Genomic DNA, 72089 nt, shown 5'->3' with positions numbered 1-72089 from the left:
CTTCAGACATGTGCCTGCCAATAACAACAGGTCTTCCAGACTACATGGAGATCAAGGAAAATACCTAAGTGGTATGCCAACCACAAGCAAAGCAAAGCAACTCAAACAATGAGTTAAAGCTACTAAAGTACCTGTGCAAACAACCAAATAATTAGTATAGTGTTCAGACAAACAGACAACAGTTAACAACAAACAGACAATCCCAATATACAACATGTAAGCCAAACAACTCAAGTGAGCTATCATCAAAGCCTACAAAACAACCAAATGTTACCAATCAATAGCAAATATCAACACTCAAATGATGAGGCAACCTCAATCATGGAAATTGGATGCTTGAACCTGAAATTCAAAGCTCAAATGTGAGTTCCAACCCCTAGGTCAAAGCCTAGGGTCAAAGGTGGAGAAAAAAGTCAAAACAACAACCAATATTCAACATAAAGCATGTTTATTCAATCATGAACATGTCCTAAAAGGACCAAATCAAAATCATCAAGCAAGGGCATGTAATAAGCAAGCTATGGCAAAGATAATTTCAAGGCATGTATTTGGACATTGAGAATGAAAATTCTATATCAAAACAGAAATGATTCAAACAATTCTGGAAATTTTTGTGTGCATACAACATGTCCATTACAATAATCATACCAAAAATCATAATCAATAGAGGTCATTTGATATGGAAATAAAATTGCACAAGCAAGGCCATCCAATTGTGTGACACACATTGTCACACCATGCAAACATGTGCATAAAACAGAAATGGCAAATGAGAAAAATGCACAATCAAGCCTTAAATATCCATCAACATGTTAAGAATCATCATGCAAAATTTCATGGCATTTGGATCAATATCAAGCATTTCACAATAGGAAGAATGGAGCAAGGTCACATATGCACACATGTTCAATCATCCTAACACAATTCAATATCCTGCCATGCACAACTTCAGAAATCAACACCATAAAATAGAAGACATTCTAAGGATCAAGTAGCAAAAAACCAGGAATTAATTGGATCATTTTTCAATTTATTATGAATTTTCAAAGTTGGCAAAAAAAAAAATGAAATGAAATGAAGCATATACATGAAATCATGGAGGGAAATGGAAAATGAGGATTAATTTGAAAATGTGCTTCAGGCCAGGATCGAACCATGTGTGAGCACCAATCAAAATGGCGTCGTTTAAATCCCTGGAAATTAAAATGAAAAAAAAACACACAAACACGCTCCACATGGATCGAAGCGAGGAACACGGATCAAACACGTTCTTCAAGCAAGAACCAGAGCCAAACCCTAGCACTATTCCTCACGGTGGCGCGCGGTTGAAAACACCGTCTTCCTCGCGAAGACGGTGATGAACAGTAGCAACACACGAATTTTTTTTCCAGAATTATGAAATGGATACATCATTCGAATCCTTATTCCATGTAGGTTACAAATCAAGCATTAATCCAGTCCAAATCATCACCAATTACGCAAATCGATCAAAATAAGTTTAGTATTCAAAACTTCAATCAAGCATATCTCTCTCAATAATTCATCATTTTCAATTCTAAAAGCATCACTAAACTCAGCATTCCAAGATCTACACTAACATATCCATGGATTAAAGAATTATGAGATTCGAAAAATTAAACTCTTGAAGAGCAGCTTCTGGAAATGCACAATTCAAGACTCCAAACGATCCAAATCAACTCCTAAGGTGTTATCTTGAAGCTTTGTGCAGTAATTGAGGCTTGTAGTGGCTTAAATCCAGCTCAACAATCAACTTCCATCTACACCTTCATGAACTTGCCATGCTTGATTTCCACACGAATTCAACAATCCAAAGCTTGATTTGCACTAAATTCACACCAGAGAACAAGAATATGGAAGAATATTGCAAGGTTCTTTGAAGATTTTTGAATTTTTGATTAGGAGAAAATTTTGGAGGGAGAGAGAATTTGGATCTAGAAATGGTGAAAATCCCTAAATTCTGTTAGGATTATGGTATTTATATGCTGTACTAATCATACTGAAAATGTTAATTAAACATGGTTAATGGTGATTAGCAAAAATAAGGTGTTTTGACGAAATTTGAAAATTGGTGGTGTATGAAGCATGCATACGTGAATAGTAACCAATGAGAGCTCAAATGCACTAAAAATCATTTTTCCATCACAATGGCAATGGTGATTTGTTCCCATAATGCACCAATTTCAAATTTTGCAATTTCCCTCCAAAATAGGCATGGAATAGCAAATAATCATATGATGGAAATTCATGTAATGTGATGAATGTTTTGAAAAGTTCATGTCATGAGAAGCACTTTAGAAAAAGAGGCACCAAATTTGGAGTTATGAATCAAAAGTTATGGCCATTTGAAGTTCCATGCACACTTGGCAATGATTTGACCATATCTCCTCAACCATTCATCAGATGCTCATGATCTTGGACTTTTTGGAAATGGGAGAGATAGATATTCAACTTTCATGTTGGATAAAAATTCATTTAAAGCTTCTTTGATGTTGGAAAGTTGAGTTGAAGTTGGTCTAAAACCCTTCCATTTTTGGAAACTTGTAATTATGGGTCACTTTCTATTTTTGGAAATTTTTGACTAGACCTCAAATTCTTCAATGTGAGTGTTTGAAATGTCAAATGAGACTTGTTTGAACATGAAAGAAGTGTATCCATCAACTCCCCAACCTCAAAGTCCACAGTTGACTGCACAGTTGACTTTCTGGGTCTTTAGTTGACCTGGAAATGTTCTGATGAATTTGAGCTTCAACCACTTGGGGACTTTGCTCCAAAATGAACCTATAGCTCATATAAACTCCATATAATGATCACATGACCTATATCTCAATGGAAACTTCATCTCTTGCACAAAGGATTCACTTGAATTGCCTTGACCTGTTGACTGCTTAAGCTGCAAGACAAATGTTAGATGACATATTTTTGTACATTTTTGGTTAGTGATTAAAAGAAAAGCAATGATATACAAATGCAAGCAATGCTTGGTGATCAAGAACCCCTCTCAAAAAAGATCCCACCCACAGGGAAGGGAGCAAGGTGTCCAATGATCCTTGAGGCAATGCAATGTTATGATATGATGCCATGAGGGATCTTAGGGACAAAATTGGGGTCTTACAGATGCCCCTATTTAAGGTCATTCTAACCGGAGAAGTGAAGGTTAAAATCTTCATCTCGACGCGGTAGAATGGGCTTAAATAACAATAATGAGACAAATTTTGGTCCCTAAGAGACCTCATGATGCAAATGTATGAATGTAAAACAAGCTCTATGGGGAATATGGGTCCACAAAGAAGAAAAGGACGATCCATCGGAGTAGTACACTCACCAGGAACAGAGACTCTAACGGGACTCTTATGGGGATAAGAAAGTAGAATGCGTGAGCAGGACACGACTCTGAATTAGGGGAAAGAAAACTGACATTGCGTGAGCAGGACACGACCGGAGACTTTACTGGGGAGTAAAGAACTCAAACTGGGGAAAAGGGTTCCATAGGAAGACAAATCCGATGAAACGACTCAAGCTGACTCAAAAATGCCTGTATTGGGGAAAACGCCAACACAGCAAAACCATCCACAAAGGATACTTCGGATAAAAATCCGGACTCGGACTGGAGAAAAGATTCACACAGAACCTCCCTGCCGGGGAAACATGCATATATTGGGGAAAACGCCAATACAACAAAAGGGTAAATCACAACAGAAACTCCGCTGGGGAAATGTCTATCAAAGACTCTCCAGGGGAAAACAACAGGGGTGAGGTGTTACCGGTTACTGGGTAACAAGCTCAAAGAGACAGGTGATATAAACACCGGTTACTGGGTGAAAGAACAACAAGCTCAGGAAGAATGAATATCTAAGACCGGTATAAGGGTGAGAGATATCACTCAACCAAACATCTGAGGAAGACCTGAAAAAAGGTATATCAACTCAGAAAGATCTGACTCCGCAGGGGACCAAGGTCATAATAGGGAGCAGAAAGGAAGGAACAGCAGGGATATTGGTTACTGGGTATATAATAGGTGACCGACCAAAACGTGAATTGGTTTTTACTGCCAAAACACTCATCATCCGAAAGGAGGGCTTGAAAAAGCAAATCGACTTACAGGATGGACATTCAACTCCGCAACGGGAAAACGAATCTTACTCAAATGGGGAAGGACAAAAGGCTTCAACCAAAGAGTGCATGAAATATATTATCCATTACCGTCAGAACGTGGATAGTATACTCGCATGGAAGGAACACCAGGGATACCGGTTACTGGGTATATAATAGGTGACCGACCGAAAAAGTGAATTGGTTTTTACTGCCAAAACACTCATCATCCTGAAGAGAGCAAAACGCAAACTTATTAAAGGATGGATATTCGATTCTACAAAGAATACGAATCTTACTCCACTGGAGAATCAATCAAAAGATTTTTACCAAGGAGTGCATGAGATATATTATCTATTACCGTCATAACGTAGATAATATACTCGCATGGAAGGAGCACCAGGGATACCGGTTACTGGGTATATAATAGGCGACCTACCGAAAAGAGAGACAATCGTTACCAACAACAACAGGGTAGACGAAAGATAACTCGCTGGGGATAAATTGCAAGCATACAGCAATTATCCAGGAGACATATCACCGGTTACTGGGAGATACGCTCAAAAAGGAGGAGATGAATATTCGATTCCCCAAAAGAACACAAATCTTACTCAACTAGGGAAACACAACAGGCTTCGACTGAAGAGTGCATGAGATATATTATCCATTACCGTCAGAACGTGGATAATACACTCGCATGGAAGATTATCCACAACCGGTTACTGGGTTAATAAAGGATAAATCATCCGAAAAGAAAGGACATCGGGATACCAAAACTAGGTATACAAAGATGACCGATCAAAAGGAGCAACAGTCGTTACCGACAAAAGGGTAAACGAAAGAGAACTCACCGGGGATGCATTGATAAAAAATCAATGATCCGGGGAACAAATCACTGGCATACGGTGAAAGGACCCGCTGAGGATAAAATTGCTAGCATACGACAATTATCCACAAAAAGACTTGCTAGGAATACAATTGCTTACTCAGAGCAATTTCCCAGAAAAAGAGAGGGAATATCAACATCGAATACTAGACGAAGATAACCATAAAGAGGGGATTACATCTACCGAATACTGGGCAGAAAACCACGGACGAGTAACTGTCATCGATTAGGATGAACAACAAGGTTACCTCTGCACAGGGGAGAGAATAGGATTTACAACTACCGAATACTGGGTAGAAGACCAAAGACTCAGCTGAGGATAAAATTGCTAGCATACGACAATTATCCACAAGAAAGCACAGACTTCGATAGGGAGACAACAACAACATAGGATTTACCACTACCGAATACGGGGTAGAAAACCACAAAATCCGCCATCAACCAGACTGAACCACAAAGGTTACCTCTGCTAGGGGAATAGAGATAGGACTTACAACTACCGGTTACTGGGTAGAGGGCCACAACTCTGATGAGGATACAAAAGTAGGGTTTAAAACTACCGAATACGGGGTAGAAAACCAAAGTCTCTGCGTGGGGAGTGAAAGGATCACAACTCCGTACGGGGAAGAACAAAATAGGGTTTATAACTACCAGTTACTGGGTAGAAAACCACAAACTCTGCTGGAGAGCAAGAAAATAGGATTTACAACTACCGAATACTGGGTAGAAAACCACCGACTCTTGCTGAGGAACAACAGGTTCACAAATACCAATCTTTGGGTAAACAACCACAGATTCCGCAAAGAGGGAAAAAGTATATAGGATTTACAACTACCGGTTACTGGGTAGAAAACCAACAAAGATAGGACTTACAACTACCGGTTACTGGGTAGAGGCCACAAAGTCCGCTGGGGATAAGATGAACTATTGCCGGTTACTGGGGAATTTATCCATTTATTCCATAGGGAAGCACGAGAGACAGTTGAAAAAAGGCCAATTCAGGATCAAACCAAAAAGGCAAACTGAATCAAGACTCGTCCTAATGAGGAAAGAACTCAAAAGGGAAAACCCATCCCAATATATATGTTGGGAGGAAACGGAAACAACCGTCATCCACGAGGAAACATCTCAGTGGGGAACTGCAGAAGGAAAGACAGACACTTTCTGCTTATGGGGCTGACTCTATATTGAGAGATTAGACACCCGACATCTTCCTGGGGAGATCTACTGGAGAGATCTATATCACCACTTAGCAGGAGACAACAAACAAAAAGATATATGGCAAAAAATGCAACATGAATATCTGAATGTTGAAAGTATGCATGAATATGCGTGATTTATGTTTGATGAATGCTGACAAAACAGACATTTCTAACACAAACAGGTCTAGGAATCAAACGCCTGGTACTACACCACAGGAGAGAAAGCCAGGATCACCGGAGAATAAACAATCTACCGGGATCAGGAAATACCAAGATCTCTGCAAGGATGGATCATCAGTCTCAGCTGGGAAACAGGAGCTCACTGCACAGACAAGAACTTCTACGGAAACAGACCACACAAGTAGAATCTGGCCGCACAAGCAACTCTACTGGGGATACTGTCAGCAACTCCATTGGAGATAAATCCTATGAGGGAAAACAGATCACACAAGTAGATTCTGCCACACAAGCCACTTTACTGGGGATCAAAAATATCAGGAAGTCCACCAAATCTCTGTATGGGAGGAATCATCACAGATACAACCCACCACCACAAATCTATTGGGGATTTATCTGAGGCAGAGAAGGAGAGTCGGGGATCAACCACCAAAAACTGAACCTTCCACAAGGAAAACATAACTGCTGAGGAGGAAAGAATCACTGCTCTGCTGAAGGGAGGAGAGGTGAAAACCTCAACAAGCACTCTGATGGGAAGAGATAACATAGATGAAGTACATCATGCCAACAACTCCGCTGGCGATTTATCCGTAGAAACGACGAAGTACTGGGGTATCACCCACCAACTACCGAATCTTCCAAAAGGAAAGCACCCATGCTGGGGAGAGAATATTGCTGGAGAGGAAAATTGAAGTCTTCAACAAGTACTCTGAGCGAGGAGGAGTCATAATAAAGGCTCTGTTCAACAAAATCTGTTTGGGAAAAAATCCCAACAAACACCCTGCTTAGGGAACAAAATCTCAACAGAAGCTCTGCTTGGGGAGAAACCCCAACAACAATCTGGAGAAAGAGGATACAGCCATGCCAGGAATATGAACAAATGTCTTACCCTGTTGGAAAACATGCCACCCTTGGGAGAGCACTGAGAAATTCTTAAGTATCCTTTCATCATTGTGCACATTCACTTTGTTTAAAAACAAGTTTGAAAAATTTTTATTTGTTTAAAACAATGACATTTTATTAATTAAAACATGCAAAACATTTGTTGAATTGAAACAAATAAGAGTGCAAATAATTGGATAAAAGCTCAAATTTATTTGATGGAATGGTAGCCTGCAAATGGCAAGACTCCATAGATCTGTACAAAAATTTGAAATCGGTGATATATATTGGAAGAGGGCTACATTGAACATAATGACCATTTCTCTACCAATTTGAATCCGATGTATTCGAAGCTTCAGTTGGCGACGAATCGAGAATCTCTGACGAAAAGACAGTTGTGAAACAGAAAGTCTTGTCAGGATGCAGTTACTTGCCAAATCCCTAATTTTTGCCTAGATTTCCCCAGGGTGAGGTACTCAATCTAGCGGGATGCAAATATACTTTTTTTCATGTCTCTAATTTTTGCCTGGATAGCCCTTTCGGGTTATTCACCGAGACGCTCATTTTTGCCTAAGCCGCCCTTTCGGGTTTTCAACTTAGCGAGCTATTCTGCTTTTTCTTTTTAGGCGAAGTATTTCTTGACTGCATCTGAATTCACAGGACGAGTGAAATCCTCCCCATCCATTGTTGTAAGCATCAAAGCACCGCCTAAAAAGGCTCTCTTGACAACATATGGACCTTCATAGTTTGGAGTCCACTTGCCCCTGGAATCGGGCGCGAAAGACAAAACTTTCTTGAGCACGAGGTCACCTTCTCGGAACACACGAGGCTTGACCTTCTTATCAAAAGCTTTCTTCATTCTCTGTTGATATAACTGACCATGGAACATGGCAGTCAATCGCTTCTCTTCAATCAAATTCAGCTGGTCATAAGGACTCCGAATCCATTCAGCATCAGTCAACTTGGCTTCCATCAAGACTCTCATTGATGGGATCTCCACCTCTACTGGGAGAACAACCTCCATGCCGTAAACAAGAGAGAAAGGGGTTGCCCCTGTTGAAGTGCGGACAGATGTACGATATCTATGCAAAGCAAATGGCAGCATCTCGTGCCAATCTTTGTACGTGACTGTCATCTTCTGGATAATCTTCTTGATATTCTTGTTAGCAGCTTCAACAACCCCATTCATCTTGGGTCTGTAAGGAGAGGAATTATGGTGTGCAATCTTGAACTCAGCGCACAGCTCTTCCATCATCTTGTTGTTCAAGTTAGATCCATTATCAGTAATGATCTTATCAGGCACACCATAACGGCATATCAGCTGATTCTTGACAAACTTCACGACCACCTGCCTGGTCACATTAGCATACGGTGCAGCTTCAACCCATTTGGTGAAGTAATCAATTGCTACGAGAATAAACCTGTCCCGTTGGACGCCTTAGGTTCAATCATGCCAATCTTGTCGATTCCCCACATAGAGAAAGGCCATGGTGATGAAATCACATTCAAAAGTGTCAGAGGAATATGAATCTTATCCGCGTAAATCTGACACTTGTGGCATTTCTTCACATATTTGCAGCAGTCAGACTCCATTGTCAGCCAATAGTAGCCTGCTCTTAGCATCTTTCTAGCCATGGCATGTCCATTGGAATGAGTACCAAATGAACCCTCATGGACCTCAGTCTTCAACAGGTTTGCTTCGTGTCTATCCACGCATCTGAGCAAAACCATGTCAAAATTTCTCTTATACAACACTTCACCACTGAGGTAGAAATTGCCTGACAACCTTCTCAGAGTTTTCCTATCTTTCACGGATGCCCCAGGCGGGTAGACCTGGTTCTGGAGGAAATTCTTGATATCAAAATACCAAGGCTTGTCAACATTCACTTCTTCAACTGCAAACACGTGAGCTGGTCTATCCAAGCGCATCACAGTGATATTGGGAACTTCATTCCAATACTTGACCACAATCATCGAAGCAAGCGTAGCAAGAGCGTCTGCCATCCGATTATCTTCTCGAGGAATATGATGAAAGTCAACTTCTATAAAGAACGTTGAAATCCTCCTCACATAATCTCTGTACAGAATGAGACCAGGCTGATTCGTCTCCCATTCGCCCTTGATCTGATTGATAACCAGGGCCGAATCACCATAAAGATCCAGATGTTTGATCCTTAGATCCATGCATTCTTCCAATCCCATAATACAGGCCTCGTACTCAGCCATATTATTCGTGCATTTGAAAGTTAGCCTTGCTGTAAATGGAATATGTGTGCCTTGAGGAGTAATGATTACTGCCCCAATTCCATTTCCGTACTGATTTACAGCGCCATCAAACACCATCGTCCATCTGGAACCAGGTTTTGGACCTTCTTCAAGTGTAGGCTCATCACAATCTTTCATTTTCAAATACAGAATCTCCTCGTCTGGGAAGTCGTACTGAACAGACTGATGATCTTCAATCGGCTGATGTGCCAAATGGTCAGCCAAGATACTACCTTTGATAGCTTTCTGAGCTCGATACTCGATATCATACTCAGATAATAACATCTGCCAACGGGCAATCCTCCCGGTTAAAGCAGGCTTCTCGAAGATATACTTGATTGGATCCATTCTGGATATCAACCAAGTTGTATGATTTATCATGTATTGGCGCAAACGCTTAGCAACCCAAGCCAAAGCACAACACGTCTTCTCAAGCATAGAGTATCGAGACTCATAATTAGTGAACTTCTTACTCAGGTAGTAGATAGCAGATTCTTTCTTCCCCGATTCGTCTTGCTGACCGAGTACACAACCCATCGAGTCTTCAAGAACAGTCAGATACATGATCAGAGGTCTTCCTTCCACAGGCGGAGACAAGATTGGAGGTTCAGACAGATACTCTTTGATGCTGTCGAAAGCTTCCTGGCAATCCTCGGTCCAATCATGAGATTGATCTTTCCGGAGGAGCTTGAATATCGGCGCACATGTGGCAGTCATGTGGGATATAAATCTGGAAATATAGTTCAAGCGGCCAAGAAAACCTCGGACTTGCTTTTCAGTTTTGGACGCAGGCATCTCTTGTATTGCTTTGACCTTTGCAGGATCAACCTCAATACCTCTTTCGCTGACAACAAAACCCAATAACTTGCCAGAACGGACTCGAAATGTACATTTGTTCGGATTCAGACGAAGCCTGAACTTTCTCAGACGCTGAAAAAGCTTCAACAAATGCTCAACATGCTCAACTTCCGTTCGTGACTTAGCAATCATATCATCGACGTAGACCTCTATCTCCTTGTGCATCATATCATGAAACAAGGTAGTCATAGCTCGTTGATACGTGGCTCCGGCGTTCTTCAAACCGAAGGGCATCACTCGATAACAGAATGTTCCCCAAGGTGTGATGAATGTTGTCTTCTCCATATCCTCGGGTGCCATCTTGATTTGATTATATCCCGAAAATCCATCCATAAACGAAAAGACTTTGAATTTAGCTGTATTGTCTACAAACATATCAATGTGTGATAGAGGAAAATCATCTTTCGGACTAGCCTTATTCAAATCTCTGTAATCAACACAGATACGAACCTTTCCGTCTTTCTTAGGCACAGGCACAATATTGGCCACCCATTGAGGATACGTAGAAGTCACCAGAAACCCCGCATCAATTTGCTTCTGAACCTCCTCTTTGATCTTCACTGCCATATCTGGATGAGTTCTTCTGAGCTTATGCTTCACTAGCACGTACTCAGGCTTTAGAGGCAGGAAATGTTGCACAATATCTGTATCTAGATCGGGCATGTCTTCATACGACCAAGCGAAGATATCAGAATATTCTCGCAGCAAACTGATCAACCCCTTCTTGACAGACTCTTCAAGGAGTGCCCCAATCTTCACTAACCGAACACAATCTTCAGACCCCAAGTTGACTGTTTCCAGATTCTCAAGGTGCGGCTAAATGATCTTCTTTTCGTGCTCAAGAAGACGGGTAATCTCATCAGAAATCCCTTCAACATCATCTTCCTCTGCTTCAAATACAGGGAATTCAAAATTGGGAGATGGCGTTGGATCATTATGTTCAATGGGTTTTAGAATCAACCTGCATAATGATTTTGGATAATGAAAACTTTAGAATTTAAACAAGCAAATCATTATGCAGATGAAAAGATTGCTTTTATTCTTGTTTTTAGGGTTTTTTGTGATCACCAATTTCATGCAAAAAAGCAAAAAGTGAAAACAAATGGAAGAACAAATGTTTAACATGAATTCATTGAATTAAATATCATTGTATATATGATGCCAACAATGTCATCACTTCTCCTTTTGGCATGAAAGAAGGGTTTTTAAACAAAGTGAACCATTACTCTGATCTATGAATGACCGTAGGAACATCTACAGCGACCCAATTGTGGCAGATCCCGCCAGGGATGACAAAATTGCCAGTATCCTCTGCATCTTCTTCCAAGATAGCAACAGCTTCCTCAGCTTGATCGGCGTGGATGAAACCTCCACTCTTGAACAGCCCTTTGTCGTTGAAGACCCCTGACGAATAGCCAATGCCAACCCGGGATTTATTGTCTTCAAGCTCGATCATTTTTCCTAGACGAGCAACTGCACCACATTCAATGGCCAGTTTCGCATCACGATAGGAAGCAAATGAAGGAGTTTTCTTCTCAATTGGCTCAGCAATAGACAAAGCTTGGAAAGGCGTTCCAACTTCATCCTCAGCATCAATGTATGAGAAAGAAGACAAGTGGATAACCAGGAGAGCCTTTTCTCCCCCTACCACAACCAGTTTCTTGTTCTTAACGAATTTCAGCTTCTGGTGTAGGGTGGATGTTACGGCACCAGCCTCGTGAATCCATGGTCTACCAAGGAGACAACTATAAGATGGGTGGATATCCAAAACCTGAAAGGTAACTTGGAAATCGCTTGGTCCAATCTTGATTGGGAGATCCACTTCCCCAATCACGGTCTTACGCGACCCATCGAAAGCTTTCACAACAACACCACTCTGCCTCATAGGAGGCCCTTGATATGACAATCTAGAAAGAGTGGTCTTCGGCAATACATTTAAAGATGACCCAGTGTCCACCAGCACGTTGGACATGGCGTCGTTCTTGCAATTCATGGATATGTGTAAAGCCATGTTGTGGTCTCTTCCCTCCTCAGGGAGATCAGCGCCGCAGAAACTCAAAGTGTTGCAAGCAGTAATATTTGCAACAATACTGTCAAACTGTTCAATAGTGACGTCATGATCAACATAAGCCAAGTCCAATACTTTCTGCAGAACCTCCCTATGGGGTTCTGAATTCAGAAGTAAAGATAACACGGAGATTTTGGACGGCGTTTGTAGAAGCTGATCTACAACGTTGTACTCACTCTTTTTGATGAGCTTCAGCATCTCATCACAGTCTTCATTCACAGTGCCACTAGGGCCAACAGAAGAAGTAGGAGTCTTTTGTACAGAGGAGGATTTAACAACAGGTGTCGGATTCGGAGAATTAACCGCATTCCCAACCGGGCGCTCAACATAATCAGCCTTAGCCTGAAGGTTCGGAGGTGCAGAAAACACACGACCGGTACGGGTCATCCCGCTCACATCAGCTATATTCACAACAGAGGATGAAGGCAACGACACTTCTTTCCCATCTTCAACAACAACTGGATTATAGCGGCATGTGACTTCTTTGTCAGATGAATAAGGCACAGGGCCTGCAGGCTTGATAATCAGAGAAGGAGAAACCTTCTGCTTGCTACCATCATATCGGATGACAACAGGCTCAGGTATCTTGAACACAGGAGAAATCACATTCACCTCTAGCTCGTCTTCATCAACATTTCTGTTCTGAAGAATCTCAATAGTCCCATCATCTAGCAATTCTTGCAGATCCTTTCGCACTTGGCGACAACCCAGACGATTGACAGAGCAGATACGGCACTTGTCATGGTCGTGCTCCAGATGACAGTAATCACACAGTAGACGATGCAACTCAACAAGCGACTGTCGAATATGGCTTACATATATGACCTTGTATTTGCCAGGGCAACCCTGGACCATGTTAACCGACTTCCCATGCTCGGGCAATGGGTTCTTTGTAACATTAGGGCCTGAGTCCTCAAAGCTCAGAATGCCGCATCTCATAAGGTCTTGAACCTTAGTCTTCAATGGAAAGCAGTTTTCCACATTGTGACCCGGAGCACCGGAGTGGTAAACACAATGCTGATCAGGCTTATACCACCATTGTGGGTTAGCAGGTACAGCCGGAGGGTCCCTGGGAGTAATCAATTTCCACTCTATCAAAGAGGGATACAGCTCTGCATATGATACAGGAATCGGATCGAAGGTGATCTTCTTCCTTTCATAACTCGGACCAGCTGGATTACTATTGCGAGGCTGGTAGGCCTGCTGCTGAGGGCGATGCTGTTGCTGATGATACTGCTGAGATTGCTGTTGTTGAGGATGCTGCTGATGCTGATATTGCTGATTGTTGTCTTTGAAAACAGGTGCTATGTGAGCCACCTGATGCTGGTTGCTGGCATGACACATAGGCTTCCTCTTGGCAGAGGGTCTTTTGGATTTGACATGGGATTGCACAACATGTGCCTCCCCATCTTTCTTCTTAGCAAATGCCCCATATCGCTTGCTAGAAGAGCCTTCATCCTTGGATAACTGTCCTTCACGGACTCCTTCCTCCAATCGCATCCCCATATTCACCATTTCAGTGAAATCAGAGGGAGCACTAGCGATCATCCGCTCATAATAAAATGAACTCAAAGTCTTCAGAAAGATTTTGGTCATTTCCTTCTCTTCCAGCGGAGGAGTAATTTGAACTGCCAACTCTCACCACCTCTGGGCGTACTCTTTAAATGTCTCTTTGTCCTTCTGGGACATGGCTCTAGGTTGATTATGACCGGGAGCCATATCCATGTTATATTTGTATTGCTTGACGAAAGCTTCGCCAAGATCATTGAAGGAACGGATGTTTGCACTGTCCAAACTCATATACCATCGCAGTGCAGCACCGGACAGACTGTCCTGGAAATAATGAATCAGCAGTTGATCATTATCCGTTTAAGTAGACATTTTCCTGGCATACATAACCAGGTGGCTGAGAGGGCAGGTGTTCCCCTTGTACTTCTCAAAGTCAGGGACCTTGAATTTGACAGGTATCTTGACACCGGGAACCAAACAGAGCTCGGCTGCAGACTTGCCGAACAAATCCTTTCCTCGAAGGGTCTTCAATTCCTTGCGGAGTTCAAGAAATTGGTCATTCATTGTGTCCATCTTCTCATTAACATCTGGGCCCTCAGACGGCTCAGAATGATAGATGGTGTCGTCTACCCTAGGAATGGTATGCACGACAGGAGGAGGCATCGCAAGGACCGGGCTAGATGCCGGCATGGAAGCAAATGTCGGAGCTGGAATATCAGGCATATAACTAGGAGGCATCCCCCACGAAAACCCGGGCGGCATGGCTGTTGGCACAAAATGGGCACTAGCGGCTGGCACTGTAGCAGAAACAACCTCAGATATAACAGTCCTCTGGGGAGGAGTTGCAGGCGTTGGAGATGGCTGATTCTGAGCAGCTAAAAATTGCTCCATCAAAGCAGTGAGTCTGGCGACTTCATCTTTCAGCTCACGATTCTCTTGTTCGAGATGATCCATTAATCTTGCAGAGTTGGCTTTGGTGTAGTACTGATGAGTCAGCTTGTCTTCAAAATAAATGAAGAGCACAAAGTTAGGCCACAGACAAGAAGACCGGAACAACACTTGCTTATGCAAATGATGCATGCAATGCTCGTGCACATGATTCATTTTTTATTTTCGAAGGAACTTTAGGGTATTATTTGCAAATTTTGAAATATTAAGCATTTAATCGCATATGGAAAATATCTCATCAAATATATTTGAACAAAGAAGTACAACATTGTCAATTATTACAAGAGAAAAGGAAAATAAACATCCTATGGATCCCTAGAAGCTCGGGATGCTGGAAGAGAAGCTGCACCAAGCCTCTTAATCTCTCTCTCATATGCTGCTTCCATATCCGCCTTCTCTTTGGCGAGTCTGTCATACCTCCTTTTCCAGAACTTGGAAGACTGAGGAAGTAGAGAAATACAAGTATCATCAGGATCATCAATTACCTGATGCTCGAGGAACTCGATCAGAGCGTCCTTCTCCTTAAGCTGTTGAAGCAACTCTTCTCTTTCACGGATCCAGGCACGTGAATGGTCTCCATCTCTCAACTCCTCTACGCTTTGGTTAGAGAGGGTTGAAGGCCCAACCATAACCAAAGGTGTAGGTCTCGGATAATCATAAGGCATGAGATACTTGGATGCTCTCTTCCTCACCCAAGTCGTATATGGCTCCAAAGCTATGCAGTTCTTCGGACCCAACTCACTTCTACCCTTCATGTGAATCTTGCGCCAAGCGCGGACCATCCTTGCTTTCAGGCCTTGGGGATCTTTACCCTCCTGAAAGAACACACCTTCTAACAGAATGTTATTAGGTTTATCCTTTAGGGGGAACCCAAGCTAACGACGTGCTAAGATAGGGTTGTAGCTAATCCCACCACATGTACCAAGAAGAGGCACATTGGAGAATTCACCATAAGAATCAATGATCTGGACACCATCATATGCACGATCATACCAAGAGATATCATCATTAGTGAGAGACATGAGTCTCGTAGACCACCGTAGACATCCCTTGTTCTCCTTGAAAGCGACCGTCTGAGGTAAGTCAGAAATAAACCACTTATACAACAGAGGCAAAGAGCACACAATAGCGCCACCACCCTTTTCATTCCTCAAGTGCAAAGAGACATAGGTATCACCCAACAGAGTTGGAACGGGATTAAGAACAGAGAAGATCCTAATAGCGTTCACATCCACAAATTTGTCGATGTTGGGGAACAATACCAGTCCATAAATGAGAAGTACAAATATGGCTTCAAAGGCATCCTCACTCATGGCCTTCCCGTAAACAGTAGCTTGAGCGATGAGGAACTCAGAAGGAAGACCTTGGATTCCACCTTTGGTAGTCATATGAGCTTTAACCAAGGATTCATCTATGTGCAACATGTCAGCTATCTCTTGAGAAGTAGGAATACTCTCTAAGCCACTGAACGGCACCTGATCCAGAATCGGAATACCCACAAGATGAGCATACTCCTCAAGAGTAGGCAATAGCTGGAAGTCTGGAAAAGTGAAGCAGTGATACAGAGGATCATAGAACTCCGCCAAAGTACTCATCAATCCTTCGTCGACCTGAGTAGTCAGAAGAGGCAGAAGCTTCCCATAACGAGCTTTGAAACCCAAAGGATCTAATACATAGGATGTCAGATTCCTTAACTCTTTCAGGTCAGGCTGTCTAAAGTTGTACTTCTTTGTATGCCTTTTTTGTCTTTCCATATCTGAAAATTTTGCAAATAAACCCCTTAAGTTCCTTGAAAATTTTCTTTTTATCTGATGATATGGATGCAGATGAATGCATGAATGCATGAATGCAACAATCACACTCAAGGATCAAGCAAAGCACACCAGACAAAGGTCATGGGATGGTTCATATTATCCTTAATATCAATCATCCATTTTGGTGGATTATGGTTTTCACCTTATCGACACCCAAGTTCCATTGGTATTAACGATATACGAATTGTTCAACCATCCTTAATATCAATCATCCATTTTGGTGGATTATGGTTTTCACCTTATCGACACCCAAGTTCCATTGATATTAACGATAGTCGAACGGATCAACCATGAATCACAGGTTTGTTGTGAGTCACGAGCATGGAGTCTCGGTTAAGAACCAACCAAAGGGAGTGTACTATGGTTTAAACCTGCCGAACATGTTCTACCAGAGGTTCCCATAGTCATCATCCCATCTTTCGAATATTACCGGAGGAACGAATACTCGTATTCCAAAAATATTCTCAAGAGAGACTCTTATGAGTGTAGTATCGCATAACAATCGCATCAGATCTTACATCTGAACGACCTCCGCACTACGTCCTAAAAATAGGCCAAGATGGGCTTGGTAAACTAAGGTCCTTGGCTTCTAAGGCACACATTGAAAGAATAATGCCTAACCACAAATAACGTGTGTGACATTATTAATCCAACATGACCTCAACCAAGTGAATGGACTCGCAAGTCAACTTGCTAAGGAATAACTCCACACAAGTCGACGAGACTATGCCATTCTCCTATCATAAGGTGCACTCGAGTTCGGGTATAGAACTCATCTCACAGAGATCACCAGACAAGCAAGCAAGTGATATATCAAGCAAATCAATCATTACAAACAATACAGTAATCCCAAATTGCACAAAAATATGTCATAAACAATATATCACAACAATTGTGAAAAGTAGGCAAACCCACTAGGAAAAAAAAATCCCCAGCAGAGTCGCCACTTTTCTGTAGCGGTGTATTCGTCACTTTATGATTTATTGATTAAATCAAAAGCAAAGCATACAAAGATAGAGTCCCCACCGCACTTTTATTTATCCAAAGGAATGCCTAAAAAGCGAACAAAAGCCTAAGAAGTTTTACAAAGAAAACTAATAAAAGGGGTACAAAGATCTGGGTAAGGGGGTAATTATGCAAAGGGAAGGTGTTAGGCACCCAATGCATCCTAGGTACTCCTAGGGAACCTCTTTTCACAACTTGTTGTATCAATTATTTGTTTATTAAATATTATTGTGCAAACATGATGGAAGAGATGAGAAAAGAATGTACAAATTTATTTACATTTTTGTGTTTGGATGGAAAGATCCATTGCCTACGTACCTTTACAGGATCAAAACCTCGTAGTTCGGCTAAAAGATTTCCAAAAAAAGTAAGTGGATTGATTTTAAACAAAAGCCCTAAGGTCTTTCATTATCCACGGGAGAAAACTCAACCTATACAACCACAAGTCCACCATGTGAGAAAAGCTTCAACTTGCTAGTGAGGGACCATGCCCTATAATAAGCAAGGAAGTCTTACAATTCAATCACTAAGGACAAAAGGTGAGATTCACATCAACCACTAAGATAATTGAGATCTATGGCTAATGTATGAAAACTTATCAAGAAAGTGGACAAGGGCCACAAAAGCAATTTGAATGAGTGGAATTAACCAATTAGAGTATTCACAAAAATGGTCAAAGTTGACATTAGATTCAATTCAGAAGAAGTATTGTGAAAATGAAGTTTGAAAATCAAAGGCCTAAGGCCTAGGTTTCTAATTTGAAAACAGGTGAAAATGTTTGCACAAAGTTTCTGGTTTTGGGTTAACATGCAAATTGAGGTTGTAAGGAAACAAAAGGTGGGGATGCGGAGTAAAACTTCTTAGGAGTTCACCTCTTGTGATCATATGTAGATGATCCAAGTGATTCCTTTGGAAAAAGGCAACAAGCACAAAGCAAATGAGCAAGGTTCAAAAAGAACAAAACTGGAAATAGAATGCTAATAAATGATCTTACATCCAACTCCGAAAAAAAATGAAATAGGAAACAGATTGCCAATCATTGGTCTTATACCTGACTCCACAAAAAGAAACAAAATAGGAAACAAGTTGCCAATTAATGGTCTTATACCTGACTCCACAAAAAATGATCACAGGAAACAAATAGCCACTCAATGGTCTTACATCTGACTCCTCACAAGACAAAAATATAATAGGAAATGGAGTGCCAATCAATGGTCTTATGTCCACCTCCACAAAACAAAGATGGAAACCAAATGCCAATCAATGGACTTACACTAGCCTCACAAAGCAAAGAAAACAAATGCAATAAGCAAGAGGAAACAAGTTGCCAATAAATGGTCTTACACTCGACTCCTAGGAAATGGAATGCCAATCAATGGTCTTAGTTCCAACTCCTACCAGATCACGGGAAACAAATGCCAATAGCTGGACTTACAATTGACTCCTCAATGGACAAAAATAAAATGTCACAAAGAATGAACAATGATCATGAAATGATGTACAATTAATGCTCAAAGATGAAAACAATGCACCGAGGCACATACAAACAATTATGCACAGATGGACAAATAAGCAAACAAGCAGTTAATTATCACACACTATACACAACCAAAGGCTCAAGCAAGGTTGGGCTTTAGTCAAGGGGTCATATCGACCTTGACAAACAAGCCAAATACTGGAATGGGTAGTCAGGCTCTTAACCTCTAACATTGAGAGTTAGGGTGAGCAGATGAAATGGAGATGAGGGTTATGCCTCATAGCTCTTATCCCTGGCCTGGGAGAGCTTGAATTAATAGAAGGTGTGGGAGTCCAGAATGAGGAACTCTATTCCACAATGACTGACTCTATATACAAGATTTTGGGTTTTTATTCAAAGTGCATCAACACATGGTGTGAGCAAAATGAAAGACACAACTGAATAGCAGGGGATGGATTGCACATCCCTTCTATCTGCCAATTGCCTCTTAAGAGGACTTAACCTGATTGGCACAAATATAAACAAACAAGAACATGGCCTCTTAAGGAGGGCTCCAGACTACATGGAGATCAAGGAAAATACCTAAGTGGTATGCCAACCACAAGCAAAGCAAAGCAACTCAAACAATGAGTTAAAGCTACTAAAGTACCTGTGCAAACAACCAAACAATCAGTATAGTGTTCAGACAAACAGACAACAGTTAACAACAAACAGACAATCCCAATATACAACATGTAAGCCAAACAACTCAAGTGAGCTATCGTCAAAGCCTACAAAACAACCAAATGTTAGCAATCAATAGCAAATATCAACACTCAAATGATGAGGCAACCTCAATCATGGAAATTGGATGCTTGAACCTGAAATTCAAAGCTCAAATGTGAGTTCCAACCCCTAGGTCAAAGCCTAGGGTCAAAGGTGGAGAAAAAAGTCAAAACAGCAACCAATATTTGTAACACCCCAAAATTTGCCCTCCCCATTCATGCATTCATTTTTTTAGGTCATTTAGTGTTTCATATAACATTGCATCATGTCAATCGGAATTAGCTCCAAGAAGCTCGGACATCATCCAAGACACTTTGTGGGTTTTATTCAAATGATCAGTCAACACAAGGAAAAGACTTGAGGTACTACCAACAGGTCTAATTGGGGCCTATTCACCGTGCAAATTGCCAGACTTGAAGAAGCAAGAATCTGCTGCTGAGCTGTCATGCTCGCTAGGCGAGCAGATGCTTCGCCTAGCGAAGAGTACTGTCATGCTCGCTAGGCGAGCAGATCCTTCGCTAGGCGAAGCGCGCGCATTTCAGAAAATATCAGAAAAGTTTTGGGCCTGAGCTGTCCTCATTCAAAGCCCACAGGCTGCGAAATTTGGCCTATAAATACCAAAGTAGTCAATGAAATAAACCCTGAACACTGGCTGAATAGAAAAGACTAGAGATCTTGAGAGAAAGAAACCTAGGAACTACTCTGCAGCAACCTTCAGGCAACTCTGAGAAGTTCACTCCGCCTCACGCAAACCTAGCAGAGCTTTACAAATCCAGCCGCGCCGTTCGATCGATCTCTCTCATCAGGTATGCCTTTGTTCCTACTACTTTACGCCTCGAATTTGAATATTATGAATGTATGAGGTAACATCTGGTTTTGCCCATGGGTTTATATATATGTATGAATATGTGTAACAATACCTTAAATGTTTTAATCATTTTCGCTTATGAGTTGGATACCACAGGGTTTCGGATCATAGAGATCGAACTGCTATCAAGGAGGAATCCAAAACCCGCAGGCCTTCGCTAGCCACTTCGCTAGGCGAGCCTGTAGCGAAGCTTCGCTAAGCCTTTGCTAGGCGAAGCAGTCGCGAACGTGACAGTATTTGCTTTCTGTTCTGTTTTGTTCTAACCTGTTTTTTGTGTTTCCATGGCATTGTTTTCTCTTGATTTCATCCTGCTGCTCTAACCCTTTGTCGAGTTTTGTGAGGGCTCATATGGCTTTTGCAGAGACACTCGCGTGGTTTCCCACTTTATTTGTTGGGATACCCCCTGAAGTTTTATTCTGATTATTCGTGTTGACTGATTTCCTTTGACGGTCCAGCTGGAGAGATTTCAGGGTTTCTTGCTCCTTTAACTGCTATAGCTTCGGATCTTTATCCGTGTGGTAATTTTTTCCCTTTCTCGTACTTTATCGCTTTCTTAGCTGGAAGACCTCGATAGGAGGCAATGTTTGAGCCCCTTGGTGGCATTTTACTTTGAGATGCATGTTTTGTGTTTTGTATTCGTATCCCCACATGTAGCGCGGTTCCTTCGTCAAGGACTGCCCGTTTGCCCTCGAGCATCCCAAACCCTAAAACCCACACACGTTTACTCCTTCTACTACAGGCGAGTAAGTCTCCAAAGGTCGAGCATCCGGTAGATTGCGTAGTGACGTTGTTCGTCCAAAACCCAATCCATAACCCCGTAGTTAGCCGAACTACGGCTTGCTCTGATTCTCATTCCAGATGAGATACGTAGGCATAAGACGTGATGTCTTAGCGAGCACGCAATTACCCCCAACCCATAGGTCAGCCGAGCTACGAAGACTCTGATTCTCATATTCAGATGAGATACGTATGCAGTGGATGCGACATCCGCGCGAGTCATTTCTCTTAACCTTTTTAGTAAATAAACACATTAGATAAACCCACACCCTTTAGACAAAAACCACAAAAGTGGATCCCGTAGAGTACTATGGATGCGTAGGGGTGCTAATACCTTCCCTTCGCATAACCGACTCCCGAACCCAAGATTTGGTTGCGAGACCCCGTCTTGTCCTTTCCTTTTTCAGGTTTACTTCGAGCGTTTCCTTTCCCTCCCTTGGGATAAATAACGCACGGTGGCGACTCTTCTGTCATTTTCTCTCGCCGGTTGTTTTTTCGCGCACTGTATTTTTCAGGTTGCGACAATATTCAACACAAAGCATGTTTATTCAATCATGAACATTTCCTAAAAGGACCAAATCAAAATCATCAAGCAAGGGCATGTAATAAGCAAGCTATGGCAAAGACAATTTCAATGCATGCATTTGGACATTGAGAATGAAAATTCTATATCAAAACAGGAATGATTCAAACAATTCTGGAAATTTTTGTGTGCATACAACATGTCCAACACAATCATCATACCAAAAATCATAATCAACAGAGGTCATTTGATATGGAAATAAAATTGCACAAGCAAGGCCATCCAATTGTGTGACACACATTGTCACACCATGCAAACATGTGCATAAAACAGAAATGGCAAATGAGAAAAATGCACAATCAAGCCTCAAACATCCATCAACATGTTAAGAATCATCATGCAAAATTTCATGGCATTTGGATCAATATCAAGCATTTCACAATAGGAAGAATGGAGCAAGGTCACATATGCACACATGTTCAATCATCCTAACACAATTCAAAATCCAGCCATGCACAACTTCAGAAATCAACACCATAAAATAGAAGACATTCTAAGGATCAAGTAGCAAAAAACCAGGAATTAATTGGATCATTTTTCAATTTATTATGAATTTTCAAATTTGGCAAAAAAAAATGAAATGAAATGAAGCATATACATGAAATCATGGAAGGAAATGGAAAATGAGGATTAATTTTAAAATGTGCTTCAGGCCAGGATCGAACCATGTGTGAGCGCCAATCAAAACAACGTCGTTTCAATCCCTGGAAATTAAAATGAAAAAAAAAACACACAAACACGCTCCACATGGATCGAAGCGAGGAACACGGATCAAACACGTTCTTCAAGCAAGAACCAGAGCCAAACCCTAGCACTATTCCTCACGGTGGCGCGCGGTGGAAAACACCGTCTTCCTCGCGAAGACGGTGATGAATAGTAGCAACACACGAAAATCTTTTCCAGAATTATGAAATGGATACATCATTCGAATCCTTATTCCACGTAGGTTACAAATCAAGCATTAATCCAGTCCAAATCATCACCAATTACGCAAATCGATCAAAATAAGTTTAGCATTCAAAATTTCAATCAAGCATATCTCTCTCAATAATTCATCATTTTCAATTCTAAAAGCATCAGTAAACTCAACATTCCAAGATCTACACTAACATGTCCATGGATTAAAGAATTATGAGATTCGAAAAATTAACCTCTTGAAGAGCAGCTTCTCGAAATGCACAATTCAAGACTCCAAACGATCCAAATCAACTCATGAGGTGTTATCCTGAAGCTTTGTGTAGTAATTGAGGCTTGTAGTGGCTTAAATCCAGCTCAACAATCAACTTCCATCTTCACCTTCATGAACTTGCCATGCTTGATTTCCACACGAATTCAACAATCCAAAGCTTGATCTGCACTAAATTCACACCAGAGAACAAGAATATGGAAGAACATTGCAAGGTTCTTTGAAGATTTTTGAATTTTTGATTAGGAGAAAATTTTGGAGGGAGAGAGAATTTGGATCTAGAAATGGTGAAAATCCCTAAATTCTGTTAGGATTATGGTATTTATATGATGTACTAATCATACTGAAAATGTTAATTAAACTTGGTTAATGGTGATTAGCAAAAATAAGGTGTTTTGACAAAATTTGAAAATTGGTGGTGTATGAAGCATGCATACGTGAACAGTAACCAATGAGAGCTCAAATGCACTAAAAATCATTTTTCCAACACAATGGCAATGGTGATTTGTTCCCATAATGCACCAATTTCAAATTTTGCAATTTCCCTCCAAAATAGGCATGGAATAGCAAATAATCATATGATGGAAATCCATGCAATGTGATGAATGTTTTGAAAAGTTCATGTCATGAGAAGCATTTTAGAAAAAGAGGCACCAAATTTGGAGTTATGAATCAAAAGTTATGGCCATTTGAAGTTCCATACACACTTGGCAATGATTTGACCATATCTCCTCAACCATTCATCAGATGCTCATGATCTTGGACTTTTTGGAAATGGGAGAGAGATATCTTCAACTTTCATGTTGGATAAAAATTCATTTGAAGCTTCTTTGATGTTGGAAAGTTGAGTTGAAGTTGGTCCAAAACCCTTCCATTTTTGGAAACCTGTAATTATGGGTCACTTTCTATTTTTGGAAATGTTTTACTAGACCTCAAATTCTTCAATGTGAGTGTTTGAAATGTCAAATGAGACTTGTTTGAACATGAAAGAAGTGTATCCATCAACTCCCCAACCTCAAAGTCCACAGTTGACTGCACAGTTGACTTTCTGGGTCTTCAGTTGACCTGGAAATGTTCTGATGAATTTGAGCTTCAACCACTTGGGGACTTTGCTCCAAAATGAACCTATAGCTCATATAAACTCCATATAATGATCACATGACCTATATCTCAATGGAAACTTCATCTCTTGCACAAAGGATTCACTTGAATTGCCTTGACCTGTTGACTGCTTAAGCTGCAAGACAAATGTTAGATGACATATTTTTGTACATTTTTGGTTAGTGATTAAAAGAAAAGCAATGATATACAAATGCAAGCAATGCTTGGTTATCAAGAACCCCTCTCAAAAAAGATCCCACCCACAGGGAAGGAAGCAAGGTGTCCAATGATCCTTGAGGCAATGCAATGTTATGATATGATGCCATGAGGGATCTTAGGGACAAAATTGGGGTCTTACAGATATACAGTCTGGATACTGTCAACTCTACTGGGGAACCTGCTCTGTAGAGGAGAGGCTTTGTCAACCGCTTGGGGGTGAGGATTCATGACTTGGCATCCGGTTCCTGTGACCTGTAACCAAAAAATACACGTATGCCCCGGGGGAATTACTCGGTTTGAATTCACCGTCCGGGATTAAGCACACTCAAAGCAATTTTAAATGTTTTCCTGTGCAAATCATCTACAAAAGCCATCATTATGTTCATATGTAATATGTTTCATCAAGAATTCAGACATTTTTTGCAAACAAACTGATAAAAATAATGAGGCTCTTTAACTGAACATTCGACTTTTATTGGTCGAACAATTTGTGCCCGGAATAGGCGAGTGCATCAGGAAGCTGATCCCTGGAAAGAGGCGATCGCTATAAATTGAACAAGAGAAAACTATCCTAATGGCAATGTGGAAACGGGGTTCCACTGAGTTTCGACTCTGCTATGGCTCGTATGTCCTCAAGACACCCTTCTCATCTTGCTTTCTGAAGTGGATGATTAGTCGATCTTTAACCTTCGAAGATTGCCGGATTGAATGAAACGGTGATCTAACACAGATGAACCCAGATCACAGTTATTCGCTTATTCCCTAACTTTTGCGTGGACCGCCCTTTTGGGTTTTCAATCCACTGGGATACCCTTTTTTTGCCTGAGCCGCCCTTTCGGGTTTTCGACTCACCGGGTGTACATTTTTTTTGATTTTTTATATCCCTAATTTTTGCTCGAACCTCTTCATTCTTTTTTTGGTTCGTCGGGATGCCTCTTTTTTGCCTGGACTATTCTTTTTACTGTCCAGCGGGTCTATTTTATGCGAAGTATTTTTTAACTGCATCTGAGTTGACAGGGGACGGGAAGTCTTCGCCATCCATGGTTGTTAGCATCAGAGCTCCGCCAGAGAAAACTCTTTTAACCACGTATGGACCTTCGTTGTTCGGTGTCCATTTGCCCCTGTGATCTGTGTTGAGAGGGCTCCCGAGGGCTCAATTTCTGATCTTCGTCCGTCTCTGATATAGCTGGCCATGGCATATAGCTGCTAGTCTCTTTTCCTCACCGACTCGATACTCCCGAGGGCTCACTTTTTGATCTTCGTCCGTCTCTGATATAGCTGGCCATGGCATATAGCTGCTAGTCTCTTTTCCTCAACTAGGCTTAGCTGATTGTATCGAGAACGGACCCATTCTGCTTTGTCCGGCTTCATTGTTGTTGCAGGGAAAAGTTATTCTGGCACAAAATGGCATATGAACCCCCTCCGGTGTGATCAACACTGCACCAACTCCGCGACCATTGACGTTGACCGCCCTATCAAACATCATAATCCATTTGGATTCAGGGTCAGGCCCCTCCTCCGGGAGTGGTTCCTCGCAATCTTTCGATTTGAGAAATATGATGTCCTCATCAGGAAAGTCGAACCTCATAGGTTGGTAATCATCAATCGGTTGCTCGGCAAGATAGTCTGACAAGACACTTCCTTTGATGGCTTTTTGTGAAGTGTATTGGATGTCATACTCTGTCAGCATCATTTGCCACCTAGAAACCCTTCCGGTAAACGCTGGCTTTTCAAAAATGTACTTGACTTGATCCATCTTTGATATCAATAGAGTCATGTGAGTCAACATATACTGTCTTAGTCGGCGAGCAGCCCATGCCAAAGCGCAACAAGTTTTCTCGAGCAGTGAGTATCTTTGTTCACAGTCGGTAAACTTTTTGCTAAGGTAGTATATTGCATGCTCTTTTCGACCTGACTCGTCATGCTGACCGAGCACACAACCCATTGACCTTTCTAACACAGTCAAGTACATGATCAACGGTCTTTTCCTCTCAGCCTGTAGACTGGCCCCGATCTTGATCTCTTTCTTGTCATCCTCGGTACCTATGTTGACGGTCTCAATCACTTACTGATAAGGTGTAATAGCTCGGTCCTCCTGTTTCAACAACCTGGCTAACTCCTCAGGCAATTCACAATCTTCCTCAGCCCCTTCTTCGGCTTGATAGATAGGATTGTCGAAGTCATACTTGGCCATAGCAGTGAGATCCGGGTGATCAGTTTTACGAGGTGTTTTTTTGGAAAGAAAAACGAAAAAGAAACATGAAAAAAGAAACATTGCCGTTTTTGTAAAAGTAAAAATAATTGAAAGAAAAAGAACACAAAATTGTTTGCAAAAGCTGTCCTTTATTGATGATGAAAATAATTGCGGAATATAACTAAATGGATGGCCCTACAGATGAGTCATTACACCTTGGTAAAAGTGTAAGACTTTATTATGCATGTGATAAAAGGAAAACAATAAAAATTAGTCCTTCAGTAGAGTAAACCAGACGACTTTTTCAGAGGACCAATTGTCGAGCTTTTCTCCTGGGACACACGGGTGAATCCAACTATCGAAGTCACAGTCGCTGTCAGCCTTGTCTTCGTCTGCAGCATTGACGGTGTGGGGAGAAACAAAACCCCCGTTGGAGAAAGTACCGGCTTCATTCTTCTGAGACCCCGGAGTATACCCCAATCCAATCTTGTCTTCTTTTATGATTGGCTCCACAAATTTGCCCCAGCCTTGGGCATTACCAGCCTTAACCACTTCAACAACTTACTTGTATGAAGAGATACAAGTCCCGACCTTCTCAGACTCAAGTGAAAAGACAGTTTCGGGCGCGACCTCACTGATGTTTATGGCTTCGAAGCCCTGACACAGCATCTCATGCATCTCGCCATCCATCTCCACATACTTAAATGTAGACAGGTGGCTAACAGAAATATCCTCTTCACCACAGACGGTGACGATCTGACCTTCTAGTCCATATTTGAGCTTCTGGTGGAAAGTAGAAGTAACAACACCGGCAGCATGAATCCAGGGTCGACCTAGCAGACAACTATAGGCAAGCTAGATATCCATCACATAAAAGGTACTCTTGAATACCTGCGGTCCAATCTTATCTGGCAACTCAACTTCGCCACAAACAGCTCGCTTAGGTCCATCAAAAGCCCTTACAACTAAATTACTCGGCCTCAGGGTGGCGTCATCGCAATCCAACTTCGTTAAGGCTTTCTTTGGGAGAACATTCAGAGAAGAGCCTGTATCAACCAAAACATGGGAAAGCACCGTCCCTTTGCATTCCATTGTGATATGCAAGGCTTTGTTGTGATTCCTGCCCTCAGATGTTAGGTCATAATCGGTGAAACCTAGCGCATGGCTAGTGTGTACATTCGAAACTACCGACTCCAGCTGGTCAACAGTTATCTCTAGTGGAACATAGGCCATATTCAGTACTTTCAACAAGGCTGCTCTGTGTACCTCAGAGCACATCAATAGTGAGAGAATGGAGATCTTTGAGGGTGTCTGATTTAGCTGGTCGACTACCTTGTCGTCACTCTTCTTGATAATCCTCATAAATTCATCCACTTCCTTCTCGAATGCGGTCTTAGGAGGAGCTTCCTCGGTAGTAACCTCTTCGGTGGATACCTGTTTTCCTTTAGCCTTGGCAGCTGCCTCAGCTTCAGCATTCGTGCGTAATGTTGATGGTACAAATAGGCGTCCACTGCGAGTGAAGCCACCAATTCCTCCAACATTGTCTACAGCGGAGCTACCAATGTCAATGTCTTCTTCGTTAACTTTCTGCCCCTGGCAGTAGATATCAGCCCCATAGTGCCACGGGATAGCACTGTCTTTCTCATACGGAACAGGTCCTGGTACCGTGATGGTGACCTACCCAATCAAATTCGGTTGAGGGTTATTAGAGTAAATTGGTGCTGGACTTTCTGGGAAATATATTGTTGTCGGAGCGGGTCTCTCGGGAACATATATTTCTTCAGGAATGAAATAAAACGTTACTGTCGACACATCATTCTTCACTAGACGAGTCTGATCGAACTGAAGACAACCTTCATCTATCAGTTGCTGAATACCCCTTCTCAAACTATCACATCTGTTCTCGGCGTCTTGACAATTTCTGCACTCTTCCCCACAGCCCGGGAAAATCCGTCCTTTCAAGAGTCGGTCTTTGACCACCGATAGCGAAGTCTTCACTTTAGTCACATCAGAAACCAAATTCAAAGTTTCCCCACTATCAACAGCATTAATCCTCTGCCCACCGTGAGCTGGCATCGGGTTTTGGATACCATTAGGCACCGGAGAAAAATTGATGGCCTGGGCATCTCTCAAATCTTGTACCTTTAGCTGGAGAGCCTTGCAATTATCTGCAGTATGGCCAGGTGCATTGGAGTGAAAAGCACATCTGGCGTTGACATCATAACCTCTAGGCAGATTGTTGGGATCGACCGGTGGGGCCAGAGTTCTCAACGTAACCAGATTCATGTCAATCAGCTTGGGAAGTAATACAGAATAAGGCATTGGGATTGGCTCAATGACCCGGTCCGCCTGCCTTGGACGTTGTTGATAGGGTCTCTGCTGACCCGGATTACCTCCTTGTTGTTGATTGTTGTACTTGAGTTGCTGTTGCGGATGATACTGCGGTTGAGGAACAGGTGTTGGAATAGTGACTGCGGCCACTTGATCTTGATAATAATTAGGGCGTCCTCCGCCCCTGCCTCTGCCGGCATATACAACGCTCGTCTCACCTTCTCTTCTTCGTTGACCGTTACCAACAAACAGTTTCTTGGGAACTGATGAGTTGGAAGCACTGTTGTCTTGAATTCGACCCATCTTCAACAGACTCTCAATCCTTTCTCCAGCAATCGCTATCTCTGCAAAGTTGATTGACGGGCAAGCAACCAATCTCTCGATATAATTGCCTTGAAGAGTATTCATGAACATGTCCGCCATCTCCCTTTCAGACATAGGGGGTTGGACGGATGCAGCAATCTGTCTCCAACGCTGAGCATATTCTCTAAAGGTCTCCTTGGCAGTCTGAGACATTCCTTGCAACAAGGTCCGATTTGGAGCCATGTCCAAGTTGTATTGATATTGCTTGACAAAAGCCTCTGCCAAGTCTTTCCAGCTCTTGATGGTAGTACGAGACAAATGAGAATACCATTCACGAGAAGCTCCAGTTAAATTGTCTTCAAAATAGTACATCCACAGCTTTTCATCTTCAGTGTGAGCTCCCAACCTTCCTAGATAAGATTGGAGATGAGTGCGTGGGCAAGAAGCCCCGTTGTATTTCTCAAAAGTAGGGGGTTTAAACTTGTGAGGGATCCTTACTCCCTGAACCAGACCAAGATTGGTGACATCAAAACCTAAGGAATTTTGAGACTCCAAAGATTTGAGCTTCTCAACAAGCTCATTCATACGGCGAGTAGTCTCGAAAGCTTCGTCGTGCATAGATAATTGATCATACTGATAATCTTCAGTAACGGGGTGCCCGTTAATCCGAATCCCTTGATTCACATTGTACCTTCCGCCAATGCCATTCCCAACATTTCCCGTGTTGCCAACATTACCCGGGTTTCCATCAACATTTGCGTTACCCGCGTTTCCAGTGTTCACAGGGTTATCAACGTTCCCAGGGTTACCAGGGTTCCCCTCAGCACTTGGTATTTCCACCTATGGATCGGGCCTCGGTTGCTCAACCAATTCCCTCAGCTTTTCTTGGCCTTCTGCCATACCAGTCATCAATGTCATGAATTGATCCATCCTTTCACGCATATCAGCCAGTTCTTTCTGTATCTGGTCCATTGCTAGTCGTGGACGGTTTTCCTTTGTCGGGTACCTGTGAACTCGCTTGGGACCAATAACTGCCTGAAACAGGGAACAAACATTAGACACTGCGGTGACACCTACAAAACAAACAAGGGTTAGTATGCATGGTATGCGATGCACTACTTATTCAATTTTAAGGCCCCCCCTTAAAAAGGGAATACCCTGCAAATGAATAAGCATGATATGTTGGATGCAAATATGCGAATGATGTTATGCAATGCAATGGCATGTCAATCAGAATTGCTGGATCCGCTTGAATATCTGTCAGGTTACACTGCCTGGAGAGAAATTAAGAGGATCAAGCAAAGCACACCAAACAAAGGTCATGGGATGGATCATGTTATCCTTAATATCAACCATCCATTTTTTGGTGGATTATGGTTTACACCTTATCAACACCCAAGTTTCATTGATATTAAGGATACCTGAACGGGTCAACCATGAATCAAGGGTTTGTTGCAAGTCACGAGCATGGAGTTTAGGTTAAAAACCACCCAAAGGGGGTGTACTAAAGTTTAAACCTGCCGAACATGTTCTACAAAAGGTTCCCATAGTCATAATCCCATCTTTCGGATATTATCGGAGGAACGACTACTCGTAGAGGGAAATCATCTTTCGGACTAGCTTTATTCAAGTCTCTATAGTCCACACACATTCGTACTTTTCCATCTTTTTTAGGCACGGGCACAATATTGGCCACCCATTGAGGATATGTAGAAGTCACCCGAAACCCCGCATCAATTTGCTTCTGAATTTCTTCTTTAATCTCTACTGTCATATCATGATGAGTTCTTCTGAGCTTCTGCTTCACAGGCACACACTCAGGCTTTGAAGGCAGGAAATGTTGCACGATATCAGTATCCAGACCAGGCATGTCTTCATATGACCAGGAAAAGACGTCGACGTATTCTCATAGCAACTCAATCAACCCCTTCTTCACAAATTCTTCCAGGAGTGTCCCAATCTTCACTTCTCGAACACAATCTTTAGACCCCAAGTTGATTGTTTCCAGATTCTCAAGGTGTGGCTGAATGATCTTCTCTTCATGCTCAAGTAGACAGGTAATCTCATCAGGAATCTCTTCAACATCATCTTCCTCTGCCTCAAATACAGGGAACTCAAAGTTGGGAGATGGTGTTGGATCATTATGTTCAATGGGTTTGATCAACTGGCATAATGATTTTGGATATAAAAGAGATTTTAGAATTCAAACAAGGAAAATCATTATGCAGATGAAAAGATTGATTTTATTCAATTTTTTTAGGGTTTTATGTGATCACCAATTTCATGCAAAAAAGCGAAAAGTGAAAATAATTTGGAAAAACAAACATTTAACATGAATTTATTGAAGGAATATCATTGTATTTATGTGCCAACAATGTCATCACTTCTCCTTTTGGCATGGGAGAAGGGTTTTTAAACAAAAATGAACATTACATTGAGTTATGGACAACTGTTGGAACATCAACAGCGACCCAGTTATTGCATACCCCTCCAGGGATGACAAAGTTGCCAGAATCTTCCTCTGCATCATCTTCCACAACAGCAGCAGCTTCCTCGTCTTCGACGGTGTGGATGAAACCACCACTCTGAAACATCCCATGCTTATTGAATGTTCCTGAAGAGTACCCTATGCCAGCCCAGGATTTATTGTCTTCCAGCTTGATCATTTGTCCAAAACCAGTAGTTGCACCATGCTCAATGGCCAACTTCACATCATTGTAGGACCCAAATGAGGAAGTTCCTTTCTTAGAAGGCTCAGCAATAGACAAAGCTTGGCACGGCGTCCCAACTTCGTCCTCAGCATCAATATAAGAAAAGGAAGACACATGGCTTACCAAGAGAGCCTTCTCTCCCCCTACCACCACCAACTTTTTGTTCTTAACGAACTTCAACTTTTGGTGTAGGGTGTATGTCACGGCGCCTGCCTCGTGAATCCATGGTCTTCCCAACAAACAGCTATATGATGGATGGATATCCATGACCTGCAAAAGTGATCTGGAAATCACTAGGTCCTGTTTTGACTGGGAGTTCAACCTCGCCAATCACAGTTCTACGCGATCCATCAAAAGCTTTGACGACCACTCCACTCTGCCTCATGGGAGGCCCCTGGTATGAATGTCTGGCGAGAGTCGACTTTCGCAACACATTCAGCGATGATCCAGTGTCTACCAGCACATTAGACATGGCATCATCCTTACAGTTCATGGAGATGTGATGTGCCAAATTGTGGTCTCTTCCCTCCTCGGGGAGATCAGGATCACAGAAACTCAGGTTGTTACAAGCGGTAATGTTTGCAATAATGCTATCAAATTGTTCTATTGTGACGTCATGATCTATATACGCCGCGTCCAACACCTGCTGCAGAGCTTCACGGTGTGGTTCAGAGTTTATTAACAAAGATAACACATATATCTTTGAAGGCGTTTGTAGAAGCTGATCTACAACGTTATACTCACTCCTTTTGATGAGCCTTAGCATCTTATCACAGTCCTCTTTCATCATGCCATTCTGGCCAGCGGGGACAAGAGTTCTAACAGCGGCGGCAGGTCTATTAGAAGCAAGTGCCGGATTCAGAGAAACAATAAAATTCCTAACAAGACGAACGACACTATCAGCAGTATCAACCCTTCTGGTGTCAGCTTGGGGTTTCGGCGATGCTGAGAAAATACGACCACTACGGGTCAGACCGCTGACATCAGCAATATTAACAACAGAGGTGGAGGGTAGGGGCACCTATTTCCCATCTTCTAATGCCACAACATTGTAACGATAGGGAACAACTTTGTCAGAAAATTATGGCACAGTGCCAGCTGGCTTGATTATGAGAGTAGGAGAAGCCTTCTGCTTGCTGCCGTCATATCGAACGACGACAGGCTCAGCGATCCTGAATACAGGTGATATCACATTAACTTCATCATCCTCATCGCGATTCTGAAGTATCTCTATTACACCTTGATCCAACATTTCTTGGATGTCTTTTCGGACTTGACGACATCGTCTCTCATTGACAGTGCAAACACGGCAACTGTCATGGTCGTGCTCGTAGTGACTGTATTCACACAACAGTCTGTGCATCTCGACCAAAGATTGTCGGATATGGCTGACATATAGGACCTTATATTTACCAGGGCAACCCTGGACCATGTTGACAGCAGATTTCCCATGCTCGGGCAATGGGTTCTTTTTGACGTTAGGACCTACGTCCTCGAAAAACAATATACCGCTTCTCACAAGGTCCTGAACCTTGGTCTTCAACAGGTAGCAGTTCAACACATCATGTACGGGAGCACCGGAATGATAAACACAATGAAGCTTAGGCTTATACCACCACTGAGGGTTGGTAGGTATAGCAGGTGGGTCACGTGGAGTGATCAGTTTCCTTTCTATTAAAGAATGATATAGCTCTGCATAAGTCATGGGAATAGGATCAAAAGTGACTCTCTTCCTATCATAGCTTGTACTGGTCTGATTGTTGTTTCGAGGCTGGTAGGTCTGCTGTTGAGGACGATGTTGTTGTTGTTGATACTGTTGATGTTGTTGTTGCTGGTTCTGATTGTGATGTTGATATTGCTGATTTTCTCTAAAAATAGGTGTTATATGAGCCACCTGATGCTGGTTACCGGCAGGACGCACGGTCTTCCTCTTCACAGAGGGTCTTCTTGACTTAATATGGGAGGTCACAACATGTGCCTCAACATGTGCTTCACAGAGTTCAGATGTTCTACACGAGGTCATGACATCTGATCCAACATTGTTACTAATACAACAAGACAATTATACAAATTAAAACCCAGTACTCATATGCACCCAGTCACAGATGTCAAGACATCTACTAATATACCACCATGAAAAGAAGAACATCCAGTTTTGTCCATCTAGTGCAAAGACACAGTAGAGATCACACATAGCCCTTATGTTTATTGATCATGCCCAGTTATCAGCTTGATGTCTCAACATTGATTTGAACATCACCTGTCTCAACATTACAGATGGGTGAACTGTAACAGACCAACCAGTCTATACATCAGTATTAGCAGTCAATAATGAATGTCATAACATTCTGTTTTGCATTCAGACTGCAGGCTATGTGTCAGGTATGTTATTCCCTTCATAAACAGACTAGAAACAGACTGAGTTATCACAGACAAAATATAATGTGCAGAAGTTAAAAACACCAAGAATTGTTAACCCAGTTTGGTACAACATTACCTACTATGGGGGCATACCAAGCCAGGAAGAAGATCCACTATTAGTAGTATTAATTCAGAGTTAAACTCCCCCGTTTACAACTCTTCACTTAATCACTACCCAATGCAATCTATACCTAGGCACTCCTAGATAGAAACCTCCAGTTTCCATTCCTCTCACTACAATTACCATGTAATTCTTAGACAACTTGAACACGCTTCACAGCTTCGTTCAAGAACATAACAACTCTTGCCTACAGGCTTTAAGTTACAAATAATCTCATGCTTTCAAGCACTGAGAAACAGCTGGTAACCTTCCCACAGGTTGGGAGGTTTACCTCACACACATCCCTAATTTTTACATTGTTTAAGGCTTACAAAACCTAGGTTACAATCTGCTATTTATAACCTAACCACCCAACTGGATTTGGGCCTTCAGAAATCGCAGCAAGCTTCTCCTTTGCTGTTACAAAGCTGGCAGAATTCTTCTGCTACAATCAAGGTTTTCAATCTTTTATTTCCTAAAAGATCTCCATATTTGGTAACTGTATATTCACCAAATATTCTGATTGAGTCTTCAAGATCTCCACATGGAAGTTAGGATATTTACCAAATATCTTAACTAATCCCAGAATATTAAATTAGTTAACACATGCCAGAATTAACTAATTCAGTTTTATACACCAGCTTGATGTCACAGTCACGATGTCGTGACATCGTCCCTGACATGTTGGTCCAGATGTTGAACTTCTTCAACCCAACATATTAAAACAACAGAGGTGATTACATTATTTGTTTTACAAAATTAATGCCAATCTTAAGGTACCAACAATCTCCCCCTTTGGCAAATTTTAGCTAAAACAAATAACCCAATATGGGTCTGTACTTCCTTTTTGTCAATGACAGCCCCATTGCCACCACCACTGTTGGTGTACATGAGGAAGAAGATGTACAAGGCTCAGCTCCGTCACAACCCTTCCCCTCAACAACAGGGCTTCCTGAAGAATATGTAATGATGAGTATATAGATAATGTAACTCAGATCACAAGACACAACTGATATACCCAGTTAGTGACTTTTGTGTCTGAACCCATCTTCTCCTTGCCACCAGATATTGCTTGCTTCTGGTGCATCCTCAAGACAATGTTTCTCTCCCCCTTTTTAGCTAAACATTTATAAGTGACACCTTCACAAAACCAGATCCAGGAGCAGTATGCCCAAATCTTAACAAACCCCATGGTTTAGAGAGAATGAAATGTCACTCTTGTGAGAAGAGGAGTGTTGATACATCCTTTAAATAGGCCAGACCATGCTTAGGAATTAACGGTAGAAGTAAATACTTGGTCAAGATCCATAAATATATGCTTTAGGAATTAACGGTAGGAGTAAATACTTGGTCAAGATCCATAAATATTTGCTGAGAATCAGTCAGAGAATCACCACCAATATCCCAGACTATCTTTGAATACCTTTTACAGCTCTTGACTGTTTCCAGAAACAACAGTTCCAAGACTATTCCATAAATGTTGTCAGACACGTTGCAAGCTATGTCTTAACATTTGACACTGCTTTTGTCTGCATTCTTCATATATTCTCCCTATCACCATTTCCTAAAACCACTTTCTCACCTCCAATGGTAGCTTGACATCTAGCACCACACACCCACATTTCCTTATATAACTTCCAGTAGGTACATAGGATATCTTATGTTAAGACATCACATATGACATCTTGTGAACATTTTGTCCTTTTTGTTCACAAGGAAAACTAACAGCAATTAAACAACATAACAGTAGTTTAATCAGCAGCAGAAGCAAAACAATTACTAGCTATGACTACTAGTAATACACACATGCACAAGGGTACTTCTCCTCCCCCTAAATCTGTGCAACAATCAGAATTACTAGTTATGGATGCAACTAGTAAGACACACAAATGCACCAGGGTATTCCTTCTCCCCCTAAATCTGTGCATACATCAAATAACAGAAACTCCAGCACCAGTTCCACACAACTGTAATACACAGGCTCATTCTAATATAACATAATGAGACACACCCCATCCATATTTCCTTATGACTGTAAGTTTCAGAAGGAATTAACAATATTGTCCAAGGAAATGTCATGACATCCGGTCAGACATTCTTCTGCTCACTCAGCCTTGACACACACCACAACATCCCACTAACTAACAAGGTTCCATACCTTGTTATCTAAGAACACATAGACCAGAAGCTTGATGATTACTTGCAGTGCAAAGACAGAACTCCCCCTGTCATGAATAACCAACTCTCCTCTTGAAACATGGAGATCACACATGAATATATCCAACACCCCAAGGTTGGACCTTCACTAACTTCCTGATTCAAAGAGAACCCAGACCACTTGATGAATGGAAAACATAAGACGCATCTTTATGTCTTCAAGAGCACACCCTCTGTTCAACCCTCTTGGCTGAACACATCCACACTCTGTGTAAATTTCTCTTCCAACCAGAACAGAAAACCACTTCACAAAATGTTCTAACATGAGTTAGGACATCCTTCATAACATAACACCATCTGATAATCTTCAGCTATCACTGAGTCATTAGCTTGATCCACAAGAAACCAGACATAAATTGGGACATATACATGCTCATCCCATTACAAGAGATAGTCTTCCATATATAGCTCAAAACTCCTTCCACAAGCTCCAAGAGATGACTAGAAAACACCTCCTTTTGTCTTCAACTTACTACTTTTCTGCTCAAAAGTAACTTGTCTCATACTATCCTCAAGAATAATCAGTTGCCATATGTAGATTATCTTGATTCTTCGACTCACTTCTGAGATAGACCAAATGTCACTGGTTGATTACCTCCTTCATGAATCCTCATATGAAAAAGTAAAATTCCATTCTTTTGACCTCTCCACGGTTATCAGACTTCTCCCAAAGATATTCTGACCTTCCAAGTGAGACTTGAACTTCAAGCTACATGTTGAACAAGACTTAGATTTTCTAAGATATGACCATGTAACATCCTCTCTATCCAGCAACTCCGAAGAACTGCAACGAGAACGACCCTTTTTGAAGTGTCCAATCTACAACCCTGTAGACCCTTCTATCTCAAGTTGATGTGCCACTTCACCAACTAAGATTCTATTGTTGAACCAAATGTCATAACATTGTGTTTTGACATCTAGCTGTTGAATTCAGCTCCTTCTTCTACCACTTGAAAGAACTTCCTCCCTTCACAGAACAAGAGTTCAATGTTCTCATAGACTTGATTGTGGAACCAAGTTTGAGTAAACATCCTTCATCCTGCAGGTTTGCAGTTAAGTCATCCAAGCTCACACCTTGATGAATCCCTGCTTCTTCTCCAAAGACATCAGACACTCGGATGCATGAGTCTTCAGAAGGACCAGTTAGAAACTATCCCTTCAGCTATACCAAGGATTCCACTTCCTAAAGCAAAGTTGTTTCCATGATGTCGAGACCGCTGCCATTTGTTCTTGACTCCACAGTGTGCATTAGCTAATGCACTTCCTTACCTAGATCAGAAGTGAACTGATCCAAGTAACCACCATCAGGACTATGATGTTTTCTTCTTCTTGTACACACCAAGGTTGAACATGTTTCTTGCCAGGAAACCTTTTCAGAGATCATATGCTTTTGCTGCCCCCAAAGTGATAGATCATAAACCAATGTACTATCCTTCCTGTGATTCTGCACAGGATCTTGAAGACGAGATGTTTCAACATCTTTTAAAAACATCAGTTATCTTGAGCTCCAAGGGTAATCAATTAAATACTTGTACTTGGCACAAGTAGACATTGATCTTAAATCCTTTCCCAATTTTCCTTTCAGATACTTCCACCATAAGAATACTTTGAGATTACTCTTCTTGTGTCAACATCTTCTGCTTGCAAGCACCTCAACATTTTTGAGAGTCTTTTCAGATTAAATTCACCCTTAGGAATAAGAGGGATGAATCCTACCTTGCAAATGTGTCACCAGAAAACCAGAACCCATGTGACACAGGTCAACAGCCAATCAGACCCTAGGCTGACCAAATGTGAGGAGGTTAACCAAAACTCCCCCTCAAATTAATAATCATGGAAACTTCACACCAATATCCATGCATTGTACACAAATGACATACACCATCCCTACCAGTGGCAACTAACTCTATGAGTTATACCTATACATACTCCAATCACACCAATCAGACTCCAGCTGACCATAAGTACTGGTGAAAGAAAACAACACCCGTCAATAGTAGCTATACATTGCTAGAGCATACTACCTCAACCAATCTCTGAATATTCATATTCTCACTCCTTGAAAGAACTGTCACTTCTGAGAGTGGTGTTTGAATAACTAGATTCATGGTCCCAATCCTCTCAAATGAAATATCAATCAGGTTATCCCAGTATTGACTTCTAACATCCAGGGGACTTGTCTTCAAACACAACATAGTACTTCAGGGAACAACTATCCAATCTTGATCAATCTATAGGAATAAGACAGACAGCAGGAAATTGCACCATGTCACATCTCAACCAGCTTCACTTCTAGAGATCAGACGTCTAAAAGTGACCTTCTTGAGCACACATACAGTTGACCCTACCCTTGTCAACTTTGCACGCACAGATGTCTCCTCTTCCAGGTCAGGAGTAGGTTCCAAACAAAAGTATCCCTCTATTTGACACCTAAACACATCTGCTTTTCAACCAGTAGCTGCATACTTGTTGAACAACATGTTCTAACATCATATAGAACATTAGTTCCACCTCCTTGGAACAAAACCCTCCTTGAAAGTCTTCAAGGTCTTCATATACACTACCCAAGAGAGTAAAAGAATCAGTGATCAGGTTATTCTTACAACCCTGAAGTGAGAATGTCATGATGAGTGGACTTGAGGAGACTCAAGTATCTTTGACATCTTCAGTAGATTATGTTGAAATCTTGAATACAGCAGCCTTTCATCCACATGAGGGGAAACTACATCAGAGTTTGAGTTTTGTCATGTATTATGCAGCGGAAATCATAATACAACTCAACCTATGAACACACACTTCACCAGATCAGCCTCCAAGAACATACCAAGTTTGAATATGATTCAATACTAGCACAACTGTCCCATACAAAGGCCAATTGCCAACCTCCAGAGACAGGTACACACAGTTCCTGTCATGAATAGTCCATCCACCTACTTCAAGGGACCATTCAGGGAATTCATAGAACCTTCCACAGGTTCCAACATCAGTACTAACATAACTCCTTGCAAGATACCAGAAAGTAACACCCATGGATCTCATCCAGAAACAGAACAGGATGCCTGCTCTGATACCAATTGAAATTTTGGTATAGTCAGAGTTCAGATGTTCTACACGAGGTCATGACATTTGATCCAACATTGTTACTAATACAACAAGACATTTATACAAATTAAAACCCAGTACTCATATGCAACCAGTCACAGATGTCAAGACATCTGCTAATATACCACCATGAAAAGAAGAACATCCAGTTTTGTCCATCTAGTGCAAAGACACAGTAGAGATCACACATAGCCCTTATGTTTATTGATCCTGCCCAGTTATCAGCATGATGTCTCAACATTGATTTGAACATCACCTGTCTCAACATTACAGATGGGTGAACTGTAACAGACCAACCAGTCTATACATCAGTATTAGCAGTCAATAATGAATGTCATAACATTCTGTTTTGCATTCAGACTGCAGGCTATGTGTCAGGTCTGTTATTCCCTTCATAAATAGACTAGAAACAGACTGAGTTATCATAGACAAAATATAGTGTGCAGAAGGTAAAAACACCAGGAATTGTTAACCCAGTTCGGTACAATATTACCTACTCTGGGGGCATACCAAGCCAGGAAGAAGATCCACTATTAGCAGTATTAATTCAGAGTTACACTCCCCCGTTTACAACTCTTCACTTAATCCCTACCCAATGCAATCTATACCTAGGCACTCCTAGATAGAAACCTCCAGTTTCCATTCCTATCACTACAATTACCATGTAATGCTTAGACAACTTGAACATGCTTCACAGCTTCGTTCAAGAACATAACAACTCTTGCCTACAGGCTTTAAGTTACAAATAATCTCATGCTTTCAAGCACTGAGAAACACCTGGTAACCTTCCCACAGGTTGGGAGGTTTACCTCACACACACCCCTAATTTTTACATTGTTTGAGGCTTACAAAACCTAGGTTACAATCTGCTATTTATAACCTAACCACCCAACTGGATTTGGGCCTTCAGAAATCGCAACAAGCTTCTCCTTTGCTGTTACAAAGCTGGAAGAATTCTTCTGCTACAATCAAGGTCTTCAATCTTTTATTTCCTAAAAGATCTCCATATTTGGAAACTGTATATTCACCAAATATTCTGATTGAGTATTCAAGATCTCCACATGGAAGTTAGGATATTTACCAAATATCTTAACTAATCCTAGAATATTAAATTAGTTAACACATGCCAGAATTAACTAATTCAGTTTTATACACCAGTTTGATGTCACAGTCACGATGTCGTGACATCGTCCCTGACATGTTGGTCCAGATGTTGAACTTCTTCAACCCAACATATTAAAACAACAGAGTTGATTACATTATTTGTTTTACAAAATTAATGCCAATCTTAAGGTGCCAACACCTTGTACTTTTCAAACTCAGGCACTTTGAACTTTACAAGGATTTTAACATTTGGAACCAGGAAAAACTCAGCGGTAGACTTGCCAAAAAGGTCCTTCCCTCTGAGAGTTTTGAGTTCCTTGCGAAGCTTAAGGAACTGATCGTTCATAGCATCCATCTTTTCGTACACGTCTGGGCCCTCAGATGGCTCAGAGTGATAATTGGTGTCGTCTACTCTCGGCATAGTATGCACGACCGGAGGTGGCACAGCAAGGACCGGGCTAGATGCCGACAGAGAAGCAAACGTTGGGGCAAGACCCTCAGGAACAAAATTCGCGGGCATCCCCCAGGGAAACCCGGCTGGCATAGCAGTAGGCGCGAAATAGGCACTAGCAGCAAGCACTGTTGAAGAGGCAATCTCAGAAATGGTTGTCCTCTGGGGAGGAGTTGAAGGCGTTGGAGATGACTGGCTTTGGGCGCCATGAAAGACTCCATCAGGGCAGTCAATCTGGCCACTTCCTCCTTCAGCTCTCTGTTCTCTTGTTATAGGTGATCCATCAGCTTTGAAGAGTTGGCTCTGGTGTAGTACCGGTGCGTCAACTTATCTTCAAAATAAATGAAGAACACAGAGTTAGACCACTGAACAAGAAGTCCTGGAACAAAACCTGCTTATGCACATGATTCATGCAATGCTTGTGCATATGATTTATTTTTTAATCAGAGGAACTTTAGAGTCCTATTTGCAAATATTTGAAATATTAATCATTTAGACATATATGGCAATATCATATCAATAATATCTGGAAAAAAATTTACACCAAAGAAGTACAGTCTTGGTAACCAAAATACAAATTAACATCCTATGGAACCCTAGAAACAATCGTCCAAAGCTCTGGAGACTGGAAGATAAGCTGCACGAAGCCTCTTCACCTCTCTCTCATAGGTTGCCTCCATATCTGCCTTCTCTTTGGTGAGTCGATCATACTTCCTCTTCCAAAAGTTGGAAGACTGAGGAAGAAGAGAAGTCACCACATCATCAGGCTCGTCGATAACCTGAAGGCCCATCCATAACCGTAGGTGTAGGTCTTGGATAATCATAACGCATAAGGTACTCAGAAGCTCTCCTCCTCACCCACGAGGTATAGGGTTCTAAAGCAATACAATTCTTCAGACCGAGCTCTTTCCTTTCCTTCCTATGAATCTTGCGCTAAGCGCGGACCATCCTGCCCTTCAAGTTTTGAAAATCTTTACCCTCTTGAAAGAACACACCCTCTAACAAAACGTTATTAGGTTTATCCTTTAAGGGGAACCCAAGTTGACGACGTGCTAAAATAGGGTTGTAGTTAATCCCACCACATGTACCAAGAAGAGGTACATTGGAGAATTCACCACAAGAGTCGATAATCTGCACGCCATCATATACACGATTATACCAAAAGATATCATCCTTTGTTCTCCTTGAAGGCGACCGTCTGTGGCAAGTGCAAAATAAACCACTTGTAGAACAGAGGCAAACAACACACAATGGTACCACCACCCTTTGCATTCCTCATATGCAAAGAGAAATAAGTGTCACCCAACAGAGTCGGAACGGGATTAAGAGTAGAGAAAATCCTAATGGCATTCACATCCACAAACTTGTCGATGTTGGGGAATAACACTAGCCCATAGATGAGAAGTACAAATATGGCCTCAAAGGCGTCCTCACTCATGGCCTTCCCATACAAAGTAGCTTGAGCGATGAGGAAATCAGATGGGAGACCTTAAATTCCACCTTTGGTAGTCATATGAGCACCCACAATAGATTCATCTATATGCAACATATCAGCAATCTCTTGAGAAGTAGGAACCCTCTCCAAGCTACTGAACGACAACTGATCTAGAATAGGTATACCCATAAGATAGGCATACTCCTCAAGCGTAGGCAAAAGCTAGAAATCCGAAAATGTGAAGCAACAGTACAAGGGATCATAGAACTGCACCAATACACTCATCAGACCTTCATCCACCTGAGTAGAAAGAATATATAGAAGCTTTCCATGACGAGCCTTGAACTCCAAGGGATCTAATACATAGGATGTCAAACTCCTTAACTCTTTCAAGTCGGGTTGTCTGAAACTGTACTTCTTTGTATTCCTTCTTTGTCTATCCATGTCTGAATATTTGCAAATAGACCTCTTAAGTTCCTTGAAAATTTTCTCATTGTTAATGATATGGATGTATATGAATGCATGAATGCATGGATGCAACAATCACACTCAAGGATCAAGCAAATCACACCACACAAAGGTCATGGGATGGATCAAGTTATCCTTAATATCAATCATCCATTTTGGTGGATTATGGTTTACACCTTATCGACACCCAAGTTCCATTGATATTAAGGATACACAAGAACGGATCAACCATGAATCATGGTTTGTTGCAAGTCACGAGCATGGAGTCTCGGTTAAGAACCACCCAAAGGGAGTGTACTATGGTTATACCTGACAATCATGTTCTACAAGAGGTTCCCATAGTCATCATCCCATCTTTCGGATATTATCGGATAAACGACTACTCGTATTCCAAAAATATTCTCAAGAGAGACTCTTATGAGTGTAGTATTGCGTAACAATCGTATCAAATCTTACACTTGAACAACCTTCGCACTACGTCCTAAAAATAGGCCAAGATGGGCTTGGTAAACTAAGGTCCTTGGCTTCTAAGGCATATATTCGAAAGAGTAATGCCTAACCATGACTACTCGTGTGACATTATTGATCCCAACATGACCTCCACCAAGTGAATGGGCTTGCAAGTCAACTTGCTAAGGAATAACTCCATACAAGTTGACAAGACTATGCCATTCTCCTATCCGAAGTGCACTCGAGTTCGGGTATAGAACTCATCTCACAAGACCACCAAGCATACAAACAATTAATATATCAAGCAATTCATACATTACAAACAATACAGTAATCCCAAATTTGCACAAAAATATGTCACAAAATAATATACACAACACAATACAACAAATGTGAAAAGTAGGCAAAACCCACTAGGCAAATTTCCCCAACAAAGTCGAAACTTTTCTGTAGCGGGGTATTCATTACCTTTAGATTTATTGACTAAATCAAAAGTAAATCATACAAATTGAGTCGCCATCGCACTTCTATTTATCCAAAGGAAAGGTTAGTAAGCGAACAAAAACCGAGAAGTTTTATCGAATCAAAAACTAATAAAAATGTCAGAGATCTGGGTAAGGGGGTTGGATATGCAATGGGAAGGTTTTAAGCACCCAAAACATCCTAGGTACTCCTAGGTAGCCCTTTTAACAATGTTGTAAGGTAGGTTGGTACTTTGTGAAAAATTATTTGTGCAAACATGATTGGGGGGTGAGAGAAGAATGTCCAAATTTATTTACAATTTTGTGTTTGAATGGATAAACCCATTGCCTACGTACCATCTTAAAAAGGTAAGATCAAAACCTCGTAGTTCGGGGTAAAAATCTCAAAAGAAGTTGGTGAATTGATTAGTCCAAAATCCTTAAGGTCTTTTGTTATCAAACGGAGAAAACTCAACCTAAAACCACAAATCCACCATGTGAGGATAGCTTCAACATCCTAGTGAGGGGTTAACCCTATAATAAGCATGGAAGACTCATTGTCCATCCCTAAGGATATAGGTGAGTATTATATCAACCTCAAGGATAACTCAAACCTAATAGCTAAGGTTTATGAAAAGCTTTGGCAAGAAGTGGCCATTGAAACCACAAAAACAATTAAGTTAGTTGTATTTACCAATGAAAAACATTTACAAAATATGGTCAAAGTTGACTTAGGATTTAATTCAAAATAAGTGTTATGAAAAGAAAGTTTGAAAATCAAAAGCATAATGCTTAGGTTTCTAATTTTTTAAAACAAATGTTAATGTTTGCACAAAAGTTTTGGCTTGGGTTAGAGTGGAGGGAAGAAGAAGAATGGCTAAGTCCTAAACATACAAAAGGTGAAGGAGGAGAAATAAAACCACAAATGGAGTTCCCTTCTTGAGATCATATTGATGATCCAAGTAGCTCCCATCCTTTGGAATAAGCAAGAAAATAAGCAAATACTCAAGCAATCAAGCACACAATGAAACAAGCTCCTAGGAATCTTCCAATGGCTTTTGTATCTCTCACTTTGGATGCTCATGACAATGGTTCTTCAATTTGGCTCAAGTTGGAATCCCTAGCACAAGAACACACACATCAAAAAGTTCCACAATGCAAACAAAGAATGGACAAGAGTGAGTTTAGAGATTAGATCCTTTCAATTCACCTTCAACATTAAGAATTCTAAAGGCATGAAGCCTAGTTGCTCTTTGACATTTATAGCACTCTAAAGGCATGAGGCCTAGTTGCTCTTTGACTCCATTTTGCATAGGGAATGTCCTAAAGTCTAAGTCCTTTTGTCCATTTGCATTTGGTTCACAACAATCAAAACAAAACACAAGCACAATAGTATATACACAATAATGTGCTCAAGTGAGCAAAAGACAAATTGCATTAACATAAACATGAGCTCAAGTGAGCAAAGGGAAAAAGCAAATGAATTAATGGACAAGATATTAAGTTGCATAAAAGTAAATTGCAAGAATTAAATGACTTGAATTAAAAGTTAATGGTCAATAGTTAGAGTTAGTGTGCCATAAGGCAATTTAGCGCTATGTTAAGCAATCGCAAGTGGACTAATGTAGTAGTCACACCTATCTGAGGTCGGTCAATAAAAATATAGGCAACAAACACAAGTTAGAGACCTTGACTAGTAAGCCAAGCTCCTACAACTTGCCATGCCAAAAGAAAAGAAAAATGATCTTGTATTGATTTAGGTTTTTTTACTTGATCAAGAAGCAACCTATCCTTAATGCAAAGCCATTCACTTGATCTTTGATCAAGATGAATTAGATTTGAATCAAGAAAGGTTAAATCTCCCATATATCAAGGCTAATCACCAATCTTTAACTCATCGATCAAAAAGAAAAAAGATGAAGAAGAAGATGAATAAGAATGTATATGAATTGAAATTCAAATGAGTTAAGCAAAGTACATTGACCAAAGAAGAATGGAATCAAGGTCAAACAATAGTAAACAGAAGCAAAATGAAACTTAGAAATCAAGAAACAAATAAAATATTTTTGGTATTTTTCAAAATTAAAATAATACTTGAATTAAAATAAACAATTAAAGGTCAAACTTCAAATCCATTTCAAATCAACTTTGAAAAGTCCAAATGGATCATCCTAAGTTCAACAGGGTCAAACAAAGTTTGACAAAAAAAATTCAGCATTTTTAGAAACCAGAAACTATTTTTAAACCATTAAAAATGAATAAAAAATAACCTAATTGAACTAAAATCTCAAATAAATCTCAAATCAATTAATACATTGATGAGAATATTTTTCATAGATCCATCATCATTCAAAGAGGTTAAGAAAATATTTTTGCATTTTTTGAATATTGGAAACTATTTAAAATGAATTAAAAATAACCAGAAAAGAGAAAATTCACAAAAATTATCAAATGACAAAATAAAAAAATTTAAAAATCATATTTAGAAACTAGAATTCAAAAGGAAAATAATGCAATTGGTCCTATATTTTTTGGAATTAAAATGAAAGAGTTATGATTTTTTGAAATAAAAGGAAATAAACAAAATAAAAGTGGAAAATCAGAAATAACAAAAATCCAGGCGCGTTGGATCTGTTTCATTACATGACCTGGCAGATCCAAAGGTTCTCATGCGCGCGCCCACCAAAGGTCTTGGTCAACTGAGTAACAAATCGCATTTAAAAAAGTCATAAGAATGAAAGGCCATGATTAGATCTGGAAAACAACATCCAATGGCTCAGATTAAAACTGGCAAAGGGACGATGGTGTACACCACCGTCTTCTCCGGCGAGCTCAAGGATTCCGGCCAGAGTTGCAGGTCAACAAAACTTAACCAAATGAAGCGATCCTCATATCATTGGAAAGTTGGGGTGATGTACATCACCCCTGTACCATTGGTTTCTCCTCTAGACTCTCATAGAAAGAGAAATCAGAGAGAGAAAATCATGGTGTTCAATCTGAACTTCATGGATTTGAAAAATTAAGAACACAACTCAAATGCCTCTTATGAGAGGACTTCAGCCAAGCCAATAAACACAAGAAATGAGCTATAATCAGTGAGTTTCTATTGAAAAAAGTTTGAACATCCACCACTGAAATGCAGATCTATGGAGCACAATCCTTCACAATTCTTGATTGTAGTTTGCTCTTGAGATGAAGATGAAGCAAGGCCAAGGAATTTAAGTCCAATAATCAACCAATGAAGTTAAAAATTGGATCTGAAAAATGAAAGTGAAATTGTACAATTCCTTTAGAGTGAGGTTTGGATTGGGTTTGGCAGCATATCAGGCGCCTTGAGGTTTATTCCAAATGAGGTTGAGCATGTTTATTTATAGTGAAGCAAGATGCAAGGCATGTAAATTTCGTGTGCATGAATGATGAGGGCCTCCATGCATGGGCCTGTACAGGCGCATGAAGGGGCCAAATCCAATTGCTTTGGCATGCTGAAGTCATAATAAGATGTAGTGGACGTACAAATGCAATTGATTTCGAGTGTGCATGGAGTTTTCAAATGGTTTCTAAAAATGCACATGAAACTTATCCTCTTCGAAACTACCTTTTACCAAAATAAAACATGGCCTTATGGGTAATGGTTTGAAAGGTCTTGACATGAGGATCAATTGTTATTTTGAACAAAACTCCATTTGGAATTGGGAAATTAGTGAAAATTGGTCATAAAGTTCAAGGTGCAAAACATGTGCATGTGAAAATTTCCAAAATGGACCAACTTCATGCCCTTCTGTTTCAATGATAAAAGTTCCAAATAGCAAAACATTTAACATTAAAGTTATAGATATTTTTAAGAAAATAAATTTGGACTTAAATTTTGCATAATTTGGATTTTTGATGAGAAAGTTATGGGCACTTGAAGTTGGACTTTTTCAAATTTCAATGCCTTTAGTCCAAAGTGACCTATAATGTTTTGTATTATCACATGTACTTATTTTAAGATTATGAAAATTTGTTCAACATAATAAATTACGTGTACATCTTAAACTTTCCAATACATTTGATCCCACCTCAAAATCATGAAAAATGAAAGAGTTAGGTCCTTCGGAATTTGACCCAAAATTAGGGTTTTAGTCAAAATGACCTATAATGTTTGAAATGGATGATGACCTTCCATGCTTTAAATCAATTTTTGATGAACATGAAAGTTGTTCATATGGTTATTAAGAACATATTTTATCTTGGGTTCATCTCTATTTTACAAACACATCAAACATTAGGTTTCAGTGGATTTCAAAATAGTTAGATGAATTGACTGATCAACTTCTCAAGTCCATACCTCAAACCTTGATAAATTGGTGATTGAGGACACTTAAATAAGCTCAAATATGCATGAAATGATGAATTAAAGAACTTCCTATGATTATATTTGATCATGTGTTGAGGTTGCTTTATGAGCAAGGCACAGTCAATGCACAGATGAATTAGGGTTTCCTTGGGAAACAATCCTCAAGCCCTTTGGTTTGCTTTGATCAAATTGACAATTTGGGAGACTTGGAAGGCATATATGATGATTGAGAGCTTTGGGAACCATTGTCATGCTTGCTTTCACTTCATCTGGCCATATCAATGAGCATAGGGTCACCTAGGAGCCTTGGATTCACATGATTGCTCAAGCTACAAAACAAAAGATGTTAGTGACATATTTTTGTGCTTTTGGTTAGTAAACAAAGTAAGAAAAGCAATAATATACAATTCAAATATGCTTAGTGGTCTCAAACCAACTCATACAAGTCCCAACCCAAGGGCTAAGGAGCCAAGATGTTATGATCCTTGAGGCAAATGCAAATGCAATGAAATGAGGCCATGAGGGATCTTAGGGTCAAAATTAGGGTCTTACAGCAGTGAAGGTGAATTTCTGAATTTTTCATCTCTTCAATTCTCACTCAATTCTCCATTATTCTTGTTGATTTTTGGTTGTCTGAAGTCCTACCAATGTAGGCAACAAGATTGAGTTGCTTAGAGGTCAAATTGAGGTAACTCAGATCATGATCCTCAAAATCCAACTCCCTGTATCTTTCTATATACTTGGAATTAGGTGATATTGAGGACAAATTCGAGCTCCTGAGCATTTTTACTTTAAATTCATGTCCTTCTTTTTTATTTTGGTGATGGTTGAGGGTGAACCAGTCCGGTGAGGTCCACCGGAGAAGAAGACCGGAGCTCTGGCTCCGGTGGTGTGTTGGCACGCTTCTAAACCACATGATCCTTCTAATTTATTTTAATCTTGAGCGTCCAAAATGATTACCACGTGTGTGGAACATTTGACTAGGGAACACATGGATAACGCGTTCTGATCCACTTGATCCGCCACCTCAAATAATGAGGGAGATCAAGTGGTCCACATTTTGTAATTTCTGATTTTCATTTTAATTCACTTATTTTCATTAATTCATATTAATTTTAATATTGATCCAAAAAATATGGGACTTTCACAAAAAATTCTCAAATATTTTTCTCTTTCACTTTCTGAATTAAAATTATTTTTTGGATCAGTATTAGTATTTTTCATGATTTATTTGTTTTTGTGCATATTTTTAATTGTTTAAAAATACTTTTAAGTTTCCAAAAATTATGAAATTTCTTCTCCAAGGTCCTTTGACCTTGTTTGACCTATGATAAATCTCTTGGCCATTTATTTGGTGTTTTGAAGAGGTTTTAGCTTTCTGATCAACCATATTTTAAATTAATGTACTTTTTAATTGATTTTTAATTGTTTGATTGTAAATAAATTGTGTTGAGCTATTTTTGTTGACTTGTTGAGTTTGACTATTATTTTTGGGCCTTGGTCAAGGTTTATTTGACTTTGTTGGATTAAAATCATTGGATTTAGGGGATTGATGAAATATACATTTCATCTCCCAAAATGAAAGAATGATTTTAATTTGATAAAAGTCCTCCCATGACCAATTTGAGTTTATTTCATTTCCCCTCCCTCATCTTCAATCCCTTTCTATCTCATCCATTCCATTAACCTATGATATCTCTATATCCTAAGGCTAATTGGTTCATAAACCAATATAAGTAAGGATGATATTAGGTCCACCCTTGTGCCATTTTCTTTTAAGTGTGGTATGTTTTAGGAGTATGCTTCATAGTACTATATATCTAACATGTATTAACACTAAAATTTCTATTGCCCGACCTCAAATAGTTGTGACTTCTACATAAGTCCAATTACGATTGCTTAACATAGCACTAAATTTTGACCCAAAAGCATAACATTCTAGTAAGTGAGATTGTAATTATCCCCCCTTTCATGGTATTGTATGGAAACTTGGCCTTTTTTTCCTTCCTTTAGAAGATGTCTTGGTTCAAGGATCCATACTTGTGAATAGAGGGTTGAGTGTTCTCCAAAGAATGACTTAAACAATTGAAAAGCAAAAGCAATACTAACTTCTAATCAACTAACATTTGACTAACTTTTAATTTCAAGTCATTTACTTTATGCACTTTAAATTCAAGTCTTTATCATTTTCCATTATTCATACCATTTAACTTGTTTATTTTAATGCCATTTTCACTTTTCTCACTTGAGCCATATCTTGTGATTATATTTGTTTGTGTATTTTGTTTGTGTTTGTGGCCTTTTGACCTTAATGTACATAATAACAACAAAAACCCTAAAAAAGATTTGTGTGGACTGATGGATTTGATCTGAGACATTAGACTTAGAATTTGGCAACATTCCCTATGTAAAAAGGACTTGGCCAATGCCAACTTTTCCGAAGCTAGTCATTGTGAATTGAACTTTCATCTGAAGCAAGTATTGAGATCCCTTTTGAGTTCATCAGCAACATGGTCTTGATGCAATTGTTATTCTGAACCTGTGACTAATGACTTATTCTGAGCCATTAAAAGGATTATTTCATCTGATAGATGGGGAAGATTATGAAGAAGATCATAAAGTTGCTAAGCTTGGATGTGGCTATCTTTATTTGATGCCTTGCTCTTCTTGCTATTTGTGTAGTGATATTCCTTGATTCTAAAAGTCCAAGGGAAAATTGGGTTTCTATATGACATTCTTGTCTATTGGATTACATCCCATTGGTCATATCTTTTCAACTCTTAACTTTTAAATTTTTGCTTAGGCTTAGTCTCTTCATCTCCTCCCACTGCTTAAATTTCAAATCTCTCCCCCTTTTCAAAACCTTCTTTGCTTGTGATTTCTAAACTTAGACTTTGTTGAAAATTAGAAACTTTGGCCTTATGCCATTGCATTTTTAAACTCTTTTTCTTATTCAAATATGTAAATGAACCTAACTATACTTGACTTAAAATTTCAAAAAAAGACAAAAAGAACTAACACTCACTCAAACCCTTTTAGGCATTTTTTTGCCTCTCTCAAACTTAAAATTTTGTTAAACGTAACTCATCACTCTGAAATTGATACCACGAATTACGAGGTTTTGATCTCTCATTTTATGTTGGTACGTAGGCACAAGTCCGAAGGTCTTGTCAAACACAAAAATATAATTAATGAATTATTTTCTGATCCCCATACTCTATTTATTGCAAACATCATTTTATACTAAAACACATGTACAAACAAAAAAGGGCTCCCTAGGAGTACCTAGGACACTTTGGGTGCTAACACCTTCCCTCTGTGTAACCAACCCCCTTACATGTAATCTCTGGCATTTTATTTGTTTTGATTTGAAAACTTCTTATCTTTGGGTTTTGTTCGTACTTTTCCCTTTTTCGTTGGAAACAATAAAAGCGCGGTGGCGACTCTGGTTTAATTGACGTTAAGTTTATCCATAGCTTAATGGTCATGAATTTACCGCTACATGTACAACCGAGTTTCCATGGCATAGGGTTCATCCATGGTAATGAACAACACTCAGCTGCCGTGATTAAGGATGATGAAGATGAAGACTGCGTCAACTTTGTGACGCATGGCAAGACTTGCATCAATTGGGTTGTTGTTGATGTTCTTGTTATTGTCCATCACTCTAAGTAATTTTTTTTCATTTGTTTTAAAAAAAATCCTTCTCCTATGCCTAAAGGAAAAGTGAACATTGTTAGGAATTTTTCAATTTTCATCAATAAAATGCAATTCTATTTCATCCACATCTATGATGTTTTATTTTTATCTTTCTACTTTTCTGAAAATGGTAATCACAAAAAACATAAATAAATAAATAATTGTCCATCTGCATAATATATGGTCACAATTCACTTCTCTAAAATCAAAATATCAAATGATTATGTAGGTTGGTTTCCAAACCCATTGAATACAATGATCATACTCCCTCTCCAAACTTTGATTTCCCTGTGTTTGAGGTTGAGGAAGAAATTGATGAAGAAGTGTCTGATGAGGTATCCTGTCTACTTGAGCACGAGGAAAAAGCTATTCACCCGTTCGAAGAGAAAATTGAGTTAATCAACTTGGGTTCCGAAGATGATGTGAAGAAAGTCAAGATTGGGTCTCAACTATGTCCAGAGGCTAAAAAGGGGTTGATCGATCTTCTTCGAGAGTATTCAGATGTGTTTTCTTGGTCCTATCAAGACATGCCTGGTTTGAATTTTGAGATTGTGGAGCATAGATTGTTGTTGAAGCCAGAATGCTCACCAGTCAAGCAGAAATTAAGGAGAACTCATCGTGATATGGCAGTAAAGATCAAAGAGGAGGTGAAAAAGAAATTGATGTTGGTTTTCTTATTACCGTTGAATATCCGTAATGGGTGGCCAATATTGTGTATGTTCCAAAGAAGGATGGAAAAGTAGCATGTGCGTCGATTATAGAGATTTGAACTAAGTTAGTTCGAAAGATGATTTCCCTCTACCACACATTGATATGTTGGTAGACAATACAGCTAAATTCAAAGTCTTTTTGTTTTTGGATGGATTTTCCGGTTATAATCAGATCAAGATGGGACCCGAAGATATGGAGAAGACCATATTTATTACGCCCTAGGGAATATTCTATTATAGAGTGATGCCTTTTGGTTTAAAGAATGCTGGTGCAAAATCCCAGAGAGCCATGAATATTATTTTTCATGATATGATGCACAAAGAAATCGAAGTCTATGTTGATGATATGATTGCTAAATCGAATGATGAAGAAGAACATGTTGAACATTTGTTGAATTTATTCCAGCATTTGAGGAAGTACAAACTCCATTTGATCTGATTAAATGTACTTTTGGAGTTTGTTCTGGTAAGTTGTTGGGCTTTATTGTCAGCAAGAAGGGTATTAGAGTTGATCCCGCAGGGTCAAAGCAATACAACAAATGTGTGCGCCTAAAACTGAGAAGCAAGTCAGAGGTTTTCTCGGCCGCTTGAATTACATATCGAGATTTATATTGCACATGACATCCACATATGCGTCTATATTCAAGCTTCTTCGGAAAGATCAGTCTTGTGATTGGACCGAGGATTTCCATAAAGCTTTTGACAGTACTAAAGAGTATCTGCTTGAGCCTTCGATTATGTCTCCACCTATTGAAGGAAGACCTTTGATCGTGTATTTGACTGTGCTTGATGAAAGTATGGGTTGTGTTCTTGGTTAGCAAGATGAAACTGGAAAGAAAGACTATGTTATTTACTACCTCAGTAAGAAATTCACCGATTGTGAGACTCGATATTCTATGCTAGAAAAAACTTATTGCGCATTGTCTTGGGCTACTAAGCATCTGCGTCAGTATATGTTGAATCATACTACTTGGTGAAGGAGAATTGCGACCCAAAGCGCAGCGGAAATTAAAATTTCTCCTTTAGAGATCCTTACGAATGGTCATGATCAGTGATAGAATATTTACCTCTTGTGACGGTTGAAACCTTTGGTGCAGATCTCTTGTGACGATCAAACCCTTTGATGCAGATCTCTTGTGACGATCAAACCCTTTGATGCAGATCCACTAAACGATCACGAACGTTAAACGATGACAACGTCTCTACTCAGTCCACACGAACGGGTTCCTTCAATCTCAGTGCTAGCTGGTACGAATGAAGGCTTTGAGTGAGAGAGAGAGAGTGAGAGAAAACGAAAATAATGCAACCGCAAATTTTTGCTTCTGCACAAGGGTTCTATTTATAGAACCACTTGTGTGGGCTTCAAGCTAAAAGCCCACTTAAGTGTATTTTGGCCCATATCTTATAATATGCCCAAAATCACTTAAGCTCATGGTACCTTACCATATTTCGTATTCTACTCAAGTACATCGTACCTTACGATGCTCTATAACTCACTTAAGGGCACCGTACCTTACGGTATTCCTTAGTTACTCTATCTCTCATCAATCCGTCCTTTGTGTGTGACCCTGTAGGTTTTCGTGACGTTGGCAATTATATTAAATCACACATTTAATATAATAAACAGTGAGCGGTATCTAGCAACACATCACTGCTACCCAAGACACGAAAATGTCATGTGATCTGACAAAACCATCTGTGATAATAATTATGTGTATAATTACCCTTTTGCCCTTATGTCTATATTGAACACAAGGTATAGACCGTGTCATCCTTGTCCAGTTCAATATTGGGCCCATAGACATTTATCCTGTTACGCAGGATGGGCAAATTCCATCTAGGACACTCATGTCCCTCAGCATGCTTTGTGGAGTACCCATCAACTGTCTTTATGGTTATCCAGTTACGGACAACGTTTGATCAGCAATAAAGCACTCGACTCTACATCTAGGATCCATAGTGGTTTCAGGTCGAAGAGTGGAATACACTATTATCACCATGAGAATAACTTATGACACCTTGCATAACTTTCTATATAGTATTCTCATAGCGGGTCAATCCGGTATAAATATTACTCTTAATATTCATACCTATGTTTAAGACTTGATAACTCTTTATCCATGATCCATGAGATGTGATCATCAGTCTACAAACATAATAGTCTTAATGCTTTAATGTTATCCCACTTCACACTAAAGCTCGACTACGGATACTTTAGGAATAATGTCCTTATGTTTAATGTGTTCTCATGATTAAGTCACACTTAATACATTAAACGGACTATCTATTCCAGGGACTTTATTAATCAACCATAATAAAGAGAATGCCTTTTATTATTCGATACAAGTACCAAAATGTATTGGCCTCTAGGGCTTACACCAACAATCTCCCACTAGCACTAGAGCCAATCAGGCATACCCCTTATGCCCATTGATCTAGTATGGCCATCATGCTTCTGCTGCGCAAGAGGCTTTGTCAGTGGGTTAGCAACATTGTCAAGTGTAGGTAACTTACATATTTTCACACAACGTCTAAGTATGTGTTTGGATCGTTGGTGAGATCTAGGCTCCTTGGCTTGTGCGATAGCACCATTGTTATCATAATAGAGACCAATGGGATCCACAATGCTAGGGACTATGCCAAGTTCACTAATGAACTTTTGATCCAAACAACTCCCTTTTCTGCATTTGAGGCAGCAATATACTCAGCCTCGGTTGTAGAATCAACAACTGTATCTTGCTTTGAACTTTTCAAGCTCACAGCGCCACCATTTAAGCAAAACACATAACCATTGGAATCATTCATATTAAAGCGTCTCAGCACCTTGTCTATGTACTCTGACTCAGGCCAAGCATTTTATGATCTATCTCTATAGATTCTGATTCCTAATATATAGGCTGCTTCACCTAGGTCCTTCATAGAAAAGCATTTCCCCAACCAAGACTTTACTTGTTGCAGGGCATGGATATCGTTTCCAATGAGTAATATGTCATCTACATATAATACCAGGAATACGATCATGCTCCCACTAACCTTCTTGTAGACACAAGGCTCATCTTCGTTCTTGATGAATCCATATTGTTTTACTGTTTCATCAAAACAAAGATTCCATGAGTAGGTCACAAGCTCATCTTGATCCATGAGTAATACATCACCTAGATCAGATATCCATATATCTTAGTCAGGTGACGTATCCTGCCTGACCTACGCTGGTCTTGTTCTACTTGAGCAGATTGCTATTTACACAACTATTTGTGTTTCCTGCTCTAATTCCTCCATAGGTGTATTAATGCTTTGTGATTCTTGAATTTCTTCAAGCTCTACTTTCCTCCCACTGTTTCCTTTGGAAATAAAATTATTTTCTAGGAGAACTCCAGTTCGAGCGACAAACACTTTGCCCTCAAAAGGATTGTAGAAGCAATATCCCTTTGTTTCTTTAGGATACCCCACAAATAAGCATTTGTCAGATTTGGGCTCAAGCTTAGTTGAAATTTGTCGTTTCACATAAACCTCGCAACCCCAAATCTTCATGTAAGACATATGTGGTCTCTTACCACTCCATATCTCATATGGTGTCTTATCAACCTTTTGGATGGAACACGGTTAAGTGTGTAAGCTGCTGTCGATAGTACATGTCCCCAAAAGAAGTTTGGAAGATCGGCGTGACTCATCATGGATCAGACCATGTCCAACAGGGTTCGATTTCTTCTCTCAGACACACCATTCCATTGGGGTGTTCCAGGAGGAGTGAGTTGGGATAGAATCCCACACTCTTTCAGATGGTCATCAAACTCTAGGCTTAAATACTCACCACCTCGATCTGATTGAAGTGTTTTAATATTCTTACCTAGTTGGTTTTGTACTTCATTCTTGAATTCCTTGAACTTTTCAAAGGACTCCGATTTGAGTTTCATTAGATACACATAACCGTATTTACTGAAATCATCGGTAAATGAAGTACTGAAAACCTCCCCTGGCTGGTATGTTCAGTGGTCCACATACATCAGTATGTATTAGGCCCAAAAGATCATCAGCTCTTTCACCTTTTCCTGTGAATGGAGATTTTGTCATCTTCCAAGTACTTTGGGCAGTTTCTCTTCCAGTGTTCGGTCTTACCGCAATGGAAGCATGTGCCTGCCCTTTGTTATGCCTCCACTAGGCTTCAAAGCAGCAACAGTGAGTCTGGGTTTGGCAACTTCCTTGCCTTTCCCTTTATCACCCTGCTTGGTGGGCCTTTTGTTCTGTCTCTTTCCATTTCTGATTATCAGAATGGACTTCCTTTTTGACTTCAGATTCTGCTCGGCAGTTCTTAACATGGCGAGCAGTTCAGGAAGAGATTTTTCCATATCAATCATATTGAAATTTAGGACAAATTGACTGAATCCATCTGGCAACGATTGCAAGATCAAATCAGTCGCAAGTTCCTTTCCGAGGGGAAAACCCAACCTTTCAAGGTTTTCCACATACCCAATCATCTTGAGCACATGAGGACTTATAGGGGCTCCCTCAGCTAACTTGCCTTGAAAAAGGGCTTTTGAAACTTCAAACCTCTCATGCCTTGCTTGCTCTTGATAGAGCATCTTCATGTGTTCGATCATATCGAACGCTGTCATGCTCTCATGTTGCTTTTGCAACTCTGAGTTCATGACATCCAGCATGAGACAAGCAGTTTCATTGGCATCATCGACATGCTTCTTATAAGCATCTCTTTCTGCCTTAGGTGCAGAACTAGGAGGTTCCTCTTCAGGAACAGGTCTCTCCAAGACATACAGCTTTTTATCATGTTTGAGGACAATCCTCAGGTTTCGGTGCCAATCCAGAAAATTTGTCCCAGACAATTTTTCTTTGTCAAGGATTGATCGCAAGATGTTGTTAGAGGTGTTTGCTGTCATGGTTATCTACATAAGGATTAAGAAAATATAAGTATCATTGACATATTTAATTAGGCCTTTAATCAAATATGCTCCCACTATTTTACTCAAAACAAATGACCCTCATCATTTGATTCGGAAAATCCCGTTGGAAGATTTTCTAGTGGGTCGAGATCCATATTTCACTTCGTTCTAAGTCCGCGTAGGCGGATTACACAAAACTAGGTTATTTAGGTAGGAACTCCTTCCAATTGTATCTCATACAACTCTCGAAAATTTCAATTGGGTGAATAACTCCTTATTCCAATCCATCATATGGATTATTCCCAACTCTTGCTTCTAAACATATATAATAAAATTATAATTAAGTTTGACTCATCGTTTTAGCAGTTGGATATTACAATTATCCCATCGCACCATACTAATATATAGATCATGCACCTCGCGTAGGCGAAACCTACATTATCCGATACTAGTCTTGATGAGTGCTAAGACTTGGAAAGCATAAACTTAATATTTTAGTTTGAGGGAATTGCAATTGTTATGATCTCACCGGCTTATTTATCATATAAATCGTCTCTCACATGCATCAACATACATTCACATGCATCAACATACATACACAATGAAACAGTTATGGCCCCTAGCGCAATTGTTCTCCCAAGCCAATGAGAGAACCTAAGCTAACCTAATAACGATCTAAGCTTCTCCAAGCAAGATCTTCAAGGTTGTCCTCCTTTGATCTTCAAGGTTGTCCTCCTTTGATATTGAAATCTTCTCTTTCTTCATAACATTGTCTTCTTCTCTTTCTTCATAACATTACATTCCAGAAGAAACTCGTTTTACATACGAGGGATTGAGATGAGAAAAGAAGTTACATTAAGAGATCAAAAGGAGAGGCACGACACGCAGGTCGTATTTAAAAACCCAAAACAAAATAAAGGACAACTAAGGCCATAACTGATCACCACAAGGCAATAATAATAAACACATTGTTATTATTAAATTTTAATTCCTTTAATTAATTAAAACCAAATTAAATTTTGGCGACCGATCACACTACGCAGAGTTGGCCGGGGGTCAAGGGGCAGCGCCCTTGCGGGGTTGGAGGGGCAGCGCCCCTGTCCAAAATTTTAATGAACAATTCATTTGAAATGGACATTGTTTTTGCATCCACACAACTCTTGCGCAGGCACAAAATAGAGACCCCAAATTTTTTTTTTTTTTTTTGACTCTGTGAGTGTGACGACCGTCACAGGCCATGTGAGTGTGACGAGCGTCACAGGACATGTTACGACCGTCACAGGTCAAAACAAAAATTGCCTAGAATTCTGTGAGTGTGACGACCGTCACAAGGCATGTGACGACCGTCACGTCCTTGTTACGACCGTCATGGGCGTGTTACGACCGTCACACATCCAGTTTGTTACGCTTGTTACGCTCGTCACACGAGCTTCACGCGGCCAAAATAACAGACTTTGAAACAGTCAACATGCTCGTCACACGAGCTTCACGCAGCCAAAATAACAAACTTTGAAACAGTCAACAGACGTGTTCCAAAAAGCCCTAAATTCACAACTCTTTGACGGCACAACCCTTGCGCCGTCACCAACCCTAATGCGCCAATTTCAGACCGTCAAACACACCTCGATTGTTGATTCAGTATGATTGATCAACAGGTCATTGCTTCACCATACTAATGTCGGATTCCGAAGCAAATGACCATTGATCGCTCAAAGGAAAACAATCATTTAGTGTTCGAATGAATGAAACAGAAACAGTATATCACATATACCGTACTTTGCATTAGGATTACTTATATCATATATAAGTTGATCGGTCTCAATTGCGTAACCTATGGACGATCGATGTATCGCTGCTTCACCATACTAATGTCGGATTCCGAAGCATAGTCAACATCAATCATCCAACTCGTACACTCATGATGCCAAATTTAATTACCCTTTTAATTAATCGATTCATTCTGTCTTTTAATCATATTAATACAGAAATTAAACAGCTATCCGAGTCATGGTTTCGTAAGTGGCTCTGATACCACTGAAGGAGAATTGCGACCCAAAGCGCAGCGGAAATTAAAATTTCTCCTTTAGAGATCCTTACGAATGGTCATGATCAGTGATAGAATATTTACCTCTTGTGACGGTTGAAACCTTTGGTGCAGATCTCTTGTGACGATCAAACCCTTTGATGCAGATCTCTTGTGACGATCAAACCCTTTGATGCAGATCCACTAAACGATCACGAACGTTGAACGATGACAACGTCTCTACTCAGTCCACACGAACGGGTTCCTTCAATCTCAGTGCTAGCTGGTACGAATGAAGGCTTTGAGTGAGAGAGAGAGAGTGAGAGAAAACGAAAATAATGCAACCGCAAATTTTTGCTTCTGCACAAGGGTTCTATTTATAGAACCACTTGTGTGGGCTTCAAGCTAAAAGCCCACTTAAGTGTATTTTGGCCCATATCTTATAATATGCCCAAAATCACTTAAGCTCATGGTACCTTACCATATTTCGTATTCTACTCAAGTACATCGTACCTTACGATGCTCTATAACTCACTTAAGGGCACCGTACCTTACGGTATTCCTTAGTTACTCTATCTCTCATCAATCCGTCCTTTGTGTGTGACCCTGTAGGTTTTCGTGACGTTGGCAATTATATTAAATCACACATTTAATATAATAAACAGTGAGCGGTATCTAGCAACACATCACTGCTACCCAAGACACGAAAATGTCATGTGATCTGACAAAACCATCTGTGATAATAATTATGTGTATAATTACCCTTTTGCCCTTATGTCTATATTGAACACAAGGTATAGACCGTGTCATCCTTGTCCAGTTCAATATTGGGCCCATAGACATTTATCCTGTTACGCAGGATGGGCAAATTCCATCTAGGACACTCATGTCCCTCAGCATGCTTTGTGGAGTACCCATCAACTGTCTTTATGGTTATCCAGTTACGGACAACGTTTGATCAGCAATAAAGCACTCGACTCTACATCTAGGATCCATAGTGGTTTCAGGTCGAAGAGTGGAATACACTATTATCACCATGAGAATAACTTATGACACCTTGCATAACTTTCTATATAGTATTCTCATAGCGGGTCAATCCGGTATAAATATTACTCTTAATATTCATACCTATGTTTAAGACTTGATAACTCTTTATCCATGATCCATGAGATGTGATCATCAGTCTACAAACATAATAGTCTTAATGCTTTAATGTTATCCCACTTCACACTAAAGCTCGACTACGGATACTTTAGGAATAATGTCCTTATGTTTAATGTGTTCTCATGATTAAGTCACACTTAATACATTAAACGGACTATCTATTCCAGGGACTTTATTAATCAACCATAATAAAGAGAATGCCTTTTATTATTCGATACAAGTACCAAAATGTATTGGCCTCTAGGGCTTACACCAACACTTGGTTGATATCCAAAATGGATCCAATCAAGTATATTTTTGAGAAGCCTGCATTAACTAGGAGGATTTCCCATTGGTAAATGTTGTTATCTGAGTATGATATTGAATACCGATCTCAAAAAGATATTAAAGGTAGTGTATTGCCTGACCATTTGGCTCACCAACCAATTGAAGATTATCAGCCAGTACAGTATGATTTTCCTGATGAAGAGATTTTGTACTTAAAATTGAGAGATTGTGATGAACCATTACTTGAAGAAGGGCCAGAACCTGGTTCACGTTTGGGCATGGTATTTGATGGAGCTGTTAATCAGTATGGTAATTGTATTGGGGCAGTGATTATTACTCCTCAAGGCACTCATTTCCTGTTTACAGCTAGATTGACTTTCAAGTGTATAAATAACATGGCTGAGTATGAAGCTTGCATTATGGGACTCGAAGAGGCCATTGATCTCAGAATCAAGTATTTGGATGTCTATGAAGATTCAACTTTGGTCGTGAATCAGATCAAAGGTGAATGGGAGACGAATCAACCCGATTTAATACCATATAGAGATTATGCGAGGAGGATTTCAACTTTCTTTACAAAGGTGGAATTTCATCATATCCCTCGAGATGAAAATTGGATGGCAGATGCTCTTGCAACGTTGGCTTCAATGATTATGGTGAAATTTTGGAATGAGGTTCCTAATTTGACTGTGATGCGTCTTGATAGGTCAGCTCGTGTATTTTTTTATGAATAGGTCAAATACAAAAAGCCATGGTATTTTGATATCAAAGGTTTCCTCCAAAGTCAGATTTACCCATCTTTGGCATCTTTGAAAGATAAGAAGACTTAAAGAAGATTAGCTAGCAACTTCTACCTAAATGGTGATGTGCTTTACAAAAGAAATTTCGATATGGTTTTGCTCAGATGCGTGGATAGACACGAAGCAGGCTTATTGATGACTAAAATCCATGAAGGTTCCTTTGGTAGTTATTCCAATGGACATGCTATGGCTAAAAAGATGTTGAGAGCAGGTTACTATTGGATGATAATGGAATCTGACTGTTGCAAGTTTGTGAAGAAATGCCATAAGTGTCAAATTTATGTAGATAAGATTCATGTTCCTCCGACACTGTTGAATGTCATTTCCTCTCCATGGCCCTTCTCCATGTGGGGAATTGTTATGATTGGCATGATTGAGCCTAAAGCTTCGAACGAACATCCTTTCATTCTAGTGGCTATTGACTACTTCACAAAGTGGGTTGAGGCAACATCATACATAAATGTAACCAAGCAAGTTATTATGAGGTTTATGAAGAATCCGATTATATGCCGTTATGGTGTGTTGAGTAAGATCATTACTGATAATGGATCGAACTTGAACAATAACATGGTGGAAGCTCTTTGTAAAGACTTCAAAATTGCACATCATAATTCTTCTCCCTACAGACCTAAGATGAATGGGGCTGTTGAAGCTGTAAACAAGAACATTAAGAAGATCATTCAGAATATGGTTGTGACGTATAAAGACTGGCATGAGATGCTCCCATTTGCTTTGCATGGGTATCGTACATCCATCCACACTTCAATAGGGGCAACCCCTTTCTCACTTGTTTATGGCATGGAAGTTGTGCTACCAGTAGAGGTTGAGATCCCATCGTTATGTGTTTTGATGGAAGCCAAGTTGACTGAAGTTGAATGGTGCCAAACCAGAGATGACCAGCCTGAATTTGATTGAAGAGAAAAGGTTGACTGTCATGTGTCATGGACAGTTATATCAGCACAAAATGAAGAAAGCTTTTGATAAGAAGGTCATAGCTCATGTGTTTAGAAAAGGTGACCTTGTGCTCAAGAAGATTTTATCTTTCAAACCAGATGCTAGGGGCAAATGGACGCCTAATTATGAAGGCCTAAATGTTGTTAAGAGAGCCTTTTCAGGCGGTGATTTGATTCTTATAACTATGGATAATGAAGAGTTCACTCGACTCGTGAATGTCGATGCAGTCAAGAAATACTTCGCCTAAAAAGAAAATAACAGCTCACTAAGTTGAAAACCCGAAAGGGCGGCTTAGGCAAAAATGAGCGTCTCGGTGGATTGAAAACCCGAAAGGGAGATCCAGGCAAAAATTAGAGACATAAAATAGAAAATTTATCCCGATAGATTGAGTACCCCTCCTTGGGTCAATTTATGCAAAAATTAGGGATTATGGCAAGTAACTGCATTCGGTTGATCTCCATTCTTAAGCAAGTCAGTTAACTCAGACTCACCATTTTCAACCAAAGCCAAGAGCCCATTGGACATTAAAGTTAGTAGAAGGATTAGTGATCATTGTATTCAATTTAGCCCTTTTCCATGTAAATTACCATTTTTTCTACTTTTGTAAAGATCTATGGAGTCTCGTCATTTACAGGCTACCATTCTATTAAATAAAGTTGAGCTTTTTTATCCAATTGTTTATGCTCTTATTTATTTTTCAGCTAAATAGAATTAAATTTTTACGATGATAATTTTGAAATTTTTGAATCAATAAAAATTAAAATCATTTTTTCTTAAAATAATAAAAGCAATTACTTCTAAAAAGCAATCGATTTCAGTAAGGAATATCAACAACAGCCTGAGGACAGGTGAGTCCTAAAGTGAGGATCATTGTTGGTCCCTCCCCAAGCAGTTGGTTGAGCCACTTTTTCATCCCCAACAGCAATTCAGTTTCTCCATCCGAGTTTTATGATCACCTCCCCAACTGATTTGTCATCGTGTATACTCAACGGTTTGCGTAGATTCAAGTCGCCAGCAAAGTTCACTCTTGAACCCCGCCAGCACTGTTTCTTGAGCAGTATTTTTATTCCTTCTCCAAAGTTGTCTCCCATTTTTGTATGGTGTTGACCTAAAATTCTCCGCAGACTTGATGATGCAGATCCTCAGCAGATCTTTTCTTTTTCCCCAGTCAGGGTCGAGTGTTTTGTGATGGATGATTCATGTTCATCCCTATCTTTTTCTCTAGTTGATGCATCCATCCTGTCGAGATTGGCCGAGTGTTATAGCGATGATTCAGATCAGTGACATTTGTATCCTTTGTGATCATTTTGTCAGCATAATCGTCATATATACATATACATATACATTCATACATCATATATTTTATTATACATTATTATTTCACTTTTTGATTCATTATTTTCTCCGATCCTCTGCTATGGTGATATCTTTTCCCCACGCAAATTTGGTGTGTCTGTCCTCCCTGAATTATAGAGTGTCAGCCCCTTAAGCAGAAAGAATTCAACCTTTCTCATTCCCTGATGAGTTATTTCCTCATGGACGATTATTATTTCAGCTTCCTCCCCAGTGAATTATCGGGATGGAACCACTTCCCCTGAGTTATATCCTCACCGGGTCGAGTATTTGTTTGGCCATTTCTAGCTCTTACCTAGATAGATGCTTTGGTCCCCTGAGAGTCTATTATCTAGTAAATGGTAATATTTGTAACACCTCAAAATTTGCCCTCCTCTTCTTGAGACTAGTTTGACACATTGCATTTCATGCTTAGAGCATTAGGCATTGCATTTTGCATATCATATGGAAATAAGAAGGTCATCCTCCAAGGTCTTTTCAAAAGATGGAGAAGTTACATGATTCAAGCCTGAGGGTCTCTATGAATTGATTATCAACCATCTGAGGGTATGGGCTTCAATTAGGGTTTCTTGATTCTTCAAAGGTCTTGAGCATCTTTTTGTTTGCAAGGATATATTACCATCATCATGGTTCTATCATCATCAAGGGTTTCAGAGTTCTTCCTCAGGTTCCTCTGGATTAGGGTTGTGACCTCTGGTCAACCCTAATCAATGCCATTCTTCCCACTAGGGTTTCTCAAATGTATGGGGTATTTTCTTGGGATTAAGATCACATGATTGTTAAAAGGAGCTTACATGAGCTAGGGTTTCATTTTTGAGCAATTTCCCCAAGTGGTAGAGGCTCAAGTGGATCAAGGCATTTCAAGGTCATCTGAGGACCAAAAAGTCAACTGTGCAGTCAACTGAGGGCTATGAGGTGGGGAAATGAGTTGAGACACCTCAATCATGTTCAAATGGGGTCCATTCATCATTTTAAGCATCCATCTTGAAGATTCAAAGGTCATGGCAAAAGTTACTAAAAATGGAAATGACCTATAATTCAAAGTTTCCAAATTTGGCACGTTTTTGGTCCACTTTCAACATGACGTTTCAATATCAAAGAAGTTTCAAATTGATTTTTGGTGAACATGAAAGTTGTAGATCTTTGTCTCCCCTTTCCAAAAAGTCCTAATTCATGTCCATATGATGAGTGGTTGAGGAGTTATGGTCATTTGATCACAAGGTGTGCATGGAAATTTAAAATGGCATAACTTTTGATACAATGCTTCAAATTGGTTCATTCTTTTGGCAAAATGTTTCTCATGTTCAAGACATCTCAAATGTGCTTTTGCCATGCATGGGAAAAGTTTGTATGCTCATTATTTCACACATGTTCAAATTAAAGTGAATCTTCACCATTCATTTTTGACTTAAGATACAAGCAAAATAACACTTCAATCTTGACCCTTGGATGTCCATAAGTGAATTAGAAGCCATGCATGGGATCTCTTACGTGCATTATGGCCATGAGAGCTCATTATTCATTTTTTTTTGCAAATGGTTTAAGAATTCACTAATCATGATTAATGGATGGTTAAGTTGATTTTCAGTGTGATTAGCATGGAGTATAAATACCAAAACCCTAGCCATAACTGCCATAACTAACTTTTCAGATCTGAAAATTCAAGAACTCTCTCAATTTTCTCTCTCTTCGAATTTCCATTTTCTCCACATAAACCTCAAATATTCTTGCATATTCTTGATCCTCATGCTTCACTGATCAAGAATCATCCATCATTTGGTGCAATTCTTCGAGAATTCGAGCAGATCAAGAGCTTTCTCATAGTGAACGGATTTGGAAATTGAAGTAGATCGAAGGAGTTTCATCCAATTCTTTTTGCACAAAGCTTCAAGATAAGTTCAAAGGAGTAGATCTGGAGCATATGAGCTTGAGAGGACGCGAATTCAGAGATCTCCATTTCAGGTGAGTTGAAATTCACTTCCTCCTTTTGCTGATTTTAAGTCATAGATTGGTAGATCGTGTTGCATAGGTCATGGATATATGCTTAGAATTGAAATTGGTTGAGAATTGAGGTTGTAGTGTTGAATGGAAGTTTGGATCTACAAACTTTTTCTCTTCGATTCGCAAAACCTAGGGAGATTTAGGAGAAATGGATAGGAGATTTGGATTCAGCGTGAGAAGACGCGTCGAATGGTATAGGTTGGAGGAATTTCAGGAAAAAATATGGTGGCGCCGCCGTGGGAGCCACCGTGAGTGTGCCGGAGAAGACGACCGGAGCTGTAGCTCTGGCGTCTGTAAGTTGCTTAGGGTTTGGTTGACGTGTAGGCCATGTGTGTGCTGCGTGGCAAATTGATTGGATACGATGAAATTGACTGAGCCACGCGTGTGCTTGACCGATGACTGGGCTGATGATGGCAATAAGTGAAACGGTGCGTTTCACGTTTTAAACCTGGACCATTGATTTAAGAAGCACGCCAGATCGTGTGGTTGTGGATTTTTCTGATTTAATTTGAATATAGCATTTCCCTCCAATTTCATTTCATATTTCAATTATTTTGGTTAGTTTTGTAAAATTCATAAAAAATACAAAAATGGTCCAAATGAGTCCCAATTTTTTTTCATAGTTTTTTATGGATGTCTACTTTTTTATGATGATAAATTCATGAATTTTTGCTGGCTGGATTTTCATGTGTGAATTTTTGAATCCATGTGGTGCTAATTTGATATGGTGTATTCAATGTGTTGTGAAATTCTCTATGTTGAACCTTCTGATCCAATTTTTTGCATGCATAATATTCATACATGATGTGAATTTTTGGTCACTATTTTGGATTTTTTCTCATATGTTATCATCACTTTTGACACATAGAGAAAAATGTGACAATTTGTGTCACATTTTTTACATTGGATTGGTGCATTTTTGTTCACATATCATTTTAACCATTCTGGACTTGATTTTTTGCATGTTGAATATTCATGGCATGAGGAACTTGTACAAAAAATCTCAAAGTCATTGCATTCATTTCTGATTTGATATGAATTTTCTAAGTTGGAAGTTCATTTTGTGCACATTTTTGATCCTTGCATGGCATAGGCCAGTTGAGGCACTTGGTTATTGATTTGATGCTGGTCCTTTTGAGGACATTTTGGGGAGTGTTTGAATGTATGATGTGTAGAAGATTGGGTTCTGGTTTGGTTATTTGGTTTGGTTTTTAATCTTGTCTTTGTACTAGGGTTTTGTACATGAACTAACTTGGTCTTTTGTTTCAGGTTTGGACACTTATCATCGATGGTGGGATTTGTTCTCACTTTGTGAGATACAAAATGAATTGAGTTCTGACTTATGTTTGTTTTGTAGGGTTTTAAGTGATGTGGTGAGCTCATGAGTTCATTTGAGTGCTTGGGCATTATGCATTGAATTGTGTAGCTGTTAGAGGGTTTCACTGCTTATTTTCTGGTTTTATGACTGAAGTACTAACTGTTTAGTCTTTGTACAGGTACCTTAGTTGCTTGCTTGCTTTTTCTCTTGCTTGAGCATTGGATTGTGGTTGACACACCACTCAGGTAGTTAGCTTCTTACTTCATGTAGTCTGGAAGTCCTGTCACCTTTTTGGCAGGCATTTTGCTGGCAAGTCCTCCTTCAGAGGCTCTGTTTATGTTTGTTTAAAATTGTGCCCAAAGACCTCCAAGAAGAGGCATGTTTTATTTGATAAGACCTCCAAGAGAAGATGCAATTGACGGATAGAAGGGATTAGCAGCCACTCCCCCGTTATTCAGTGTGTCGTTCTTTATGCTCGCACTACGTGCTGATGCTTCTGAACATGTGCCCCAAATCTTTGTCCAGAGTCTGTCAAGTGGAATAGGATCCCACTTTCTGGATCCCCACGCTTTCTATATCATGAGCTCACCCTGGACAGGGTTAAGAGCTATGAGGTCTCATCCTCATTACCATTTTGATCTGCTCACCCTGACGTTCAATGTCAGTGGTTAAGAGCCCAGTTGATTACCCTTACAGTTTTGGCTTGTTTGTCGAGGTTGATATGACCCCTCTTGACTAAAGCCCACCCATTGTTTGGGCCTCTTGTATGGATATAGTGTGTGATGCTTGTTCACTTGTGCTGGTGTGTTTATCTGCTTTCCTCTTCTCATCTCCATTTCTGTAGGAGTTGTATGATTGATTGCATGACAACTATTAGGATCCAGTCTTAGTCTCCCTATTAGTTTGTTGTCTCCCTGGTCTCTGGTTAGGAGAGTGTTTTACCCCTGTTAAGGGGAACTACGTCGCCCTGATTCTCATACCAGATGAGATACGTAGGCAGGAGGTTATGAGCAATCTCTCCGGGCACCCTTTTTCTTTTTTTGCTGTGTTGTCTTGTGTGTGTTCACCCTCTTATTTATTTTGGTGTGAGTACTTGTTTGTCCAGCGTGGGCGTGTGTGGTATGTTTATACCTTGGGGATTTCTTCTGTTATTATTCGGGGTTCATTTATGACGGTTGTCATTCGTATGGGGGTTCATCCTTGGGGTTCATTTATGACGGTTATTAGTCACTTTGGGATTCATCCTTGGGGTTTATATTGGGGATCATTTGTGGTGTTTGTTATTCAGTTGGGGTTTATATTCGGGGTTCATTTGTGATTGTTATTGTTGGGAGTCGGATGTAAGTCCATGTATTGGCATTCTGTTTCCTGTTTGTTTGTTATTGTTGGGAGTCGGGTGTAAGTCCATGTATTGGCATTCTGTTTCCTTTTGTTTGGTTGGTGTTAGGATTCGGAAGTAAGTCCATGTATTGGCATTCTGTTTCCTGTTGAGTGTGTCTTTTGACGTCTCTGCGTCCCTTTTCGATCTCTTGTTTCGGCGTGCGTTAGCCGAGCTATGAGTGCTCTGATTCTCCTTTGGATAGAGAAGATGCGTAGGCATAGGATGCGATGTCCTAGCGAGCATGTCTCCCTTTTCCCGAACTACGTTGACTCTGATGTTTGTTTCTGACAAACTACATAGGCCCAGGATGCAACATCCTGCCGAGTCCATTTCCTCCGTCTTCTTTCTTTTTTCACCTGTTTATTATTCCAGTTTGTGCAATTTCTTTGAGCAGTTTATTAGCAATCCTTTTCCTTTCCTTTGAGCTATCTTTTGAGCGTGGATCCCGTCGAGTACGGCAGACGTGAGGGGTGCTAACACCTTCCCCTTGCGTAACCGACTCCCGTACCTTGTAATCTCTGGTCGTAAGACCATTCCTTTCCCTTTCTTAGGTTAGTCCTGCGCTCCCTTTCCGTCATATGATGAATAACGTCGGTGGCGGCTCTGTATTTTTTCCGCCGGGTGTTTTTCGCGTTGCGACAGCTGGCGACTCTACTGAGGACTACTCTGTTGACCTCTTGCTGGTCCATCTTCCCTAAGCGAGTCAATCCTAGCGCTCTCTAGCGTAGTTTTTAGGGTAGTCTGGGTTGCTTTTACTGCTTATTTATTGCATTTGTGATTATTATACTGTGATTGTATATATTTGCATATATGTTTGCATGCATCATGTTATCACCGTGTTGGATTCTTGACAGGTGTGGTTTCTCTTATTTGGGGGTGGGTGTTCTGAGTGGGGCTAAAACCCAGGCCCGAGTATACACCTAGGATTAGCGTGGTCTCATGTCTCTGCTTATGTTGGATCAACACGATGTTGAGACGTGACATACCACAGCCGGACGAGGTTCTTTTGAGAAAGCTCTTCCTTGTGGGGTTTCCACTATGGTTGGGTTATCTCTTTTGAGTTGTTGACTTCGGTGACCATTATTTCCCGGATCTTTGGTTTAGATGATCTTATTAGAGCTGCACGGCACATCCGAAAGGGCAAACCCGTTGAGTATCTTGTCCAATTGTCGAGACCATTATCCGCCTTAGGATGACCTTATTAGAATTCCCCTGTGAGGGGAGGGGTTTGATTCCTACAGATACAGGTTCTATTGGCGACTCTTTGATGGTGACTTTGGTTCGGTCCGTAATTTGGGTTCTATTTATAAGTTAGATTTATGGATTTATTTCTGAGACGCCGGAGTTCTGTCCGTGGTATTTATGAGCGGGTTCCGTTTATTTCGGATCCCTTGAGTTGGATTTGGGGTTACTTGTTCAGAGGATCTTGTTGCTTTCCGTTCAGTGACTTTCCTGTGATGATGGTGATGTATCCTCCGGTTCCGTTTATTTCGGATCACCCGAGTTGGATTTGTGGTTACTTAGTCCCTTGGATGGTTGTGATCAGTTCAGAGACCGGAATTTCCGTACAGTTGGTGTTCAGATGTCTTAGAGGATGGCACTATGCATTGCATTCATGCATCTGCATCATTCCCATTTTGCATTTATCCGCATCTAACTCATGTTTATCCATATGCAGGGTACATTCTTGATTGAGATCCTGGTTGAGAGACATCTTTGTTCCAGATATGAGGACCGACTTAAAAGATGATGTGGTATACAGTTTCTTCGATCCAGAGATTAGCGTGCTGAAGGGTATGATAGCATTGATTACACCTGACCATGTGGGGATAATCCGTGAGGCTTATGGCAATATTATGAAGATGGTTTTCAGGCTCACGGATGGGGATAGGAGTGCCCTCCATACTCTTCTCCAGTTTTATGATCCGGGTTTGAGATGTTTTGTCTTCCCAGACTATTTGTTGGGACCTTTGATGGAGGATTATGCAAGTATTCTGGGCATTTGGGTCAGAAACCATATTCCTTTTTATATTACTAAGGAAGAACCTAATGTTGTTGAGATTTCTCGTGCTCTTTATTTGAGCCCAGAAGTGACCAAGAAAGGTTTGAAGGAGAAGGAAAAGTTGCCTGATTTTCATCTGAGTTTCTTGGAGGCTAAAGCCAAGGAACATGTTGTTTTGGGTGATTGGAAGATTGTTTGTGCTTTGCTTGCCGTAAGCATTTACAAAATATCCTGCTCCCTAATCAGAAGAATTTTATGGATATTAATGCCATCCGGGTGTTTGCTCAAAGGAATCCCATTCCTACCTTGATCGGGGATGTTTATTATTCGGTCCATAATCGGAACGAGAAGCGGCGTGGAGGTTTAGTCAGATGTTGAGCTCAATTTATATATGAGTGGTTCATGGGATATTTGCCTTCCAAGGGTGCCTTTGTCTTTTTTGATCATACTGTAAATTGGGCAACCAAGTTGATGGGTTTGCGAGCCAAGGACATAGTTTGGACTCACATTGATGTGGCTGGACGAGACTTTATTTGCAGTTGCGGGAGTTGTCCCAACGTGCCTCTTATAGGAGTCCAAGGGTGTATTAATTATAACCTGACGCTTCTTAAGAGACAAATGGGATTTGCTATGGAGGTTCCTCCCCTCGAGCGTGAGATTCAGGAGTCTTTCTACTTCCCGGTTAAGGGTAATCAGTCATTGTTGAGGCAAGTGTCTGATGCATGGCGCAACATTCAA

The sequence above is a fragment of the Lathyrus oleraceus genome, chromosome 5 (assembly GCF_024323335.1).
Source record: "Lathyrus oleraceus cultivar Zhongwan6 chromosome 5, CAAS_Psat_ZW6_1.0, whole genome shotgun sequence".
Taxonomy (NCBI): domain Eukaryota; kingdom Viridiplantae; phylum Streptophyta; class Magnoliopsida; order Fabales; family Fabaceae; genus Lathyrus; species Lathyrus oleraceus.
This window is presented reverse-complemented; position numbering follows the sequence as displayed.